Source organism: Wyeomyia smithii, chromosome 3, assembly GCF_029784165.1.
Source record: "Wyeomyia smithii strain HCP4-BCI-WySm-NY-G18 chromosome 3, ASM2978416v1, whole genome shotgun sequence".
In the NCBI taxonomy this organism is placed as follows: domain Eukaryota; kingdom Metazoa; phylum Arthropoda; class Insecta; order Diptera; family Culicidae; genus Wyeomyia; species Wyeomyia smithii.
This window is the reverse complement of record NC_073696.1, coordinates 233396121-233467222: the sequence shown is the minus strand read 5'-3', so window position 1 is coordinate 233467222 and position 71102 is coordinate 233396121. Positions and strand designations below refer to the sequence as shown.

General features: G+C 39.5%; 5 protein-coding genes across 10 annotated transcripts; 4 read left to right on the top strand and 1 right to left on the bottom strand.

Annotated features, from left to right (window-relative positions):
• The first annotated feature begins 10366 nt into the window (after positions 1 to 10366).
• On the top strand, positions 10367 to 13528 carry LOC129733149 (alpha-(1,6)-fucosyltransferase). Its single transcript, XM_055694765.1, has 3 exons — positions 10367 to 12099; positions 12164 to 12317; positions 12372 to 13528. The coding sequence occupies exons 1-3, from the start codon at positions 11021 to 11023 to the stop codon at positions 12858 to 12860; spliced, it is 1722 nt and encodes a 573-aa protein (XP_055550740.1). The 5' UTR covers positions 10367 to 11020; the 3' UTR covers positions 12861 to 13528.
• Positions 13529 to 17796: 4268 nt separating this feature from the next.
• On the top strand, positions 17797 to 18604 carry LOC129733166 (biogenesis of lysosome-related organelles complex 1 subunit 1). Its single transcript, XM_055694791.1, has 4 exons — positions 17797 to 17983; positions 18041 to 18113; positions 18260 to 18392; positions 18460 to 18604. The coding sequence occupies exons 1-4, from the start codon at positions 17923 to 17925 to the stop codon at positions 18559 to 18561; spliced, it is 369 nt and encodes a 122-aa protein (XP_055550766.1). The 5' UTR covers positions 17797 to 17922; the 3' UTR covers positions 18562 to 18604.
• A 2662-nt stretch (positions 18605 to 21266) lies between these two features.
• On the top strand, positions 21267 to 51411 carry LOC129733146 (WAS/WASL-interacting protein family member 2). 4 transcript variants are annotated; one of them, XM_055694760.1, is made up of 10 exons: positions 21267 to 21694; positions 21754 to 22063; positions 44514 to 44867; positions 45313 to 45599; positions 45662 to 45717; positions 48801 to 49136; positions 49305 to 49423; positions 49485 to 49855; positions 49956 to 50452; positions 50649 to 51411. In XM_055694760.1, exons 3-9 carry the CDS (start codon positions 44525 to 44527, stop codon positions 50331 to 50333), a joined length of 1890 nt encoding a protein of 629 aa, XP_055550735.1. In that variant the 5' UTR covers positions 21267 to 21694; positions 21754 to 22063; positions 44514 to 44524; the 3' UTR covers positions 50334 to 50452; positions 50649 to 51411. The 4 variants fall into 4 exon arrangements, with proteins under 4 accessions (XP_055550735.1, XP_055550733.1, XP_055550737.1 ...); XM_055694758.1 differs by having other exon boundaries at positions 21267 to 22063; XM_055694761.1 differs by lacking the exons at positions 21267 to 21694; positions 21754 to 22063 and adding an exon at positions 42795 to 43114.
• On the bottom strand, positions 51249 to 53227 carry LOC129733151 (telomerase Cajal body protein 1 homolog). The gene is made up of 2 exons (XM_055694767.1): positions 51675 to 53227; positions 51249 to 51618 (listed from the first exon to the last, which is right to left on the bottom strand). Exons 1-2 carry the CDS (start codon positions 52989 to 52991, stop codon positions 51409 to 51411), a joined length of 1527 nt encoding a protein of 508 aa, XP_055550742.1. The 5' UTR covers positions 52992 to 53227; the 3' UTR covers positions 51249 to 51408.
• Positions 53228 to 53276: 49 nt separating this feature from the next.
• LOC129733153 (fumarate hydratase, mitochondrial-like) lies at positions 53277 to 70394 on the top strand. 3 transcript variants are annotated; one of them, XM_055694768.1, is made up of 4 exons: positions 53277 to 53531; positions 68784 to 68921; positions 68985 to 69990; positions 70050 to 70394. In XM_055694768.1, exons 1-4 carry the CDS (start codon positions 53427 to 53429, stop codon positions 70310 to 70312), a joined length of 1512 nt encoding a protein of 503 aa, XP_055550743.1. In that variant the 5' UTR covers positions 53277 to 53426; the 3' UTR covers positions 70313 to 70394. The 3 variants fall into 3 exon arrangements, with proteins under 3 accessions (XP_055550743.1, XP_055550744.1, XP_055550745.1); XM_055694769.1 differs by lacking the exon at positions 53277 to 53531 and adding an exon at positions 53803 to 53946; XM_055694770.1 differs by lacking the exon at positions 53277 to 53531 and adding an exon at positions 68423 to 68582.
• Positions 70395 to 71102: the final 708 nt, after the last annotated feature.

Sequence of the window (71102 nt, the reverse complement as noted above, 5' to 3'; positions counted from 1 at the left end):
GAAATTGGATCCCTGTATTGAAGTTGAACCCCTATATATGTTGCCGTAAGACGTATTCTACGTCAAAAAAATCAATTTTGTTAATGATCAAGGAACAACTTTATTTGAAATAAAAAAGTCTCTCTCTCTCTCTCCAGCTCGGGGAAAACTAATAGTGTCAAAAGGATCGTAGCTCTAGCCCCGCAATTGTCCTGTACACTCAACAGTTGGCTGCGAAGTCTGTGTATAATAAACAGAAGTTCAAATTTCAAGACGGAATGTAGCACCAAGGCATTGCTTTACATTATCAATACACAAAATTGAAAAATTGTTAAAAAAGTTGTTTAAGTTAATATTTCCGAAATCTCATTTTTTGTTATGAAAACACTATAAACGGTTAGCTAAATATTTGTTGTCTGATCATGGCAAACTGAGAGAGAAAAAGTTACGATGGCAGTTCGTAACGTTAATGACTTTTGGCCGATAGCTACAATTTTCCACCGCCGTGCATCGGAAATTGCCATTCTCCGCCACAAACATTTGCCGAACTTTTTCGGATACATTATTTTTTCTTAGCCCTTTGTCCATCTTGACGCCTTATACCGACAAAAGCTTCTAACCAACTAGCAATTTGCACTTGCGCTTGCACCTACCAGCTACCACCAAAAAAAACCCTGTTGAGTTGAGTGAGAGTAGGAAAACACGAACTCTCTTTCTTGAAAAAAAAATCCCCATCATTGAGTAAATATTTACAATCCAATTTCTCTTATTCATTACTTGTTCATAACGCGACTAACTTTATATTCTCAGCTGTGCACATAGAGAATAACATATATTGCGTGCTCCCACGATGAAAAGTACATCGCAAGAAGGAAGGCGGAGAGAGTGCACCAGTAACGATTTTTTTATATGGTGCACTTTTGTGATCTTCGTTATTCACCTACCATTAGCGAACCTATACATTAGAGAAATGACAAAACACTCACCGTTAAGGCAACTGTCAACATCAAAACGGGCGAGTTGTATCATTTTGCATGGCCGTTATCCGTTTTGATGTTGACAGTTGCCTTAACGGTGAGTGTCTTGTCATTTCTTTAATGTATAGGTTCGCTACCTACCATGGAGGTCTGTTTGCAAATGTGCGAAGAATAAGAATAACTCGCACACTGACGACGATGTCAACTAGCGAACCTATACATTAGAGAAATGACAAGACACTCACCGTTAAGGCAACTGTCAACATCAAAACGGATAACGGCAATGCAAAATGATACAACTCGCCCGTTTTGATGTTGACAGTTGCCTTAACGGTGAGTGTCTTGTCATTTCTCTAATGTATAGGTTCGCTAATGTCAACGCATCATAGGCTTGGTTTATACGCAATGAGAATAAAAGAGAGGTGAGGAGGAGAGTGCATTTCTCTAGTATTAGTAAATGCTTCAAATGTAAACAACTAGAGGAACTCAATGGTAAATCCAAATAGCTACGTCACTATTTGGCATCAACTCATGGCATAGGGGGGCGAGCAGAGGGGCGCGTGCAAGTGTTAGTAAGTTTTCTACTCACCTCTCTTTTATACTCATTGGTTTATACGTGTTCATTAGTCGCTAGAAGCGATTTTTTTCCATCGGTGGCAGCAGTTGCGAATTATTTTGCTCTACACGCTCACTCTGGGCTACTCAGCGGTTGAGTTGAATTTTAATCATTTTTTTCAGTTGTTCGAAGATGTCAAATTATGAGTAGAATTAAATTGATCATGGCGGCAAATTTCCTCAAAATTGGGTAACTGGTGCTTGCGTGTTGTTTTTGTTATTTTTTTTGCAATTAAAAGCAAACAGAAAACCAAGCAAACCGTCTGAAAAAAGGAAGAAATAGAAATGTTTGAAATTAGTTGTTATCGGTAGGTAATTCATAATTTGAAATAATTGACTGCAACTAATGCCAATTTTTCTTTTTCACCAGGACTCGTTGGTTGGATATACGGCGAATAAATTCAAAGATCTCCCGTGTCCCAGCGAACAAAGGTAAGTTTCTTGAAATAAGCCTTTTTTTAAATAAAATTCATTAAAAAGGCAAAATATAATAATATCGAGTCAATAATGATAATTTTTCCGAAATTCCCTCATTGAAGCTTAAAGTACTCATTTTTGAGTCGGAAATGAGTAACATTTACGCATCGCGCATCAGGTATAATATGGGTAATATTTACTCAATTTTTACAACATTCGGTGGTACTCAAAAATGAGTAAAACAACTTCTACTAAATTTTGAGTACATACGGTTTTAGCGAAACTGATTAGGTTTTGACTCAGTTTTGGGTTATCTAGAGTGAGCGTGTATAGGCATTCATACGTCAAATCTCGCCAACCATGTGAACATCGTCAACAAGCACATTTCTCGCCAAACATGTGAAAAGGGCACACCTTCACAAGAGATGCTGAATTGTATGCCCGTGTATTGATGTTCTCCTGTTCCTGCTTGAAATCTGATAAAAATTAAAGTTTGAAAAGTCTTATATTTTTTAATTACTACAACTTTTCTTTCATGGTGCCAATAGGGGGGAAAAGCTTGTGTAAATTATCAAAAGGGGGTGCATGAAGTGGAGAAGGTTGAAAACCACTGAGTTAAATCATAGTTAATTTACCATAAATTCAAAATTAGAAATTCATTTGCAATTTTTCCAATTGTGAGCATTTCCATATGGGACTCTTATGCTTTTATGGGCAGTGCATTAAAGTATAATAAAGTAGGCAATGTGTGTAATTCTACTAGGATGCGAAAAATGAAAAAGGACAGAAGTATGACTTAGGCTTAGGAAAAATTTTCTTTTCTAAGTTTAATTCACACCTTCTCTGCCGGTACCCGGATAACTGTCTCATAATGAAAAACAACATGTTGAGAAAACGGCGATTCAATATTATCCGTAAATTTTCCGATTTCCAGCTATTTTAAGCAATTACATTCAAAACTAATGACCAGAACAGTTTCATGGCACCACAAGTTTAACGTTGAGAATAAAAAACCATGGGTGGAATTGGTTTTACGTTATATAACTTGAAAAATAAAAAACAATATGGGACAAAATATGCGGATACATTTCAAAAGTACTCGCATATTTTGTCCCGTCACATATAAATTCAACCAGCAACCTGCAGTTTCACCGGCAACGTAGATTGTATTGCAGAAAAACAACATTAGTCTAGTTAATTGGATCATATACTCCCATATGCCTGAAATTATCCGATATACACTAATCTGGAGCAGTTTGTACCACTATGCAGTGGGACTGTAATGCGGGTACTTTCACTATGGGACAATCACAACTTGGTTTTTTATCCATGTTTTTCCATACAAAAGTATCAATTTTAATTTTTTTTTTTCGCTAAATATGATAACAATTAAGCCGATTGCCGATGATAACTCAAAAGTGACAAAAATCAATATGGGACAGTTATGCGGGTACCGGCAGGATTCCGTCCTTGTTTATTTTTCGCATCCTCATAAAATTACATACACTGCCTACTTTACTAAACTTAAAATCTACTATATAACAATGGAATTCCGTAACGCTTGGTCTTATTGATACTATTCCCTCAGTCTCTGAGGTGTACAGTAATCATCCTAATTTTGAATCCTTCTAAACCAAAAATAATAAGCGGTGACATTTAGGTTTTTAAACATGAAAATGTTCGCTGATGTTCAGGAAAGACATTTGAGGAAAAATAATAGGTATCTTATTGCTTAAAGTTGAGATATTACTTTAAAAACTACGTATGTTTGAAGATGATTTTCTGCATACAGGAAAACACATTAAAATACTCTTTTTGAAATTTATATATTATACATATACTACATGCAATGTGTTGACTTTTTGAGCATGAGCTCAATTCGCCTGTAAATCAAAATTTTTTTCAATAAAATGTTCGTTGTTCCTTCAACATCTGTAAAAAGTCTTGCAGAAGAATTTATGTTTTAATTTGGTGCGAGTCGAGCAGATAAAAAATACATTTCTGATGTTTTCGTAGTTTTGTGAATAGTAACACATTACGGGATTCGAAATACTTTTTTACTTTTACCAAAACTAGATCTTGGGACATTTGGCTGGAGTAAAGGCCGCATTTCATTGGTTTAATCTTTTTTTTTTTAATTTCTAGGTAGTTATGTGGAACAAAACGTTAACTTCTTCTCAGACGTGTTCCTTGAACACCAACAAACATTTTCGTTATAAAATTTCACATGTTATCTCTTCAGATATGATTATAGAGGTGAACTAAGCATGAGTGGTCACGCTAAATTCTTCTTACTTTGATTTCTTTCTTCTAAAAGTTACATAAAAGTTACAGTAAAACCTCTTACTGTGAACGATTGACGAATATCCGGTTATCACCCGAGTGTGGTATATTCGGAACTGGGATGACCCCACATAACATTTTCCAAAATAACGACTTCTGTGGTTATTGGCCAACCATTTCAATACTTCCGAAACTTCCGAACTCCATACGTCAGTTTGAAATCCAGTTTCTGTAAAACATCCCCAAATCACAAAATGCAATCCAATATGGGTATTTCCATTTTGTGCGTTCTCAGAATGTTAAAGTACTTAAAGTGATGATGGACGTATAAGATGTGAAATATTTTTGAAGTGAGTTGTGCTAATAATGCAATGAGTTATAAAAAACGATTCCTAACTTTGAAACTTTTGATCCCGAGCATCGCCGGGAACGTTCAACTAGTCTTCTACTATATAAAAATGGAATTCCGTAACGCTTGATCTTATTGATATTATTCCCTCTGCCTCTGTGGTGTACAGTAATCATCATCATTCAAAATCGTTCTAAATCAGAAAAATAAGCGGTGACATAAAGGTTTTTAACCGGAAAATGTTCGCTGATGTTCAGAAAAGACATTTGGAGAAAAATAATTTGTATCTGATTACTACAATTTGAGGTATTATTCACAAAACTACGTAAAACATGCAAAATTATGACTTTTCAAGCTGAATTTGCCTCTAAATCAAAATTCAAAGCGATGACATGTGATTCTTTTTTCATTAAAATGTTTGTTACGTTCAGGAAAGACATTCTAAGAAAAATAATTAGTATCTGATTACTAAACTGGAGATATTATTCACAAAACTACGTAAAACATGCAAAATTGTGACTTTTTATACTGAATTTAGCTCTAAATCAAAATTCGAAGCGATGACATGAGATCCTTTTTTCATTAAAATGTTTGTTAATGTTCAGGAAAGACATTTGAGGAAGAATAATTAATAGCTGATTACTAAAATTTGAGATTTTATTCACAAAACTACGAGAAAAAAGCAAAATTATGACTTTTTAAGCTGAATTTGCGTCTAAATCAAAATTCAAAGCAATGACATGTGATTCTTTATTCATTAAAATGTTTGTAATGTTAAGGAAAGACATTTGAGGAAAAAAATTGGTATATGATTACTAAAACTTGAGATATTATTCACAAAACTACGTAGAACATGCAAAATTGTGACTTTTTGTGCTAAATTTACCTCTAAACCAAAATTCAAAGCGATGACATGAGATCCTTTTTTCATTAAAATGTTTGTTAATGTTCAGGAAAGACATTCGAGGAAAAATAATCAATAGCCAATTACTAAAACTTGAAATATTATTCACAAAACTACGTAAGATATGCAAAATTATGACTTTTTATACTCAATTCGTCTCCGAATCGAAACTCAAAGAGATGACATGTGATTTTTTTTTTCATTAAAAAGTTCTTTGATGTTCAAGAAAGACATTCGAGTAAAAATAACAGGTATTTGATTACTAAAACTTGAGTTAATAATCACAAAATTACGTGAAAAAAGCCAAACCATGATTTTTAGGCTTAATTTGTCTCTAAATCATAACTCAAAGCGATGACATATGATTTTTTTCTATGAAATGTTCGTTCATGTTCAGGAACGACATTTGAGAAGAAATGATAGGTATCTGATTACTTAAAATGTAGATATTATTCACAAAACTAAGTAAAACGTGCAAAATCATGAATATTTAGGCTCAATTTGTCTGCAAATCAAAATTCAAAGCTATGGTATGTGATTGTTTTCCAATAAAAGGTTAGTTAATGTTCAGGAAAGACATTTGAGAAAAAATAACACGTATCTTATTGCTAAAAGTTGATGAAGCATTTTTGAAGATGATTTTCTGCATACAAAGAAACACCTTAAAATACTCTCTTTGATTTTTTTGGAAAACATATAATACATGCAAAACTTTGACTTTTTAAGCATAAGCTCAAATCGCATCTAAATCAAAATTCAAAACGAAGACATGTGATTTTTCTTTCAATAAAATGTTTGTTGTTTCTTTACCATTTCCAAATATTTTTTTTTGCAGAGAAATCCATGTTTTGAATCAGTGCGAGTCGAGCATAAAAAATTTACATTTCTGATGTATTCGTCGATTTGTGAATAGTAACACATTACGGGATTCGATTTACTTTTTTACTTTTACCCAAACTAGATCTTGGAACATTAAGCTGGAGGAAAGGTCCCATTTCATTGGTTTGAACATAGATTAAGAGGCGACTTAAGCATTGAAAGTCATTTTTTATTTTCTACATAGTTTTGTGGATTAAAGCACAATTGCTAGTTATCAGAAAACCTTCACTTTTTCTCAAACGTGTTCCTTGGACACCAACAAACATTTTCGTTTTAAAAAAAATCACAAGCATCTCTTTAGATTTCATTATAGAGGAGAAATAAGCATGAATGGTCAAGCTCAATTCTTCTTACTTACTTTAATTTCCTAAAAGAGGTTTCACTGTAAACGATTGAAATAGCCCGAATATCACCCAGTATAGGTATATTCGAAACTGGGATGACTATTTGACCAACCATTTCAATAATTCCGAAAGTGGAACTCCATACGTCGTTTGGAAATCCGATATGGCGGATTCCAGTTTATGTGTGTTTTGTTCTCAAAATATTGAAGTATTTAAAGTAATGATGAACGTATAAGATGTGAAATATTTTTCAAGTAAGTTGTGCTAAAGCAGTAATGAATTATAAAAAATGATTCTCAAATTTAAAACCTTTGATCCCGAGCATCGCCGGGAACGCTCAACTAGTGTAAGTCATAAACAAAAAATGTAGTTATTTCGTAAAGTGCATTAAAGTAAACAATGAAACTTTTCATTTCATTTAAAATATTTACACACAATATCTTATTTATTGTAAGTGCACGTTGTACTGAAAACGAACGTTGAGTCTTGTTTTTTGTTCCATCTATAGAAGTATTTATTCGAAAAAAGTCAACTGGCATCTATAGGACGTTTGCTGTATATCAGTTGTTTTAGGACAAACTACCGACCGTCTCATACAGGGTGTTAGGGAGCTCACTTGGAATTCTTTAAGGGGTGATAGAGGACCCTATTTAATGAAAAAAAAACTCCTTCTGCGCATACACTGAAAATAAATCGCACGCTAATCCATAATGCTCTTTACATATGAAAGTCAATAAACAAACCTAATCATTTTTTTATGTCAACCCATATCGATTTTAATTGGAATCCACGGTATTTTAATGTGTTTTGGTATTTGACGTGTGTGAGCATTGAAATCTGAGTGTAAGAAGATTGATTTCGGTATGCATGACTTAACAAATTGAAGTGTAAAACACGCGATTTTGTGCTGTGATTTTGTAGTTATGAAATGTTTTGTCTATTAGCACAGATGTAAGTGGAATTCACTTCGCAGTAACGTGTCGATTTTTCACAGAGTATGGCTAGAATTTTATTTATTTTTTAATTTTTTTATTCTCTTTTACAGTTTTCGGTTATGTTTGCCATTAACGAAGTTTAGCACAAGAAGCATAATAGCTAGCTCAATTCTGTTGGTATCGTTGGAAAGCTGAGAAGATTTCGTACTCAATAGTGTCTTAAAAACGTCTAATTAGAGAAAATAAAAACACTTAGAAAGGAACAATTGTGAAATCAAATGTTTTTTTAAGAACTAAACTGCAATTTTCTCACTGAAATGTGTGATAAATATGAGTTTTGTTGTTAACCACATTAAACATTGAAGTCTACTCTATTAGTTGTTTTTTGACACCAAGCATCTAACTCTTTGAGTTTAGCTTCTATTTCACTTTAAAAGCAATAAGCTGTGCCTTCATTTAGTAGTAAGATTCACCATTTTCTACTCCACTGTGTAACGACGGATTTTAAGTGAGCTTCCTAACATTCTGTATGAGAGAAAATTTATACTATTCTTGAAAATTTATACCTAGTTTGGGTTTGTGGTACTACGCATGAGATGGTTTACTCTCCACACTTGGAATTTTTGATCTCACTTCTTGTGTATTTGTATAACACATGGTTGCGTACATACGCGCCAACTTTCGAAGGGGCAGGGCACTTTTTGAGCAAAAACCATGCAAATCAGTTTTATGCGACTGGAAAATCGCAAATACACTTCATTAAAATGCTCATTTAATGACTCGTTTTTTAAATCACGTTTGTATTTTACGATTGCATTTTTTGAAGTGAAATCCATCAGTATACACTTTGATTAAAGTGAAAATTTACTGTAACTGTCAGATTACAATGGTCGATAAAAACCCCCACAGGCCCTGTGCCCCCCCCCCCCCCCAAAAAAAAAGAAAGATTATAACTTTTCAACCATTTCTGTAAATTTTGGTGCCCCTAGTGAATTCAGAAGAGCGTCAAAAGGCCGCAAAGTAATTGCTCTCCGGGTTCGTCGCTTCTGGGTTTGCTTACGGGAAAACTCATGAAAGTTTCTTAAAACATAATCTTATCTTTGCTAGGGGCACCAGACTTCACAGGAATGGTTAAAAAGTTATAATCTTTTTTTTTTTCTGGGCACAGGGCCTGTGTTTACCAGTGTTATCGACGCGCAAGTTTAAGGGGGATGTTTAAAGTAAAGTGATGTGTTCGGGTATTTTGGCTGTTGATTATGGTATATTTGGAGATATATTTTACATATCTTGGATACAAATATAGTGAGTATTACGCTGTTGGCAGCGTTCCTCTCAAAACCATGTTTTTCAACTGGTGGTACGTTTTTCTCAGCATCTATCGAACCGATTTCGCTGAAATTTTTTTATGCTTGTAAAAATGGATTATCTAACTTGTTACATAGTCGTTTTAGAAAATTCCAAAAATTGCCAAAATGGCGGTCAATTTAGAAAAAAAAACTTTTTTTCATGAAAAATCGCTATTTAAAAATTCATAAAACATTGAAAATTCAGATAGCGAAAAACGGCTATGTAACAAGTTAGATAATACGTTTCTACATGCCAAAAAAAATTCAGCCAAATCAGTTCAGCAGATGCTGAGAAAAGCGTACCACCAGTTGAAAAAAAAAACATGGTTTCGTACAAAATGCTGTCAACAGCGTAATATTCACTTAAATATAGTCCACGACAAGCAAAATACATCTTCAAATATACCCCAATCAATAGCCAAAATACTCTAACACTTCACCTTTCTCTAAATATCCGAAAAAAAATATCTCGAAAATTCACAATTTTTCAATTTTCAGAGTAGGGTTCCCCCTTAAAATTAAGTAAGCACAAGTGAATGAGATGCCATCCTTCACTTACAATTTTTCTAAATAATTTTTTTTTTTTGGTTTTCGAACGGAATAAAAAAAGTTTAATTTGTGTTTTTCTTGCGCGTGAAAACATTTTGTACGAGATTTTCTTATACAAAGGGCTGCAGCAGTCAATACTGACTTTTTTGTTATCAGATTTAAGTATTGGAGTTTTATTTAGACCGACACTTCCCTGGAAATTTATCTTATCGGGAAGTTTATCAATAATCAAATAATCGATGATCAACAATACATGATTACCTTCGACTTGATGTAACCCTGTGACCAAAACCATTTCCAGCTTCTGTACGAGGGGCTACAAAATGATACAGACACACACATGTGTCAAATCTGCTTTTACTGTCACCTGGGCGATCAAATTTTTCTGTCCACCCACCAGCAGGGATGCCACATGTACAGATTAATCTGTATTTTACAGATTTTTGGCCGAAGTATCGGTACAGAATTTGCATATACAGATATACAGATTTTCGTCGAAATGTACAGATTTACAGATTTTTCGAAATTGACATTAATTTTTAAAAACAATCCAAATTTTATTTCATTAAATATTAAGCAAATTGAACATATTTTCAACTCCTCACACATTTTAAGCTAAAAATTTCGTTTATGTACCATAAAAAACAAACAAAGTTCTTTATGTTTAAACAATACAGATTTTTTTTTACAGATATTTTTGTTCCAGATACAGATGCTCAGATTTTTTCAAGGGAAAACACAGATTTAAATGTGGCAACCCTGCCCACCAGCAACATGCCTCTGGTGGTTTAGTAGTGTTAGTAGACTCATCTTGACTCGTGTTTAATCTGCTGCTGGACTGGATTGGCTGAATTTCACACATTTCACAGCTTTGCAAACGCGAGGAAAAAGTCAACGTATATAACAGCTTTATTTGTTGCTACGACACTGTAAATTGTATGGAAAAGGTTAGCCACGGTAGGCTTCAATCAGTTCGCATTTGAATAACAAAAGAAACAAATGCAGTGTTATATATAAAAATAGCTCAAGTGGAAAGTACACTATTCTATTCATCATCGCAGAGAAGGAGAATCTCCATCGGTGTTGTCAATACATTGTTGCAGATTATTGTGCGCTACTATCACAAACATCGCAAATGAAGGGAAACTTTCCGCCCACTGCAGATGTGCAAAAAGAAGACGCAATCTAGATTGCTATTTGAAAAACCAGAGGCAAGTACTGATATAGAACATCACAAATTCGGGCTTACGCAGCTCCCGGTTTGATAACAATTCCCTGGTATAAAAAAGTACACGTCATTGTTTCGACTAAGTTTAACAGCGATGTGGTTAAAATTTAAATCAGGTGCAATTCCATTTATGTAGTTCCTACGCCGGTGAATAACACACGAAGCTAGTGTTAACATTTCACGGTAGTTTTTATGCATTTTTTGAAGAAAACACAATGATTCTCCGGCAGCTAGTAGGATGGAACAACTGGGTTCGCGGGCTGGTGGTATTTATTGCTGTTTGGGTGTTTCTAGTGGTGATTTTCTACTCCAAACTGAACACCGGAAATGGCAACGATGGCGAAGACACCGTCCGAAGGCTCAACCAGGCGTTAGCCTATCTGGAGAAATCCAAACAGGTCGATCAAGAGTTGCGAAACCTAATCGATGATTACCTCAGTGACACGTCCTACAACCGGAAACAAAAGTTCGTTGACGAACTTGGTAATAAGCTGCAGATTCACGGAGCAGGAGCTGGACGCTTTAAAGGGGTTCCCTCACTGGAGTACGAACAGCTGCGACGGAGAGTTGCCAGCAACACAGAAGAACTATGGAACTATTTACATTCCGAAGTTGATAAAGCTTCCAAAATAGCACGACGAAATTCGCCTGATGTGGCAGTTCCGTTGGAAAATTTCCTATCGCTTGCCATGGAACACAAACGTTCGCTACTGAATGACATGGATTTAATGCGGGCTAGCGACGGGTACGAATTTTGGCGTTACAGAGAATCGAAGGATCTGAGTGATCTAGTCCAGAAACGGCTAACCTATCTCCAAAACCCGGAGGATTGTAGTACTGCCCGTAAGTTAGTATGTCGATTAAATAAGGGCTGCGGTTACGGCTGTCAGTTACATCACGTCGTTTACTGTTTTATTATGGCCTACGCGACCGAGCGAACACTGATTCTGAAGTCGAAAGGATGGCGCTACCACAAGGCTGGCTGGGAGGAGGTTTTCCAGCCACTTTCCGACACCTGCTCGGATGCTAACGGTGCGACTCATGCCAGCTGGCCAGGAACACGCGATACGCAGGTTTTGACTGTGCCAATTATCGATTCGTTAAATCCGAGACCACCCTACCTGCCGTTGGCCATTCCAGCCGATCTGGCCCCTCGGCTGATGAAGCTGCACGGTGATCCGATCGTGTGGTGGATCGGTCAGTTCCTGAAGTACCTGCTCAAGCCGACCGGTGAAACACGACAGATGTTGGAGAATGGGATTGAAAAACTTGGCTTCCGCAAGCCGATTGTAGGGTGAGTTTATAAAGTGTTTTTCGTTTGTCACAGTTTATTTATAGATTTTATTTATTTTCGAAAGGATTCACGTCAGACGAACGGATAAGGTTGGAACCGAGGCAGCCTTTCACGGAATTGAAGAGTACATGATGGCAGTTGACGAATATTACGATCAGCTGGAGATGGTGGAATCGGTGGATAAACGGAGAGTTTTTGTTGCCAGCGATGACCCGAAGGTATGTATAAGCGTTATATCAGTTCCAGTATTTTCATTTTTGTTTTATTTGCAGGTCATCGAAGAAGCAAAATCTAAGTATCCCCACTACGAAGTGATTGGCGATCCCGACGTGGCCAAAGTAGCGGCAGTGTCAACGCGCTACACGGACTCTTCGCTGAATGGCATTATACTGGACATCCATCTGCTCTCCCTGAGCGACTACCTGGTGTGCACCTTCAGCTCGCAGGTTTGCCGCGTGGCCTACGAAATCATGCAAAGCATGTACCCGGACGCATCACACCGGTTTAAATCGCTCGATGATATCTACTACTACGGTGGCCAAAATGCGCATAACCGGGAGGTAGTGTTGCCGCATAATCCGAAAAATCATGACGAAATCCACCTGCGCAAGGGTGATCTTGTAGGAGTAGCGGGAAACCATTGGAACGGATTTTCCAAGGGTAAAAATGTTCGCACGAGCCAGGTCGGCTTGTTCCCTTCCTTTAAAGTTAACGATAAAATAGAGGTGGTAGATTTACCGACTTATCCCAATGTGAAATGATAGACGAGAAAGACGCAGTAAGAAAACGGGTTGGCATTTAAAGAAAACTTTAAAACATTCTCAAAAAAATGTTACGTTATAAGTTAAGTAACCCGTGCAGAATAGAGCAAAGATCAATATGTGTGTATGAGTGTTAGAACACTGTCAGAGTCAAGTGAATTAGTAGAACGTAAAACCTATAGATTTGCTAAATTTTATTGGGCGATGATTGAGAGATAAATGTGTACGCGTTCAAGACAAGAAACAGCAAACGACCTACCAATAAAGTAAGCATTAATTTATACAAGCGAACAAAACAAGAACAAGCAGTAAAGCAATTACCAGATACGGTTCTGTAACGAGTTGCACGGGGTATACGAAGCCGTTGTAGAATTGTAATGCTATTTGGATCTACACTTTCGTTACCCCTACACTCTAATATTTTTTATAACGTTGGTCATGTCTCAGCCATTTTTTGATTTTTTGTTATACAGTTATTCGACGATTAATGCTGCACTTTTATTCCACACAATAGGCTTAGAAATTTCTTGTTTTCGCACAAATCAGAGGAAATTGCCGTATATGCGAATAAGGGCGATAATTCCAAGTCACTCTTCCTTCATATGCGTATAAAAAGACTGATTCGAACGATCAAGCTAAATAAAGAAGTTTACGAACTTTCGAATTGATTCGAGCGAAAATGGGAACGCGTGGTGCGAATACACAATTTTATTTGAAAGCAATTTTGTTACCAATTACAATCGACCCTGGGCTTGGTGGTTAGCCTATAGGGCGCGTACTCCCGGGTGACGGATGGGAGTGGGAGATGAAGAGAGTTGGCCATCTATTACTTTTCATTTTTCCTATTATGACTTCTCTTGGCTATCTTCTATGTGGGAGAATTCTTCTACTTATTAAAATATGCTTTCATTTTACAAAAGGCTAGTTTCGAAGAATGGATCTCACACGTGGACCAAACCACCGTTTTGTTGTTTTTGTTCTTCGCTTTTTTTCTTTTTCTCCTCTTTTTTTTCTATATTGTCTTTCTTTTTTTTCTACTTTTCCTTAGAAATAAATCGTCGGTTAGATTCGGTGTTGGCGCGGCTTAAAATTATGCAATTTTGAGTTTTCAATGGCAAACGATGCTAAATACGATTAAATTTTATCTCACAAAGACCCGTTTCAAAATTCACAAAAAATCCAGAGTTTTAAGGAGATGTGCCTTTGTAGCTCAAATTTAAAATATTCTAAAAAGACCACAAAATGAGATTACAACTCGTATACCTTGCTCATTATCTGAACAGGTTCAACCAAAACAGGAAGTCTTAAAATTTAAAGTTTTCACGGAAATGAAAAAAGTTTTCAAAAACGGTTCACTCGAAACTGAGTTTTGAGTTGTTGAGTCCATAAAAATATACAAAATATATTTTGTTGATTTCATACTGACATTATTGAAGTCTTTCTATATGCAGGGAATACCGCGTAAAAACACATAAATTCCGAAATCCGCGTAAAAAAGTGTAAGGGGAGACATTAGGCCTCTGTCATGTTGGATGCTGACCCGGGCGGTCGGTCGGAATTCTTGCCGCGGGTAAATAAACAGCCATAGGTAGAGCTGTTCATTGGCCTACGGCAGGAGTTTCGCCCGATCGCTCGCGTTGGCGTTCGACCTGGCAGAGGCCTTAGTGTACCATTATTTATTATATCCTTTTTTCTCTTTTCTCTTCTTCTATACAATAATGAGTCAGACATTATTATTATTGTTATTTTAATATCATTATTATTTTTATCAAATTTTTTAAATGCATTACAAGTGCATCCCAACCAACGCACAGTGGTTTAAAAGTCCATTTTGACGCGCTAAATTGATAACTCCACGTACGTTGGATATACAATTATGACGTCTTCAGCAAAAATGGTGGGTAAGACCTCCTGCATCTTTTGGTGCTATGAGATTTGTGATTAATCTCCCCAAAAGTGAGATGAAAAATTTAATTTTTTGCTCCATCGAGATACAGGGTTGGTGTCTTCGGTAAAGTTATAGGTATAACCATTACGACCAACTTTGCCGAAGACAAAAAATTCGTATCTGCTACTCAAATTGACTTAAAGAGTTTTTATGGAAAATAGACATGTCAAAACATATTTTTCAATGAAACATATTTTTTTCTATTTCCTAGGCCTTCACTATATTCTACAAAGTTGTAAGTAGCATCAATATACACAACTGTCTGGAAGGTACTATATTCGTATTTTTGAAAAACTATGAGTTATGGGCTATTTTTTTTCGCCATATTTTAAATCACTGTATCTTTCTTAGGGGCAGGTAGATGCAGATTCGGTAGTAAGCATATAAAAGTATAACAATAGAACTTCCAAACGCAGGTGGTTTCGCTAGTCCACGACTTTCTGCTGATGAGTTGTGTTCATAACAAAAAACCTCGTTTTTACCCTCTTTAATGATTTAACCAGGTAAAATACTAATATTGTAAACCAAGATACCACGTAATAAGTTCGTATCTATGGTGACCATCCTACCAAGCGTGGTTAAAGTATTTTAGAACATGTAAATTGCATATCCTTGTTTTTGGTTCACATGGAAGGAAGCCACGAGGCTCATCTAGGGGGGCTGCGAAATTGTTGGTAAATTTGATAGGCTATCAAAATTTCTTTCTAGGTGTTTTTGTGAAAGCGGATTTTCAATTATTCTGTCTATTAGGACTAAGACGTGAAACAAATTAGACTTGCAGGACAATATGAGACTGAAAAACGCAGCCTCGTATTGCAATCTTGTATCTGAAATTCTTTTGGGGGGCAGCAATGCTCTCTGTGCTTCGCGAAGGCGGCCGCGGAGCTTTTTGTGTTCAGTAAAAGGAGCCGCGTACCCAAAAAGATTGGGAACCACTTCTCTAACATATTCTGAGCCTCTTCGGAAACACTTATTTACTGTTGTGCAACTGAGCATCTGCTGGTATGTTTGTACCCGCGATTTTATCTACCAACAAGCGTCCACAATGTATTAATGCATGGGTTGGCCGTAATCATCCATTTCAATGTTTCACTCCGCCAGCTTTTAGAAGAGGCTCAGGAAGTAACGAACAAGAATTAGGAAAGGTACATGAATTTACCTTACGAATGTATCAAGTTATTTTCAAAACTTTAATTCAACAGATATCGAGAATTCAATACTCGTAAAGCTTTTGGATGAACTGGCTGCTTGCTTCATCAGACCCCGTAGTAATGTCCATTCGCGGATGGCCAAAAATCACAAGAAACTGTTACTTGATGATGTTATGTTGCTGCTAGTTCGAATGTGTCGAAACCGACATCTGCATGGTGGTCGACAATATTAATTAATAGTTACTACTGAATGCAATAGTATTAAAAAAAAAATACCACCAAACAAAATTCAACAAGAGGCAACAGTTAAACTGTAATTGATGATAGTGGTTTTATATTTGCTATTATCCTGCTTGCAATTTCCGTTCTTTGCTTGTTCTACAGATATCAACTTAGTATTATGTTTATTGTTTTTGATTGAGAACCTTCGAGGTGAACCAAAAACAAGCATATGCAATTTACATGTTCTGAAATACTTTAACCACGCTTGGTAGGATGGTCACCATAGATACGAACTTATTACGTGGTATCTTGGTTTACAATATTAGTATTTTACCTGGTTAAATCATTTAAGAGGGTAGAAACGAGGTTTTTTGTTATGAACACAAATCATCAGCAGAAAGTCGTGGACTAGCGAAACCTCCAGCGTTTGAAAGTTCTATTGTTATACTTTTATATGCTTACTACCGAATCTGCATCTACCTGCCCCTAAGAAAGATACAGTGATTTGCAATATGTCAAAAAAAAATAAAAAATAGCCCATAACTCATAGTTTTTCAAACAATACGAATATAATACCTTCCAGACAGTTGTGTATATTGATGCTACTGACAACTTTGTAGAACATAGTGAAGGCCTAGAAAATAGAAAAAATATGTTTCATTGAAAAATGTGTATTGACAAGTCTATTTTCAATAAAAACTCTCTAAGTCAATTTGAGTAGCAGATACGAATTTTTTGTCTTCGGCAAAGTTGGTCGTATTGGTTATACCTATAACTTTACCGAAGACACCAGCTCTGTATCTCGATGGAGCAAAAAAAATAAATTTTTCATCTCACTTTTGGGGAGATTAATCACAAATCTCATAGCACCAAAAGATGCAGGAGGTCTTACCCACCATTTTTGCTGAAGACGTCATAATTGTATATTCAACGTACGTGGAGTTATCAATTTGACGCGTCAAAATCGACTTTTAAACCACTGTGCAATGTCTTATTATGTATGGCTAGTGATTTACTCGAAATGAGATAGTGGAAGTGCTTGAGGGTTGCACGATATCATGCTCAATTACAATGATTCGTGCAAAAATCTAGTATTGCCGTTCTGTCTCAAATCAGTAAGTTGGACAATACTATTTTGATCCGCCTGATCGCTTTATTGTTCCATCTCCAATATTCTACTAGTATAGCATGGACGGTGTATACACTGGAGACCTGGCCCTAGGCCCCCTTCTATACTACACAATTACAATTACAATTTTGTTACCAATTACAATCGATCAGTCTTAGAATAGTTCTTTGAGTCGCAGCAATCTTATCAGTTATAACATATAGATTTATATTAAAGACACCCTATTCTCACAATCATCTCACTTAACAGGCATCTCATCTTCCAGAGAGAGTTGCCTATATCACAAATTCTTCTGTTTATTTAAATTTTTTCCGTTTTCAAATCACAAAATTGAAAATTCCTAATTACCAAATTTTAGTATGCACACTTAATGATTCTCAAACTCGGTAATGCATAAAAATTTTATACGAAAATATTTTGTCACCATTTTGGTAACTCTAACGGGTATGGACCCCTTGGTAAGATTTCATTGACAGCTAAAGCAATCATCGTCATTATCGTTGTTTGTTTATGTTTTCAATGTAGAGCAGCGCTGACCAGACATCGTAACTTTACACCACAGTTTTACGTGAAATAACTTAGAAAGCTCTCTGGCCAACATATCTCATCAATATGTTGTCCGCTATGATTAAAGATCACCAAGCCCGACAAGCAGCGAAAAAGGAAGAACAAGGTACAATTTATTTTCATGTCTAATGCACTGAATACTCAACTCTTTTCACTTTGCTAGAAAAACGAAGAAAGGAAGCCATCCTCTCGGCTAATGAGCTGACCCAGAATCTTGTAGACCATTTGAATGTTGGGTAAGTTTTAATGAATTGCAAGATTTTTTTTTTTTCATTGCAAGCCTTCTATTGAATTTGAGTCTCAAAGACTGATTCAGCTACAATGGCAAAAAATGTATTGTTTCAAACAAAATACTTTAGATAATCATGAAAATTCGTTCCAGTGTCGCTCAGGCATACCTAAACCAAAAACGATTGGATGCGGAAGCGAAGCAACTTCACGTGGGCGCTACAAACTTTGCCAAACAGACGCAACAGTGGTTGACGCTGATCGAGAACTTTAACGGTTCCCTAAAGGTATTATACTAGATAACTACATGATTTTTCATTAAGCGGTAATCATCGACTATTGTTCATTTTTCAGGAAATCGGTGATGTGGAGAATTGGGCGAAAACTATTGAAAATGATATGAACGTGATAACAACTGCACTTGAGATTGCATATAAAACAAGTCGAGATAAATAAATGTTTGAGTTTACTGTAAACATGAAATTTGCTTTGTTAAGCTGTTCAAGTTATAAAAAGTGTACACATCTCCAATCATGTTGGCTTCTTGCCTGTCATTTAAGAGCCAGTTCGCGAGAACCGCAACCACCTTTACAAGGGAGGTTGTATCGAGGTTCTCCGATCGGACTGAAACTTTCAGGGTTTGTTTATCCATATAATAGAACAATGTTTTGCATATTATCAGATTTTTGAAAAGGGGTAAGTGGGGTAAAAAAGCACGTCAAAAAATGGTGTCCAAAAACAGCTAAAAACGTAAAATTGTTATAACTTTGTGAAAACTGAATCGGTTTTTCAGAAAATTGGCATGTTTGTTCTACTCTATAAAGGGAACAAAATGAGGGAACTTGCTATCGTGAATACATGATGAGATATTCGCATTTCTCTAAAAAAAGGTGATTTTCACAGCAGTTTTTTTCTTGCCAACAGATCTAGGATTAAAATCCAAATAATACGTTTTGTAGTGCAACTCAAGAGCTTTCATTAGATATATTCAAAAAATGCGCCGTTATAAAGATGCCTGAGAAAATCCATTTTTTCTATAACATGTTATTGACCATAATTTCGAATCCCTTTTGTGAGAAGAGAAACTCTGTTTTGTGTCATTATTTTTCCATTGAGCTATAATTTTCAGGTTATGTTTGTTAATGCTTTAATGCAATAGTTTGCAAAATTTTAGATTTTTAGGAAAGGGGTTAGTGGGGTAAACAGGCTCTTCAAAATCTTATATTTAGAAACTGCTCAAATCGTAAAATGATTACTCTCGGCTTACATTCGAAGTTACTCGATGGAATGACAGGTTATTTTTGGAGCCAACAGGAGAATAAACAAGTATCAATAAAACCACGCGATACTTTCTGTTGAGCCTTTTTTAATGTAGGGCACATCAAAGAATCAAATTACCATAAGGAAAAAAGCTTCACCGAAAGATGCTCATAAAGGAATGTGGTTAAAAGTACACTCTTCTGCAGGAATTAGACAATTCAAACCGGAAATGTATTTATCGGTAAAACAAATAAAATCGTCATTCGCCCACTTTTCTACGTTATATAGGCAAAATAAGCTTGAGCTAACACAGACAGTCTGTATATAATAAACAGAAAGTCGAGCTCCGTATCGGAATGTAGCACCAAAGCTTTGCTTTTTTTTCAGTTTGAGCTAATTCAAGTTAGTAAAGATTAAGCATTGATAAACGTACGAGAGCGTCATGAATATTGGTTTTTAATGATTAAATCAATCAATTCTCAAACATTGTTTTTTATAAGGTTTGTTTTGCTTATACCAGAGCCACAGGAAAAACTGCATTCTTTGAAAATACATTGAGTGCAATCACTAATATGTTCGATGAGTGGTTTGATGATGATAATTCAGAATTAAAATAAGGTAATGAAATATAGAGTTTATTTGATTTTATACTACATTCGACCCCTTGATTATTAAATTATTCAAAGGACATACTAAAAAAAGTTCAACGAAAAGTATCGCAGGGCTTTGTTGGCATTCATTCTACTTCTGTTAGCTACAAAACTAACCTTTTATTTCATCGTGTAACTTCGGGTGTAAGCCGATTTTACGGTTTTAGCAGTTTCTGAATACAAGATTTTGAAGAGTCTGTTTACTCCACTAACCCCTTTTTCAAAAACCTCAATTTCCGCAAACTATTGCATTAGTGTATTAGTGCATAAAGAACAATGACACAAAACGGAGTTTCTCTTCTCGCACAATGGATTCGAAATTATGGTCAATAACATGTTTTAGAAAAAATGGATTTTCTCAGGCATCTTTATAACGGCGCATTTTTTGAATATATCTAATGAAAGCTCTTGAGTTGCACTACAAAACGAATTATTTGGATTTTAATCCTAGTTCTGTTGGTAAGAGAAAAACTGCTGTGAAAATCACCTTCTTTTTTTAGAAAAATGCGAATATCTCATCATGTATTCACGATAGCTAACCCTCATTTTGTTCCCTTTATAGAGTAGAATAAACATGCCAATTTTCATGAAAATCGATTCAGTTTTTACAAAGTTATAACAATTTTACGTTTTTAGAAATTTTTGGACATCAATTTTTGACGTCCTTTTTTACCCCACTTACCCCTTTTCAAAAAATCTGACATTATGCAAAACATTGTTCTATCATATAGATGAACAAACCCTGGAAGTTTCAGTCCGATCGGAGAACCTCGAAACAAGACCTAGTTGCGGTCTTTAGTCTGATTGGAAACCACTATTATTGTTTCATCGTCTGTGACTGACATTTAAGATGCGTTCAACAACGACTTTCCATCAATATAACATGAGTTAGAGTCCAGATTGGTGAAAAAGACTAAACCGCACGTAGTAGGCTTAATTTAATTAGAACGTTCAGAAGATTATGCTGGAACAATGGAGTTTGCAATTATGATATTTTATCCCTAGTTCATTTACATTAATTGTTTTGAAAAGGTAATAAACAACTGGTTTGACTGCCATTATCGTTTTCAATCCAGGAAATCTGCTGATAATGTTGCGGTCGTTGCGCTGTAAAATATAAACGTACACTGTGAATAACACCTTTCAACTCATACGAAACCATACCCTGAAATGAGTACTTTCATCGCTGTCATCGTCGAAAACATCGCATTTGTTTTCGCCTGGAACGTCGACCGACAGCAGAAACAGCGAACTATCAAAACGAACGGGTCTTTTTCGAAGTGCAGACGTCAAATCGTTAGCTAGCTCGGCCAGCAGCAGCAAAGGCAGTGTAGTGTAGAGGGATCGCACAGAAACTGCACATACGACGACGGAAATCACTATCAAAGAACGGAAAAGTGGAACCTACGTTCTGTTCAAGTTCCGATTCTCGTTGCGTTCAGTCGAAAAAACGGTGCTGTTCGGTTTGTTATTTGCGGATTTCCTGGAATTTTGTCGCAAAGTTAGTTTTTTCTCCTGCCAAATCCCGGAATATTTTCGTCGGAACAAGTGTGTTGAGAAAAACGCAGCAGCAGTCATTGTTAGTGTGCACCAGAAAGTGATGTAAAATACGGGCTGCGAGCATGGATGAGCGGGAAGGAAGCGGAATGTGAGAAGGCAAAAAGTTTCTTCGGGTTTGTGTATGTGTGCACATACGTTTTTGATTAATCAAAACCAATAATATTTGTGAAATTCCTAGTCGGAAGCAAAAAAATCGGAGTGACCGACATCAGCTCAAGTTGGTGGTGATTTTGTGGAGCCCGAAGAGCCAGATTAGATAAGCGAAGGTTAGATAGTGGTTGGGCTGCTCATTGTTTCTGGAAGGCGAACCACGGCAGAAGCCCCTTACGGGACGACTCAACTTTTAAACGGGGAGCTGGAGTCGACGGAAGATAAAATTTTGCATCATCAGAGCCAGCTCCAGCAGCAGGCGGACGGTGGAGTTGGACGGGGTGGAAGTGGCAACAGCAGCAGCAACAGGAGGGAAGCCCGCAAGACGAAACCAGGTGGTGAGTAATCGTCTGTCTATACGTAGTCATATTACGGAGGTTTCCCTCCCTAGTGCAAGACTCAATCCGCAGATGCTTACGGTATTCGGTATCTGTTCTTGAAATTGGAGGCTCTCTGCTACTGGGAACATTTTATGCTAGATTAGTATTTTTGCGTAGAATGGAGCTACGTTTTAAAGAAGATGAAAACAGACCAACATCATTTATTGAGGTGAAATATTGATTTGTGCTCGGGTACGAGTTTGCTGTAAAAAACGTCACTGTAGCCATCTAGTACTTTGTCCCAGAGTAACTCTCCCAACGTTTAAGACCATAAACAAACTAAAGTACACACTCACAGAGTGTAAATGCTGCGACAGATCCGATCATCGGTCCGGGAGGGATTGAGTCATTCGTCATCCATGTAAATACCATTCTCTCCCACCCGCCTCTTACTCTCTGCATGATTTCTTTAATACGACAGACACAGTCTGAGTCTGAGCTATGAGCTTTACGCGAGTGGAACGACCAACAGGAAAGATTTGTTTTCCTAATACGATAAACGACGTCCGCTTGGCAGTAGGAGCTCTCCTGCGGTTGCCGCACAGGTTGGTAGAAAATAAAAAATGATACCGCCTTCTCATTGTTGTCCTTAATACGCGCAAGTATGATTTTCCAAATATAGTCGCACTAACAACCGGTAAGGTGAGCTAAAGTCGTTTTTGGTGACACCCAAAAAAATCGTGCAAAACTGACAATGACTGTGAGGACTGCTCTTGTGAATTAAAAACACATATAATTCAACTGTAGAGACTCAAATATGGTGACAATCATAGAGTATCTCATTTTTTCAACGTTATCGCATTTCGGTATATGCGTTGAGTAGTAAAAATGCGTGATAGATAACCAATGTTTGTTCTTGATGATTTTTACGCGGGCTGATAATCGATGACTTATTCTTAAACGATTCCAAACCATGTTTTAGACGTGAAATTATACTCCGGCGACAAAGAATGCCGAAATGAAATGAATAAAGTGTCCCGGTTGTAAACCCTATGACACATTTCAAAGGCTTCTTTGCCGCAGTCTGCTGTTATTTGGTGACATTTGGTTGATCGGGATTGTATGACATTGATACGGAAACCTGCTTCACACCTCTTGATCCACAATATAATTTGCCATATTCCGCAGGAAGTACTATTTTCTCTACTATTTTATGAATTCCAGTAAAATTCATTATTGTTTGAGTGAAGCTAAGAATCCAATAGATTTATGGTTTGCTTGCAGGTCTGATATTTATTGAATATTGATTGAATGTTCACGAACGATACAGTTTTTATCAATACCTATCAACGGCAGTTCTGGTATGAAAGGTTGCAAATACGTCAAACCTGTTGCTAAGCAAGAAAAAAAGAATTACTCAAAAGTATCAAAAGTTTCTGTAGATAAGTAAGTGCAACACCTATTGAAAAGTGGGCATAACAAAATTATAAGATGTAAGCAGGCAATACCAAAACATTAAAGTTACTATGACATCATCCATTAATTATGTAAGAAATTTTCATTTTTATTTTTGACGAACTACAGAAAAAAATCCATAAAAAGGGAAAGCGAATAGGTACTCAAATCTTTAATCCCGAGCAACGTAAGAAAAGAAACGTAAAAAATTAAGATGGATTGATCAAGAGAAATCCGCATCTTTAATTTCATAAACCGCGATACCCATCTCAGCAACCGCATTTCGATTATATTTTATCTACATCTCAATATCTATCCCCGTATTTCGTTCAAATCGCGAGATCAATTTTCGTATCCCAATATTAATATCCGCATCTGCAAGCTCACATTCATGTCCGCATCTGCAGATGTCTAAAAAGTCACATCCGTAACATTTCATGAATTTATTTCATGAATTTAATTCAAATTTTTCTATGGGACAAAGTTATTTATATATTTGGCATTCCGTCATGATGACATGGCCTGATTCACGAAGTTTCTCCAATTCACTCGGTTTCTGGCTGCCGCTCTCCAGTTCCTGGGACACCGTGCACTTCCCGCCAGATCTCGTTCCACCTGGTCTACCCATCTTGCCCGCTGCGCCCCTGGTCATCTTCTTTCTGCCTGATTCGAGGCAAACACCACCTTCGCAGTGTAGTTGTCCGGTATTTTTTCACCATGCCCTGCCCAGCGTATCCGCCCAGCTTTGGCCATTTTTAAATACAGGGTTCACCGTAGAGTTGCGCGAGCTCATGGTTGATCCTCCGTTTCCATATTCCGTTCTCCTGCACGCCACCAAAGATCGTTCTTAGTACCCGTCGTTCGAAAACTCCGAGCTTTCGCAGGTCCATCTCGAGCATTGTCCACGTTTTATACCCGTAGAGAACAACCTGTCTTATGAGCGTTTTGTACACGTTACACTTCGTACAAGGGCTTATATACAAAAATGTTGTAACTCGGTGGAATTTTAGATCTCCGAACAAAAATATTAGAAAACAGGTGTTTTTTATAATGTTCTTATATAAGTTTTCTATCAAATTTTCTTTTTCCTCGTCGCGAATCTGAATTCACTGGTTTCTAACTATTTTACTTGAATAAGTAAACTAGATAACGGCAATTTAGCTGATGTTCCTAAAGGTCGCGCACATATAATATGCACATTTTCACATGCATAGGTATTTTTTCTGGTTCATAAATTCGCAATTTTACGCGGACTTCGGTATTCTCTCGTTTTTTTTTGCGTGAATCTCGAAATTCACGCGTTTTTTTGAGCGGATTTCGGTCTACCCATCTTGCCCGCTGCACCCCTGGTCATCTTATTTCTACCGGATTCGAGGCAAACATCATCTTCGCAGTGTAGTTGTCCGGTATTTTTGCACCATGCCCTGCCCAGCGTATCCGCCCAGCTTTGGTCATTTTTGAATACAGGGTTCACCATAGAGTTGCGCGGGCTCATGGTTCATCCTCCGTTTCCATATTCCGTTCTCCTGCAAGCCACCAAAGATCGTCCTTAGTACCCGTCGTTCGAAAACTCCGAGCTTTCGCAAGTCCACCTCGAGTATTGTCCACGTTTCATACCCGTAGAGAACAACCGGTCTTATGAGTGTTTCATACACGTTACACTTCGTACATGAGCTTTGTCTGTTCGACTGCATCTGCTGTGAATACGCCTTCGAATGTCACAGGACAATGATCCTTAGTTACCAGTAAGCCAAGATAGACAAACTCGTCGACTACCTAGAACTTATCGCGGTCCGCACACAGCACTGCGTGTTATCCACCGTAGCCTTTATCAGTCTAATCAGTTTCCCCGGTAAAACCCTTTCGTCTATGAACTTCTATAGCTCGTTTCGGTCGATAGGGTCATACGCGGCTTTGAAGTCGATGACTAGGTGGTGCGTTAGAGTTCTGTATTCACGGTATTGCTGGAAAATCTGCCATATGGTAAAGATCTGGTCCGTCGTAGACCATCATTCCCAATTTGCTTGCTCAGGCAAGTACATAACAAGTAGAGCTTGTTCTTACTCTGATTCTAGTCCTGTTCACAGCGCTAACGCATTGTCGAGCAATGATGTTAACCGTTCTAATGGGCAGCAGCGTCAACTGTTGCTCGATTGTACCTTGCGAACTTCTGATGACGCCATAAATTATTTGAAGTTCTACCTTCAAAATGTAAGAGGTTTGAAGACAAAAATAGCAGACTTTTACCTCTCATGTATCGATCAGGACTATGATGTAATCATGTTAGTCGAGACTTGGCTCGATAGCAAAATTAATTCAGCTCAGCTGTTCGGTAACCAGTACGAAGTTTACAGAATTGATCGGAACCGTTTAAATAGTATTCGCGAGGTAGGCGGAGGCGTCATTATTGCCGTAAAAAAAAACTCTCGATTCCTCTTCATGTGATGTTGGATTTTGCGCTGCCCTCGAGCAACTTTGCATCACCATTCAACTAAAAAATATAAAGCTTTTTGTTGGGTGTTTTTACTTATCTCCTGAGAAAAGCAAAGATCCCGAGCTTATGAAACTACATATCGACTGTATCGAGAAGATTTGTGATGCTGCAAATTTAAATGACATCGTCATAATAGCTGGTGACTACAACCAACCCAAAATCGCTTGGAAACCTTCTCGTCACGGTTATATGTATGCTGACGTTTCAAACACTACTTCATGGCTTGATGGTACCGCGAGGTGCAACTTACTGCAAGTGAACCCAGTCACTAACATTATCAGACGGTACTTGGACCTGGTGTATGTTAAGGAGGGGGCAAACTATACAGTTCCAGCTAGCGCCGACGAACCTTTAGTACGATTGGATGTAAATCATCCTGCTCTCGTGTTTGATGTGAATGTAAATTCACCTTTACCGCTTACAGAAGATGTGGACACGACAGCATTGAATTTTAAGAAAAACGATTATTCAGCACTTAGTGATTATTTCCAAACTGTTGACTGGGAACCTGTCATCGATTGCAACAATGTAGATGAAGCTATATTTCAGTTTAACTCGATTGTTCGAGCCGCTTTGTACAGATTTACTCCGCGTTTTCAGCCCCCACCGAAGCCTATATGGGGTAATGCTCAACTTCGATCCTTGAAGAGAATTCGTGCTACAACACTTCGAAAGTACACTCGGAATCGAAATCCCACCACGAAAGCGATGTTCAACAGAGCAAGCGGAAACTATAGAAGATATAATCGTCAACGGTATGCCGAGTATGTACGAAGGCTTCAAGAGCAGCTACGTCAGTATCCAGCCAAATTTTGGTCGTTTGTAAGATCAAAGCATAAAGAGAATGGGTTGCCTGTGACAATTAACAAAGGAAACGAGACGGCTTCTTCTAATGCGGAAAAATGTGAACTGTTTGCTGATCACTTTGCTAGTGTCTTCAACCCTCCTAACTACGCAGAAATTGATCCTTAATGCCTCGATAATGTGCCCACCGATGTGGTCGATTTGGACACTTTCCAAATTTCCGAAGATATGTCATTAAAAGCTATCCGCAAACTGAAATCTTCGTTCTAGCCTGGACCAGATGGTGTCCCACCTGTTTTCATGAAAAGGTGCATGCAGGAGATTAAAACCCTTTTCTTGAAAATTCTAAACCTTTCGATGCAGCAAGCTCAGTTTCCTCATGAATGGAAAAAATCGATGATGTTTCCGGTATTCAAAAAGGATAAGAAGCAGTTAGTTGAAAACTATCGAGGGATAACGTCCCTTTGTGCTGGTTCTAAAGTGCTTGGGATAAAAGTTAGCGATTCTATCATGTTCAACTGTCGCAGATACATTTCTACACAGCAACATGGATTTATGCCTGGCAGATCAGTTGACACAAATCTCATGGAGTTCACATCTCTGTGTTTTGACGGGATATCCAGAGGTAATCAAGTAGAATCTACACCGATTTAAAGGCTGCTTTTGATCGAATCGACCACGATATAGCTCTCAAGAAGTTCAAACAACTGGGATTTTCTGATCGCCTCTGTGGCTGATTGGCGTCGTACCTAAAACAAAGAACTTTACAAGTAAAAATTGGCTCATCTTTATCTCGGGAGTTTACCAACTACTCCGGCGTACCTCAAGGCAGCAACCTCGGGCCAACCCTGTTTATTTTATTTTTCACCGATGCGATGCACCCTTTCACCGGAAATTGCAAGCTCGGATTCTTATTTAAAATCACCCAGGAGTTCGACGACCCGCTATGCCTTCGATCACTATATTTTGCGTTAGTACGGTCACACTTGGAGTCTTCTGCCGTCATTTGGTCACCGTATCATACAATTTGGATTCGCAGAATTGAAAGCATCCAACGCAAGTTTGTTTGGTACGCCCTTAGGAATCTACGATGGCTCAACCCACATGATCTACCTTCATATGAAGCTCGCTGTCAATTGCTGGGCATTACAACGTTGGAGAGAAGACGAAAGATTTCGAAAGCCGTTTTCGCTGCCAAGCTTCTTTCATCTGAAATTGATTGCAGTTCTTTGTTAGAGCAGCTTAACGTAAGTGCCTAAGCTAGGCGTTTGAGATCTCGAGCCGGTTTCCTCCGTCGTCCACTAGCAAGAACTGAGTATCTTCAAAACTCACCTCTACATTCGATGAGCGCAATATTCAATGAATAATTTTATCTCTTTGAATTTGGAGAGTTTTTATGCCAATTTTTGGCTTTTCCCCATCACCTTATATTTCATGTAGACCTTATGGTCGGATGGAAATGATAATAAATAAATAAATAAATCATTCCACGAAGCCGGCCTGATGGCTTTCCACAAATTTGTTGGCTGGCGGTGAGAGTCGGCGGAAAATAATTTGGGAAAGCACTTTGTAGGCAGCATCCAGGACGGTGATCGCACGCTAGTTCCCACAGTCCTATTTTTCGCCTTTCTTATAGACAGAGCGCATAACCCCATTCTTCAACCCCTCTGGTAGCTGTGCTGTATCCTAAATTCTTGCAATCATCCGGTGCAAAGTGCCGGTGGACAGCTCTTTATAAGCTCCAGGCCCATCTTTTTAAGCTCTGCTCCGAGACCATCCTGCCCAGCCGATTTATTTTTTTTCAGCTGCTTGATTTTCGCGTTTCCTTAGAATCTGCATACTCTTCCTCCTCCAGGCGACGCTTTTTCTCCCGAAAGATTTGGGTTCGCTACATCTTCTTCTGTCTGTGTCTGTCTACATTCTTACGAGTGGCACTGCGCACCATAGCCGCAAGCGCAGCGTTCTCTTTATCCATCATGTTTTGATATCATGGTTTTGGCAGTGGTTGTACTCACGCTCCTACTGCGCGTAGCTTGTCGTCTTCGGTACCTCCGAGGTGAAGGCTGTAGACTTTATGATGCTAATGTTGAAGAACCGACCTTTGATTCTCAACCTGCACATTGGCCACCCCCATCCACCCGTTCTCGCATCTCCCCATCATCATAAAAGCTGTCCTCTGCTCATGTGGGTTGCCGCAGCTCTGGTGTGAGCACTCGTGTGCTTCCTTGGAAATTAGGAAATCGGCAGTTCCACGTCCCGCTTTCTAATCGTTAGTCCGTTTTCGTCGTGTGGGTCTATGCCGATTTCTTTGTTCCTCATCCATTACAGAGGGCCATCGTGCAAAACACTGTTTAGAGTTTCACGTTAGATCGAGGACGGTAATTGGCCGCCCCTAACCTTGAGTACAGACGCTGTTTGGAGCCGTTCCTTACATGGAGCATGCTATCAGCAATACGATCATGTTTTCACCGGGGTTGGTTACCCGATATTCCCAGCTGGCATCGCGTGGAGGTCGGGATAGGAGTAGCTGGTGAGGAAGCTAAGGGCCACGTGTGGGTCTATTTCATTTCTGTAGGTGCACTTGTCACCGATGGTACACATTATCCAGTGTAAATCAAATTAAACGCGTTTTTTTTTAGTTTTCCTCGCAACTTTCCTCATACTTCCTGGGGTCCCGGAATTTCCTGGAAATCAGTTAGTTGAGACAGTTACAAAACTGTGGTGTTTGCTCAAAATTTAAGGGGGGAGGGCAGTCATATCGAACGTTACTTATTGTTACGCAAGGGAAGGTGGTCTGAAAACTAGGTTTCTAGCGTTACGGAATATGTGTGCAACGCCAAGCTGGAAACCGTCGGGAAACGGATGCTCTTCTTGAGCAATTCCACAAAAAACGGGCAACCAATTTAATCGACCATTTTTGATTTGGCTGAAACTTTGCATAGACGTTTCTATAGGCAAAAGATACCATTTTGTGCTATTGGTTTAATTTTTTTGAAACACGACCCATTTTTGAGAAGCTATTGAAAATAGCTATTTTGAGAAGGTATTAATGATTACAAATATTTTTAGAGGCAAACGGTTTGTTTGATAATAATTTTGTCTTTCCGAAAAAAAAACATAGGTACACTCTAAAAAAATTACTTATTTTTTTGAAAAAAAGTTAAGAAAAAAATTAAAAATTAATTATCTTTAAAAGCTCATTTTTTAAAAGTGGCATTTTTTCATAAAAACTACAAAAGATAACCTGAACAATGCAACCGGTCCGATCATGGAGAAATCAAGAAAACAAAAGTTATGATTTTTTGAAATCAAAAAGGACAATTTAAAAAAATATTAAAATTGGTACATTTTTTGTGGAACTGCTCACTTAAAAGTATACAAACTAAATACAAGGAAGCCGAAAACGATAATAAATTAGATAATGCAATTTTTTTTCCTCTAATCTAACAAACGGAATAGGTCCGCATGACCTAGACACTTTATATGACCACCGAAGTAATCCGCGGCATGGTATGGCTCAAAGTACTGCTTCGATCATGGCCATTATGTTACCGGAACATGTTGCGGCCATAATTCCGGGAGCAGTTTACCGATTTCGGCCATCCTTCTCGGCAACATGAAGGACCATAATACATTTCTTGTGGCGGTTATTGAACTTAAATTTGTTGAAGGAAAAACGAGAAAACTAAAAAATGTGAATAAAAACTCGTTCGGTTTTGGCTCATGTGCTTAAATCGAACAGTGCCAAGATTGAACCGTGCCAAAATCAAACGGGGTCTGTGTATGTGTATTTTCTGCTACAATTTTTTTAAGATATTTGTATCCATTAATACTCTTTTTACATAACCTCTTTTAATAAAATAGTTGTCATTAAAAGAAATACCAATCGCACGAACTGGCGTTTTAAACCCATAGGTTAAAATAAGATTTGCTCAGTAGCGTTCATCGCGGTTCTTACAATTTGGTAATCAGCCGTCAGTCGTTATGATATTTTTTCTGGTTTCAAGCTAAAATTAATTAGAAAAGTTTAATTTTGGCGTAAAAGTTTCATAAAAATAGAATGATGCTACAATAAAATCAAATTAAATTATGGCAACTTTGAAAATTGAAGTAATAAATACAATTTTTATACAACTTCTCGGAAGTAAAAATCAAGATAATAATCGCAACGAAGCAAAGTTCCAAAATGACAATAAAAGTTTTATTATGGTTCCATAAGCCAATCTGTAAAATTTACTTTGAAAATAACAACAATGACTGACTAATTTTACACGATATTGCACAAAAAAGGTGCATTGTGAAATGTGAGAATAGTTTTGTAACTATAAACTAGATTCGATCAACACAAAAATTAGCTTCCAGAAAAAAATGAACCACTAGCACAAAGCAGTAGGTGCGGCTTCAAACACTTGATCATTTCACACTCTTGTGAGAGCGATAAGCTATCGCTCTATCTAGTAGAAGGTTCATAATAGCGATGGTCACGATAACGATAAGCTCCTCTGTAGTGGTTTTGATTACGCAAAGTTGTCCTAAAGGTAAGCCTTTTCCTTCACAAAACATATTCGAAGCATTCGAAAGACTTGAAACGTATCCTCAATTAAATCCGGATGACTATCGAAAGAGTTGCATAACAAATGATAGCACGGATCGATTTTTTCTCACGAATAACAGTTTCCGCCAAGCAGGTGTTTGAACTATCGATAATACGGAATCGATTATGTTCCGGGTGCAGCTTCCTAGAGTGCGCCTATATGGGCACTACATACGACGACCCTTTTGCCATTAATGGCAGATAAAAAAGTTTTTGTACTCCACAAACAAAGCACCTTGCGAGTGACAGAACGATGTCAGATAATTGTTGGTTGTTGCACCTATTAAGAGACGTTGAAAGCGTGAATGGTTTTGGCAAAAGGAATGCCAGTGTTCACAATAAAGCGTTAAGTCATGTCTCGCTAGCAACGTTTGAAGATAGGCCGTTTGATATTTTTCAATAGCCATTCTAGTACAATAGCACTTCATACATCGACAATCAATCGGTCGTCAATTTTTTAACCAACAACGCACCAATCCGAGCTTGTTCCGATTCGTCTCGCAGTACGTTAACCGTCGATGCACCTAAGTGCGGACGTGGTCGTCTAAGCTGGAGGTCACTGGAATTGAATAATCCAAATTTGGAACTGTGCGTCTTTGCTGTTGACTTTGCCTGTTTACTGCAGCAGCATTGCCACCTCCTCGACGCTAGTCGCAGCGCTTGCAGTGTGGCTCAACTAACCGTTCTGCTTTGTTACTCTGTTTGAGATGTGATTTATTTCCTATTTTCGGTTAATATTAGATGATTTGCGCTGCTAGGGGCCGAGCTGAACCAAGCTTGGAGAGGAGGTTTGACCGTATTGGCCGGTTAAGGTTGATGAGTTCGCATTTGATTAGCCGCTATTAAGTGGCGCGCGTGGGAATCTTTCGACTTACAACTACTCTTCAACAAATAATGAATCGTGAGAATAATGTGATATGAAAAACATTAGCACTCGATTAAAAAAATTTAAATATAACTATTAGAAATAATCACCCATATTTACTATATTTCATTGATTCAAAATTTCGTAGATAAGAAATTGAAATTTCAAAAAAAAAGTATGCCTGTATTCATACTTCACACTAAGTAAAGAAATATGCGATTACAGCAAATTGGACGTGTCTTCGAGGCGGTAGCTGGTATAGATTTGTATTCCTTCCGTGATGGTCAGCGTTCAGGAGCTTGTTTGCACGTTCTAACGGGGAAGAGCAAAAAACAAAAACAATCACGTGTTTGAAACATACCCTGAAACAATATACGGTAGGAATTCTTTGTACAGTTTTCCTTAAAGGAGTCACGGATCTTTAAGAGAATTGTGCGTCAACGCATCCATCATCGCTAATTTGACAGCTAACTCATTCAAAAATTGTCTACTTTAACGCCGTGGTACAGATGTTCGCACGTCAGCGCACGCAGAAAAAAGATCAAAAAAAACTTTGCCACAATAACGCTGTAAACATAAATTGATCGAAACTGCAGAGGCAAAATTCGTCTGTGGTAGAATTGTTTACATATTTCTAGCATCGAACCAATTTCGATAGCAGATGTGGTGTACAATCCCGGGTTAGAATGAGACTGCATTTTGAAGTAGTCCAGGAAACCATGAATATACCCATAAAACGCATAAAGCATCCCGTAAAAAGTGCCTCCAGTGGAGTGCCGGAACACTCCACAAAACACAAAACAAGCTGGTGTCGGGGTTAAAATTCAACGTCGGTCCTCGAAACGCAAGTTAGAAGCTAGCTAGAATCAAACTATTCATGTTTAAAAATTATTATTAAATGAATTGTGATGAAATATATATTCACTTTTGATTTTGTCTTTAAATAAGACAACTTGACATTTTGAAATATTCTATGATTTTTTCCAGTTAGTTGGTTAGTTGGGCAATATCTGTTTGTATTTATTTGTGTGTTGTATGGGTGTGTATTTATGTTGCGGTTCCGGGTTCCGGTTAAATAATGGCCATAATCAAAGCAGTACTTAGAATCGTATCATGCCTCTGATTATTTCGGTGGTCATATGAAGTGTCTAGGTCATGCGGACCTATTCTTGCTGTGTTCCGGATACTCCGGGATTGAACCAAAACTCATCAAGCGAAACCTATAACCACTTAGAATTCTAAAACTAGTCTATTGATGGCTTTATCTAGAGTCTAAATCATCAATGGCCAGTAAAAGAATAAATATAAAAAAACGGTCCTTTCTGGCATGATTAGATTTCGACAACATAAAAAATTGGACGTGATCGAACGGGGCCTGTATAATTTTAAATAAAATATCTCGAAAAACTAACTTTTTAGGGATTTGAATTGTTTTTAATGAAAAATACACACTGTAAGCTAACCAATAGTAGTTAACCAAAATTAAATAATGAAAAATTAAAAAAAAAATGTTATAAAAACAATTTATTCTTCCAATTTTTTTACGGTACATTTCCAATTTTTTTACGGTACAATTTTTTTAGAGCACATTTTTTTAAAAAGACAAAATCATTATAAACGGTTTTATCGAAGATACTATGCCGATCAAACAAACCATTTTGATGTTAAAAATATTAGACACTCGGCGCAGAAAATAGTCCACGTCTGTCCACGTGGTATGTGGGTGGCCCCTAATTAGTTTCGTCGTAGAACCGTGTTCCAGCATTATCCGCCATAGCTCGTTTCTTTTCACTGAATTGTATGCCGCCTTAAAATCTACAAACAGATGATGAATCTACAAGTTATACTCTCGGAACTTATCGAGGATCTGTCGCAGGGTGAAAATTTGATTCGTCATGGAACGCCTTTGTCGAAAACCAGCCTAGTATGCACCGACGAAGGATTTCGTTAACGGTCTGTTGACTGTTCTGAAGAAGCTCCGCTCGACGTGTCTAGAAAAGTTGTCCTCTGTACTGGCAATTACCACTCATTCCTCTTGCTGATCTGCGATCTGTTGATCCAACTCTCTGGCATATTCTTCTATCAGCTATCAGCTTTCAATCGCTGTATATTAAAACGCATCGTCCTCTCTGTATGAGATTTCAACACGTTCGACCGTGCGCGGATCTTACAAACGACGAGCTAATGGTCAAAGTCAATGTTTGGTCCATGAAAAGACTTAACAACTTGCCTTCAGGTGTGTTGCCGAATTTTTAAACGAGGAAAATAGGAGCTAAACATGGTCATTTCTCTGGCCGCGGTAAAGTTAATCAGCCTCAGACCGTTTCCATTGGTTGACGAGTGAAGGCTATGCCTTCTAAAGACTGGAAGAATTCCTCCCTCCCAACCTAAGCGTTTGCTTCTCCGATAACGACTTTTACGTCGTGTTTTAAGCACTCGTCATAGGTTCCAGCTTTTCATGGAACTCATCTTTGGCGTCATCAGATTTGTCGTTTGTCTGTGCGTAGGTATTGATTAAACTGTAGTTGAAGAATTTGCACCCAATCCTCAATACGCATGTACGGTTATTCACGGGCCTCCACCGGATGACCCTTGTTTTCTGATTTACACTACGAAACCGACGCCCCGTTCTGCTGCTTTTTCCCCACTGTAGTATTGCTGGTACTTGAAAGAAGTATATGCAATAGGGTCTACTTCACGGAGCTCCCTTTCTTCGAAATTTGGTCACCAAACCTTTTGAATCGCTGCGATTTCGACTCCCTGCCGCTGTAGTTCTCGAGCAAGCAAGCCTACTTCCGCTGGTTCGTTGAGAGATCAGACGTTCCAAGCCTCCAATTTCCAATCGTTTACCGTTTTCTGTTTCCAATATTTGTAGCCTAGGTCTTTACCGATTGTTCCGTTCCGTATTTCTAATTCCGTCGTTCGTTGTTAGGAGAGGTTTCGGTATGCTACCTTACCAGGGTCACGATATCTACATCCTGCTGATGGGGCTGCCATCTTAGGTGTAGCTGGTGGGATACAGCATTCCATGATTTAATCGCCTGCTCCGCATCAGATACTGTTGTACGCCGCCCCTAACACGGGGATACAGTCTCGTACGATCCCGCTTCCCAGTCAGCATACGACCAAATTTTCTACCGGGGGCTGGATACCCGATCTCTCGATCTAAGGGTACTCGTATCCCGGTCGGCACCTAGGAGGTTGGGATAAGAGTTGCTGGACAAAGTGAGTGATCACCTTGGGTTCTCAAGTTATACGTGCCATTTTCCAACCTATTTTGTATATAGATTTTCTCGGGATATTTGTATATAGATTTTCTCGGGATAAAAACGGGACATATGGGTTCAAAAAACGGGACACATGATATAATTGATTTTTGAAAAATTTTACCAACCAAAGCATGCAAACAATTATTCATTGCTTTGATGAACCTACCCGATCCTGTACAATACTTAGCGTTTGAAGAAATTCAGCGTATAAGAGTGTGAAAGAGTTTTGATTTTTGCAATGAGTTTCTGAAATTTGTCACATGGATGATCAAGAATTTGACTAACAATTCGGAGTGATTCGCGTTTAAGGCGCAACTAACAAAATATAAACAAATCGTTTTATTACACCATTGGTTTCGAAAAGACTCACACAATTCATTGCAAGAATCCTTTCTTTTGTATAAATCGATAAAATTATTCAAATCAAGTTTTTAGTAAAGGGCGACAAAACAGTTTACCCAAAACGAAAGATACTTTGGAACTAGGCCCTTTACATTGTTTTGAAACAACGGGCTTACTTGCGAAATATTTCGTAAACAGGCGACAGTAAAGGGCGGATCAACATTTTTTTCAAAATAAAGGCGCATTTAAAGGGGCGCAACCGAGCCTTTGGCATCCCTATACCGAGTAACAGTGAATGACAATAAACTCATGTCCTGGGCTCAAATTAATTTGTGCCCGCTGTCAGCAGTAAGATCACAGAGATAAAGATGTATGAAAAGAGGTGGTGATATGCTATCTCGTTTACACATATGTTGAGATGTTAGCCCTTGAAACATGGCGCGATGTCATAGGGGTGGGCGCAACTGAAGAAAAATAAAAACAAGGCGAAAAAAATGTGGGCATATCTCGTTGTCAGAATGCTTTAAGGCGAAATAGAGATGGGCGAATCTCGTTGTCAGAATGATTCAAGGCTTATTTGAAAAGGGTTAGAAGAAAAGCGCAGATTTTAGCCATAAATGCACAAATTTAATGTAGTATTGTTAGGAAACTTTAAGACAGTGTTATATTACGTCGATTTTTGGTATTTCAAATAAATTAAATTGAATATATTTTCAAACTGATATTCCCCAATGTTTATCTTTTGCCAGTTGCGCCCTTATTGCAAGTCACTCCGGAATTATGATGGTCTTAACTTTCAATCGCAACTTTTTTTGTCAGTTCACGATAGGAGATGTCCTTTCCAGAGGTGCGTTACTGTCAGGAAAGCACAAAACGTACTCAGTAATATAATAAAAAAATCGTGGCTGAATTTTTCAAGGAGTCTCCGAAAACGATACAAAATGGCAAAAAGACGCGACGGTTGAAAATAGTCGAAAAAAACGGTACTGTCCCGTTCAAAACGGTACATCTGGTCAGCGTAGCCTAAAAACAATTTAAAGGTTTTTTTTTTTGTAAATCGAGTAAATGTGTTTAATATAATATAGACACAGACAAACAGACGTGCCACTCGATGACGATTTCATCGACCAGAAAAATAACGATTATTTTGAAATTTTGCTTAGTGGGCAATAATGCCGCTAGTATCGCTTTAAGCAAGCATGCACCAGGGTTGATATTTGTTGACATTCTTGAGTGAAAATGAAAAAAAGCATCCATAAACGTTATTTTTTTACAATCCTTTCAGAGTTCTCCCTTCCCGCTTTTTGCATCGAAGTGAACTGTCAAAACACCTCATTATATTTCATGCGATGAAAGCAAGACAACAAAATCAGTTTATCAGTTAACGAAGATTGTCAAGGCATCGGTCAGTGTCAGTGAAAAAGTGTTTCGGTGAGGTTTATTTTGGTTGAGTGGACTGTTTGTTTTTCTGTTTCGCTTTGAATTGAAGATCATTTGGTTGGATTTGTCGTCAAATTTTATTCCGTAACCGTGAACGATGCGCGCGATCTATTTCATCTGAGTATAACAGCACGTTACTAGGACGAAAATCTAGTGTATCTGAAAGAGTGCTGCGATCATTGGAAGTGAAAATTGAAAATGATTGGCTGTAATTTTCGAAGAATTTTGCTGGGGAAAATGACTTTTATCAGCACTGGCATGCACATTCATTTTCAAAGACAAAAATCGTCAGTAATGCCGCTGGTGTTTATTTGAGCAGGCATTAGCAAAGTCAAAAGCATAAGCAAAGTCAAAAATCGTTTTACGAAAATAAGTTAGTAGGTAATATGCTCACATGGTGGCGCACGAGTGTAACGTTTTGAATAAGGACGAAGATTTTTGGGATTTTTCTTCGACGTCTGTTTGTCTGTGATATAGATTTTCGAGTGTTTGTCTTTTCCGTTCCTCTCGTATAGTATATGTAAGTATTAGTGAGAACTATTACTTTACTCTTATGCACTCACAAATACGCATGATATTGTTTGTCGGTCAGTTGTGTTTTGTGTTCAATGCGCTATGAAGTAATTTCTAGAAGTCGTGATTAGGAGATTTTTGGCCAGTAGCCGCACTCGCAAAAGGTACACGCAAGAAGGATGGATGTCTCTTTGGAGGACCGTAGAAGATCCGGTCGACCATGATCTGCAAGGAAACCGCAAATTGTTGGAGCTGTGAGGAAGCATATACGATGGAAAAGGCATCGTTAAGTTCGATAACTTATTTATTTTTATTGGATCTGTCAAAAATATTTTGTCAACTGAGCGAAAATTATACTTTCACGAGCTAATTTTTTTCTCAAGAGAAACTATTTGTCCTGGAGAAACCACATGATGCACAAATAATCGATTGTGGGCAGCAGTAAGTAATAATAGGGGGGTTACTCGACTCCAGGTGCAGCATGGTTTATGAGCTACTTTGTAAGGGAGGTAAGCTTCCACTGGTTTTCATCGACAAAGGGGTCAAAGCAGGGGGGAATTATCTGTCAAATAAAGTGTAACCGTGAACAACATATTTGGTAACAAGGCATCTATTTATTTTGGTTTTTGTCGTTTTGGTCGAAGTTAAATTTAGTAGAATTGGAACGTTCTTTTTTAACAAAATTCGATAAACCGCGGAAAACTTTTAATAATAATGCGTTGCATAGTGAAATATTGTGGCAGCAACCTGTTGTTGTGTCGCACTTGCAAGCACGACTCAGACTGACTTTTATCTCGACCACACAGGTCTATAAGAGTTATCAGCATCAGCTGACTCTTCTGTGTGTGATGAGACATTCCTTTCAGTCTATAAATAACGCTTGCACAGCAGTGTGTGTAGTTAGGGATGAGCAATAGAATAAGTCGGCAGTGGAATGTGATACGATATAGATTGTGGACCAGTACCACCGTCCGTCCCCCGTAGTTTAATTGGTCAAAACACCATGCCGGAGACAGGGAGATTGCGGGTTCAAGTCCCGTTGGGATGCGGTTTTTTTTTCAAATCTGTATCATATTTCCAGTTCGCTTATTTTTTGCTTTCCCTACTGCACATACTGTCTGCTTAATGAACCAGAAACCTGTATTTGGCGAAAATTGATGAAGTTTCATCACCATACAGGTAGTCTTTCAAACGTCATGCACCAAAGTTGATCTGCGATAACGCACACATATATGATTTTTGACAGCAGTAAAACCTCCCTGCGTCAAAGTAAATGCTGTTCAATATATGATAACTACTAGAGATGGTCGGGATGGATGTTTCCCAAACTCGTACCCGATCGAACCCGAATTTTTTTTTTTCGGTTGAAGTCTGAACCCGGTTTCGGGTTTTGAAACACAAATCCGACATTTTCAAACCCGAACCCGACTTGACCTTCGAATTAGTTTTTTTCACCAAACCCGACCTGTAGCCTACACTTTCAAAAATTTTCAAACACGAAACCCGACCATCTCTATGTGTCCCAATAAAACGGTGCACCAGGTGAAGCTAACTTAGAGAAATGCACTTCTAATAAAAAAAACTCAGAAATGAAATTCAATATTAACATATTATTATGACATTTTGAAATGGCAGTATTGTAAACACATTTCAACACAACCTGTTAATATTACGACAAATCCCAAGCAATATGAGAGCTATATCTAACAAAATCAAAAGGGTAAGTGATCAAAGTTTCCCCTGTGATCAAAGGCTCCCTGGTTTACGGTATAACAAAACCAAAAAATAAAAAAATCGTATTATTCAGGTGTATTTGATTTGAATTTGAAGTTTGAAAAGAATATCACGGCAAAGTAAAGGGACTTTTTCGTCTTTTTTTTTAATAGAAAACATAGAAAAAATGGTTAACAGTAGGACAAGCTCACGAAAGAAGCACAGAACAGATATGCAACTTCGAACAAAACTCTGCAGCAAATCGGTGCCCAAGCTTTCGCATTCATTTTTGGCTGTTCCATCCTACATTGATTTTACAGTGCATCGTTCGAACAGTTCGCTTCAATAGTTTGAACATGCACAAAAAAACTTTGTTTTGTTTTAATGACCAGGCAAAAAGGTGATTTTGAGTAGTTGAATCTATCAAAATTAAGTTAAGACAGGACCGCATTCAAAAGATTTTTAAAGCGGAAATTAAGTAGCAATTCACAATCAACGTCAATAGAACAAATTAAACTAAAAATCTTTCAACCATTTTTTTTAACACATATTTAGTTTATTTGATTTGATTTTGTCTAAAACTAGTTACATAGCAAACAATTATACGTCAATTCGCAAATTAAAACTTAATTCTTCCACGTCTACTACACTGTCACAATTCATGACAAAGATGACATAATCAATGAAGAGTCTCATGATTTTTATTTGTTGTCGTCTTGGTGTGTTGTTTAATACAGGATGTATCAGGTTCTCGAAAGATAACCTTCTTCTACCATTAAGGGTTGGAATCAGAAGAGTCTGCAGGTGCGACCATGCTCCAGTCACTCGTTGACACTCGCTCAATTTGTGCTTCAGCGTTTCTGATGCTGAGTTACAATGAAGGCACTGATCATTATCAGCGCGCTGAATTGTGTGCCATAGCACTCCATGCTCAAGCTTTTCATTAACTAAAAGAAACCAGGTACTACGTTGAGCCGACGTCAGCATTTTGCTTCCAGTGTTGCGCCAAACCCTTTTCCAATTGACTGTTGGATAACGTAATTCCACTCTCGGTTTGTTGGTTTGATCAATATAAAAGCGATGGATTTGATCGGAGGATGGATTTTGTTGGATATGGTGAGGCAAACGGTAGTGTGTTTGCAGGATCAATTTTAGGCACGGAAGATCAGTTGGGCGAGGGTTAGGATTTGTGTGGTAGAGGAAGGAGTTATAATGGGAAATGGATTCGATCTCCTTGAGATGACGGTTGATCAGTAGCGCCTTTGCTTTCAGCGCTGGCAAGTGTAGCTTCAGTCCTCCTTGGTCGCGTGGCCTGGCCAGTTGTTGTATTGGCACACGTGCTGGATGTCTCCTCCACAAAAACGTCCCCGTACTTGCTGTGATTTTAGCAGTGTGGACGCAGTATAGCGGCAAAATGGATGATAGGTACCAAATTCTGGCCGTAATGGAAGTGTTGAGAAGAATCACCTTTTGATGAAGAGTAAGAGTCCGCAGCGAATGCAGCCAAACCGGTTGCGCGAATTTGCGAATCAATTCGTCCCAATTGAGAGTTACCCTGAGCCGAATTGAGTTGGCGTAGATCACACCAAGGATTCTGATTTTGTTTTCTGTTCGTACCCAATCTACATGAATCGGATTTCCATTGACGAATCCTGCATCAATGGATGTAGTCTTGCGCAAATTAAGAATTGCTCCAGATACACGTCCGAATCTATGAAAAAGATTACGCATTGTTTCCAGCTTGCGTGCCGATGTGGTGATTACGCTGATATCATCAGCATATGCCACAACTAAGTCTGTACCACACACTCGTTCGAGGGACTCTACTAGGGGGTGTATGTACAACACAAATAAATGCATTGATATGGGATCCCCTTGCCGCACCGAGCGCTGTATAGGGATCGACTGTGTAAGGTGCCCGTTTATTAGCAAGCGGGAAGAAGATAGAGCAGCGACTCGTTGAAGCAAGTTTACTAGTTGCGTGTTGATACCAAGAGAGCGCATATTCACACATTGTTAAACGAAATTTCTTGGATTGTACATCTCGCGACTGTAGTTGATTTATATCTTCGTTGGACTTGGAAACCGAATTTCTCGACCAACGACAATATTTTTTTCTCGTTTTTTTATACCCAACATTGCAAGTAATGCATAAGTAATGCACCCACTACACAGTACTGCTTACGACATTAGGTACAATGTAGAAAAATGGTTGTCGTTAGTCAAGATATTCAGTTTTCAGCTTGGGCAACAATGAAATTCATTAAAAATATATCTATATAAAACCGTTGCACGTATGCGGGTGGTACTGTACGATTATCATCGGCGAGAGCTCATACAGTCCTTTTTTTGAATGAATGGAATATAAGCGTAATAAAATTTCGAGTGTGAAATGAGTCCTCTCCACCGCTAGTTGTCGATACTTAAAAAAAGAGATTTTGTCTTATTTTTGGTTCTTCAGTTGAACAGATGTGAAAGAAGGCTAATAGAAAAAGTGTGGGGAGTCTGGACGACGATTCTTTTTGACTGAGTAAATAATTAACATTGATTTCTGCAAATCGTTAGACAGTCTGTTTTGAATAGAGTAGAGAATAAATAATAGCATGGTCAAAATTTGAAACTAATCTAGTAAATAAAAATTACTGCTATGGGTAAAATTGGTGCTTCTGCCAATAAGACGAATTTCTTATGGCTCAAATGTACGTATACTACAGTTTTTTTTTCATATTTTTAAGCGCTTCACGGTCAAGTAAAAAATGTTGTGATTTCCCAACCAATTTCCCCGCACACAAAACGCTAACTAAGTACCCATGTACATCGTTAACGTTAACAGTGATTCCCCTGTTTTTTTCGGTTTCAATTATAGCATACGAAGTATTATAGTAAGTGCTTAAAATTCAACTGGCTTATTGTTCGCAAATGCTTCTTGCTTGACGATTGACTTCTTTGAGTTTGTCAAAAAAAATTAACTGGCCCAACAGACATAGTACAGCTAATCACATTTCGCGCCTGTGACTAAGGTTTATGATGGGCTACAGAGGTTTCGACAGATAATAGACTCACGATAAAACTGCGTCATTTTTTCTGTCATCTTATTGGATTTAGGTGCTATTGCACAGTGTAAGTTATACCTTCACCACCACCAGAAGCAGCAGCAACGGGGGTAGCAGCACACCCTAGTGCGACCGAGCTGCAACCGCGCTGATGATCTAACAGACAATACGAGAGCATCAGCAAACTGTTAACAAGTGCACAAGGTGCATCAAATTACTAACAGCGGAGTATAGCGAATGGAAATAAAACATTAAGCTCTGTTTGCATTGCCAATTCCCGCACGTCCTTTAATTTGCTAGTAAACGCACGAGAGCCGAAAGTTGAATAATGAGTTGTTTCTGTTTTTTTGTGATTGGTGAAATTAAACGATTGGTGGACTAATGAAAATGCCTGGGGTGATAATGATTGGATCGCGATAAAACGCTTGCGTGGTTGTTGTTTCGGATGCAAAAATTGTTCGATTGGTGTCAACATTATCATCGATCGAGAAATAATAATAATTTACTGACAAATGCTACAGATAAAGGTATATTAATGAAATTCTAGCAGATATGTGAAGTGTCTAGGGAACAATTGACGACTCTGTTTACGCATGTTCGTCAACCGCGAAAAGCGGTTTGTGTGACCACAAGTCACGTAAGAGTAGACATCTCAGCTCAACTGTGCACCGATTCATCAAAATGAATGCGCAATTTTCTAGGTCTCAAGTGAGACACTTTACAGTAGATGCTCTGTGATAAAAAAAAAAATCTTCAAAACATTCAAAAATGTATCGCTTGAACTGCAATCTATATAGGTGCTTGCTGAGTAGAACGATGTTTCCAATGACTCTAAACACAATACCTACTATAGATCGGTCTGATTTAAAATGTTATTTGTTTGGATACTATTCGCCTTTCAGTGCTAAAAATTTCACCTCAACACCGCTCTATTTTTATTTTCTAATTAGAATAATCACAATTTTACAAATTTATTTAGTTGAACGAACTCTACTCTACAGGTTGTTTGCCAGGATTCAAAATCTACAAAAATTTCCTTTCAAAGGAGATGTGCCTTAAGGACAATCTTGGGTCCAGTCTTGTACAACATATTTACTTCAGATCTTCCTGTTTTACCTCCAGGATGCACAAAGTCATTGTTCTGCGATGACCCAAGTATTTCCTTAAAAGGAAAAAGTCTTCGATTGCAGGAATACTGAGCTATTTTTTCTTCCTGCTATAAGCCTAGAATTTCTTCTCTCAAACCAAAGGATAATTGGATTAATTTATAATAAATGAGGATTTTCAAAAACTACATTGAAAGTATACAAACAATGTACATTAAATGTATGCAATTTTTTTATTCTCTCGTTAACAGAAATTCGTGCAGTACCGATTTGGTCGAGCTGTTGAACTAGAAATAAACAATCATTTCAAAGGATTTAGAATTAACACAACATAATTAGCTAATGATTTATTATGAAATACGTACATTATAAAAAACTTAAATAAAAACCTATGCGTTTAAAAAAAAAATCTTTACACCCGTGGAAAACATTAAGTTTTTTATGCGCCTTTCCACAAGTGCAACCTAGTCTTATTGTCTATCGTTTCTTTTCACCCCAAATTACACTTCCCTCTGGCACGTACGGTACTCGTGTTTGATGAAGGAATAATGTCTTGAATAATGCATCTTTCAACACACCTCTAAATTCGCGTTGTAGACTAGCCACTAACAGTTTGATCAGTGGTTTTCGATTTTCGACCGGATTCAAGTGACGGGTTGCAATCGCTGCACTTTTGTGCTTTCACTCCAGTTGATTGTAAAATTTCTCCGTGAAAAATTAACTATTGTTGATTCGGAACGATATCCTTCAGTTGCAGTGTCAATACAAAAGTTATTCATGAACAAAATGTTGACGTCTATTTTTCTCGTTTTTTTTTCAGCTTCCTGAAAAATGCCTCCACCGCCACCGCCGCCGGGGCCTCCTCCGCCACCGGGTCCACCGCCGCCGCCGGCGATGAAACTCGGTGGTGGAATGCCTGCGGGGGACGGGCGGAATGCGCTGCTGCAGTCCATCCAGAAGGGTACCAAACTGAAGAAAACGGTCACCGTAGACAAAAGTGCACCAGTTATCCCGGGCAAGGTGACATCCAATGCAACGGTCAACAATCGTAGCCCGGCGGTCCCCTCTGCAGGAGCCGGCGACAGCAATGGCGGAGGCGTCGGAGGACCGAAACTGGGTGGAATCTTCGAAGGTCTTTCATCAATGCCGAAACTCAAACCGGTCGGCAGTAGAGGTGAGTCAGCCGGTTGTCGTCATTGTTGAGGAGAAGCGTAGGCGTGTTCAGAACCGCTCGTTCATTCATATTCGATATGAACTTGCTCCGGCAAGTGCGTATGCTTTGCGCATCGTTGACGGAGTTACCTTCTATCAGATTTATTTTGCTTGATTGATTCGCGGGTTTTTACCTTCATGCTGTAAATCAAACAAAAGTACGATAGTAAGTGATATCAACATTGTCAATAACGGTGTAGAGCAAGCAATAAACGCTTTCAGGGCAACAACTTAAAGTCAACAGCTGTAGGGTGAATGACTCACTCTGGTACTCAGCTGCAAGCGCATATACGCAAATGCCTGGGGAGCACATGTCGGTTGAATATTGTCACCCATGTGCAGTACAAGTGCAGTATGTTTCGAACTGATAAAACTAAACGTAACTTTTTATTCTTTCCACCCGACAGGCGCACAATCACCAGCAGGAACAATTAGCAATAAGTCACCATCGCCGGAGAACACGATCAAAAGCAACAACCGGTTAGGTGGGGGAGGGGGAGGAATGGACTTTGCCGATGAACTGGCGGCCAAACTAACGCTCAAGAAGCAGAAACACACTAGCAATAGTAGCAATGCCAACAGTAGTAGCAACAATGCCATTATCAACAACAACAGCAACAACCACCAACCGGTGACGGAAAATAATCTAAGGACGAACCGAGGTCCTCCACCGCAGCCCCCGGTGCAGCTGAAGGCAATGCTCCCATGTGCTTGATGTTTCTTTCATTCTATGCTAAATATTTTTCTATATTTTAGAACACCAATGAATCATCGGTACCCCACGGGAAATCGAGTTATTCGAGTCAAAAAAGGTACGATTCAATGTACATACGATAACAGCATTATCTATCTATCTATCTGAGGGGAACCAGGTACAAACATAGAGCAGCGAATAGCTCCTATGTTGCTTGCTTGTGTGACGTAGTTTTATGAATTTATTTACGTTGGGAATGGTCTGTAGAGTTATACTTGGCTGCGAAATTCTGTTTTAGCTTTATGGTTTGAGTTAGCGGTTGAGTTGCTTTGTAAACTTCCTAGGATGTTCAATAGTGATCGCGGCTCCAACCCTTTTCTTTCCAGACGTGAGTGCTGATTTGTGGTTTGATTCTATTTGCTTGCTGATTCACTCTCTTTTGAAGCGGGGGTTTCAAACGCGTAGCCCTTGCGTAGTACAATACTAATATCTATACTGTCTATCATGAAGGGGGGAGTTTAGATAATGATAGAAGCCTTATCTGATGATGCATCGGCTTGAAAACGTTTGGCATTTGCCATTATCATTATCGGACTCCCACAAGCAGTGGTTTTCATCCAGGTTAAATCCGTCAATATAAACTGTATCTATTCAGTGGTATTTGTTGTATTCAAAAGAATAGGATCTAGTTCTATCCACCTACACTTCCAATGCTGTGCTTCTAAACTCTTCACTGGCAGAAAGTCAAGTGAAGTTTTTAGGTACATTTGACAGTTTCGTCAAAAGTTTTTTGATTCTGTGTTGATTTGTAGGATGGATTCTCTGAAACGATGTGGTAATTTGCCTCATCACGATATAACTTCCCAAATCATGCACTGTTCTGAAAGCATTGCTGCTTATTTGGACGGTTGTGACTGACCTGAAGAAGAAAGTTTTTTCTCCTAAAAAATGCCACATTCTCCGTGCCGGATGGAGAGATTTCAAAAGCTTCTATTATCCTCAGCTCATGCGGTTTTTTTTAAGCTGTGCCGGACAAAAAGATTTTATAAACTTCTATTATTCTCAATTTGCTTTCAACGTGCCCCAAACCAAGCAGGCGTCGTTTTTATGTATGCTGCCAAGATTTCTGATGATCCTGTGAATTGAACTTCTTGATCTTTCACTCACGTTGCAATCTGATCTTGTCAGATTGTATCTCATTTGCTCCCATAGGGCCTTACGCGTTTAATCACTTCATTCGTTCTGAGAGTACATCTACTGCTTCCAAGGTGTCGTACGTTTACGTTACTGGACTCCCTGATTTTTTCAAGTAAGAAATATCTAAGATGAGATCTTGAATAAGGGCAATCATCAAGACCCTTAACTATATAAATAGGGGTACTGGGGGTAAGCCCGGCCCCCTAAGGAAAATGATTCTTTAGTAGCACTTGATGGCGAATATTGTTATATTTCTTTCACAGAATCATTGCCCAGATTGTTTTCTACAAGATATGAAGGTTTTCAGTACTTTCAAACTGTTACTTTACAAGGAATAGTGAAGTTTTGAAACTAAGGTAAAAATGACGTTCAAAAATCAGTGCGGGTGAAACCGGCACCCCTTGGGGGTAACACCGGCACCTAAGTTTGTTCATGAATTAACTCGAATTAACTGAACCGTTTTGAATTCGGAAACCGCCGAATGAGAGATCTTACATTTCTGTATGTTACTGTTGAATTTGGTTGTTGTCGGTTAGCTGGTTCTGGGCAGATTGCCGGAACAAGTTCCGGTGAACATTATGTATAAACAATGAAAGAATTTGATACTCGGCAAGGCTATCATGTGGCACTTTAAATCATATTATAAACTAGTTTCATTAAAGCCAGAATCACATTGACCACACCGGAGCATATTTCAAATACCACCGGCAAAGCCGTCAGTTTTCAGCTGCCCCCCAGCTTTAGTGCATGGTTCTAAGTCAATTAATTAATTTATTTATCAGCGAGACATCGGTAATAGATGAGAAATATGTGTCAGTAACATCAAACTAGCCTCAAACCATGTCGAGCTTACCCCACTCACTGGGTGACGGTGTTACCCCGATAGCACACATTTTTTTAAAAAGAGTATTTCTACAAATTTATCGCTTCAATTTACCTCAGATCGAATTCCTGTGATTGCTAACAATACAGGCAATAAATTGTAGAGCAACGAAAAATTATTTTAGTCTTTTCAAATGAATAAAAGCTTAAGTTCCGCTCACGAAAAATTACATCCTTTTATGCATCAGCTGCAGTAGCGTATGTTTTGTTTATTATTTTGACGTTTGACGTTTCACGGTGGCTTCGATGCATCTTAAAATGTCTAAAATATTAAATACCAACACTTCACATATTCCAAAACACAGTTAATTAGCGTTTTCTAGTAAAATCCTAGGGGTGACGGTCTTACCCTCAGTGCCGGGCTTACCCCCGGTACCCCTACAGGTTTAAAAAGAGCGATTCAGCGTTTCTTTTGAGATTTGTTTCAATTCAGGCCTTAAGGATTACTTAAGAAGACTCCTAAGAATACAGGGTTTCGCGTAGACTCGCGATTAAACGAAGTGAAAAAAGTGTATCATTTATGTTAAAATAATAGGAAATTGTTGAAAAAAAAAATAGATTAGAAGCAGGTTCAGAAATATCGTGAAATGATGATTCATCTACTCTTGTCTGCACACATCTTTTGAGAATTTTTCAAGTTTTTGCTTCGCAACCGAAATTGTCGTTTTTCGTTCGAGATTATGTTTATCTGGTTTTCTAAAGGTAGTTTTTTTCATGGGATTCTTTTGTATTTGTGGGAAATGAACCATTTTTAATAGTTGAAGGGAAGCTGTTTTCATTTATGTAGCAATTCTCATTCTGTAGCAAGCAATAGAATGTAGATTTTTCGTGTAAATGTCGTTTTCTTTAAAGAGATACTCGTCTCAACCTCGAAACGCCGACTTCACCAAACATTGTAGATTTATTTTTGTCTTTACTTCAGAACTATAGCACCGTCTGATTATATGTCTTCTGAACACAGATCTGTCACTTTTTATCAGCTAGTTTTTACTCATCATACAAAAACACTTCTTTCTACCCTTTTTTCCCTCTACCGACACTACTCCGGTCGTTCATGACATCAAAATCATCATCCCTTACAAATCCGTTCCGTGAATTTCTACGAAACCGAACGGTAAGTAGCCAAGCGCCCTCAACCCCGAGTCAATCGCAGGCATCACCCTCCAATGGAGCAGCGTTATCGGTCACTAGTCCCGCCGGAAGCAACAGCAATCACTTGCAGCCAAACAAATCGACGCTGTTCGGTGGAGGAGGTAGCGGAATAAGCAGCAGCAGCGCAAACTCGTCTGCCTCTGGTAGTCCGGTGCCTCCTGCGGTTCCCACCAGCAAACCGGTGCCAAACCATGGTAAACCAAACCTGGCTCCGAAACCGCCAGGAATACAGCTTAATACCAGCGGGAACGGGAATGGCACCAATCGGAACATGGTCGGTAGGCATCACAGCATGAGGAGTCCCAGGTAAGTGGCCGAGTGATATTTTTTTCTCTGTTGATCTGTTGTATATATGTAAGTGTTTAGTCACGTCCAGGCTTTCAGTAACAGTAGATAGACAAATTTAGATCGGACAACTAAATAGTCAACTAAAGTGCTTCACTAAAATAGTCGAGTATTTGCTTTATCACACAGGTCTCCTCCAGTGGCAACAGGTGGTCCACACTTCCCAGTGAATCACTTCGGAACGTTACGAGGTCCTCCGTCGAGCTTTCAGTCATCGGAATCGATTTCCAGGCAGAACAATCTAATAGGTAAGTTTGGTTCGTATTTTACTCTCTCCATACAATAATCAACTCCGCTCGCACTTCATAGGACGACCAGCGGCACCACCACCGAAGCCGCCGGTGATGAAACCTCCGCCTCCCCCGCCTGTTCGAAGCGTATCAAACACCAATCTAACGCATTTACCCATGAGCTTGGCGCCGGAAGCGCCCGAACCGAACTTTGGTTCCGCTAACAACGTGGCCAGTGCCGTTGCGGATGAACTCAAGTCTAAGCTAGTCAACAGCGGTTCGGCGAATAATGTCGCGACGCTTACCACTTCCACCACCTCTTCCAACTCGATTAATTCTACCAGCCAGCTCAGTATTGCCAGCACGAAAACGATCAACAGTGGCAGCATCAAGACCACGGCGGCGCCACCATTGCCACCACATCGAACCTGCCCGGCACCCCCTCCGCCTGTGAGTTTCGCACAAATCCATTCCATTATCTTATCGCAATTTTTCAGTGATAAGATAACCCTTCCTAGTCATCACTTGCTAATTTTACCTTCATTCGCAGCAACTCAACACAAGCACCAACAGCACTGGCAGTGGTGAAGCACCACCACAACCACCGCAGCGGATTTCCTCCATTCGACAGCAGCAACTACAGCAACAACAACTTTCAGCAAGCGCCAATAGCAGCGCTAACAGCAGCAGTCAACAGTCAAACTCAAATTTAAAACGAAAGGAAACCATGAGTGCCACCGCAGGTGAAACGGAGCGACGGAAGTTGGCCACGCCCCTACAGGAGATCGATCTAGAGGCAAAGTATTCGTTCTACTTCCGGAAGGTGACGGAATTTTCGGCACCGATCCCGTTTCTCAATGTGGCCAAAATTTACCCAAGTGCGATGCGGTCACAGCAGCAGCAACATCCGCAGCACCAGCATCAATAGTGTGATAGTATAAGCAGCTGCGATGCGCACTGCTGCCACTGGCTGGCGGCAGCATGGGTTTTTGTGGCAATCCATCGTTATTAGTGCTCCTACGAGATGCGGGAGAATTAGTGTGTCAAGTAAGTATATTTACGTTTTATTATTCGATCCGATTGACGTAACGCGATGCCCCATGTGATGGTATACTTTCGTCTGTAGTTTAATAGAGCAGACTTTTATCGAATACTCTCTAGATACACGTGAATTTTACTTGTCGTAAAACCAAAAAAGGAAGTGATCCACCATTTAAGCTTTTCTTTTACATTTCTTTCACAGTCTAAACCCCTTCTTCTGCATGATAGGCTCAAGTTTAGCCAAAACGCATCGCTCAACTAATTCCTGCGCTGCAACGCAAAACAGAAATTAAATAACCAGATCTAGCAAACAAATAAATATTATATTCAAAAAATACTACATGATGATCATATCAAAGTTTACAGCAAACTTACTAGGCAAAGAAACAAGCAACTACAAACAGTGTACTAATCGTCTACCAACCGTGTAATAACCGAACACTGTCTTCGGACCTCTCGTGAAAGTTAAAAAGAAAAACATCTGTAAATATGAGTTGCTTTAGGACACCAATTATTAATCTTATGAATGGTTCTGACTTTTTCTGTAGGCGAAACATAAATAAAAAACAAACAGAAACATATTTAGGGCAACACTTTTAGCCCCGTTGTAGCGAAACAAAATATAACAAAAAGTGCATGAACTAGGGTTAATTAAACAAGAACAGAAGAAAGGCAACAAAACAATAATTACACAATTTAGGGAGTTCTATTAACAAACAAAAAACTGCAGATAATGTTGACAACACTCTTTCAAAGTGAGTATCGCAACGCGAACGGGAAGAAAGTCTTTAAAAATCGTTACTCGTAAAGAAATATTCTTTATTAATTTTATTGTTATCTTGTACATATTATGCATATTTAATCCTTCTACTATTAACTGAATCATGAAGATTTTAAACTAATTCGAAGGCCGGAAAGAAGGAAAGCAAAATGTATTGTACACTAAAAAAAAAACCTTAACTTTACTGTTCCGAAATGTTCATTGCGCCGATCCACCACAGCGTTAACGAATTCTCCTCGCTGTTGTGCGCATCACTCAACTTTGAATCGAGTGGTGAATTATCTGCTGAATCTTCGACTGGTGGAAAGTGATGCTGACCGCTCGCGGTGGCAATGATCGGTTTGGAAGGATGGAAGGACACGCCATTGCAGCAATCTCGATGCAAAGAAAACTGTAAAAAATAGGATGTAATTCTAATATGCGATTTCCTTTTGTAAAGAAACTTACATCATACTGGCGGTAAGATTTTCGTTCCGTTTCAACTTCCAGCAGATTCCAGGCACGAACAACGCCATCCGTGTTTCCAGTAATCACCCATTCCCCGTAGGGAGAACTGTCGAAGTAAATGCGCTGATTGGTATCGCAAGCACGTTGCAACACGTGGTACGGTTTTTCCAGCATGCGGATATCCCACATCAGCAATTTCGAATCTCTTCGGCCACCGGAAACAAACAAGTTAGTTCGCGGAATGAATTTAAGCCATGTAACACCCGCACTGTGGCTGCATTCGCGCGAATTGTTGCCCACCGGAATGGTCTGATTGCTGTCGGTCGCCAGAGCTGTGATGGACCGACTCCAGGAGCCGAAAATCAGTAGATTAGGAAGTGGCGAGCATACGGTCATGCAAGAGGCTGTCACCTTCGTAGGAAATGAGGATATCTCCCGACCTGGTGCTTTCACGTCGAACATTTTGATACTCTTCTTATAGCCGCCGAAAATGAAGCTTCCATCTAAGGACCAGGCGATACTCAAAGCAGCTTCCACCTCATCCACAGCGTTGTAACCTTTGTACGAACAACGCAGTTTACCAGTGTAAGCATCCCACATTTGAATTGGCTCGTGCTGTCTGGAGGCAATCCACACGCTGGTTTCTGGCATTGAGCTATGCATCCCGGGGTACCATTTATAATCGTAAACCAACGTTGTTTCGCGCACATGTACAGCGGAGTCTAGCAGCTGAACTGGTCTTTCCGTGGAGATTTGGTGTGCCTCGTACATGTCAGTTGGTAACTCGAACACATGCATTCCATCGCTATTGACTGCTGCCAGCACGCATGTTCCATCCGGCGACCAGAGACAACCGCGAACGTAGTTTTGCTTCTCGACTTTGTCCCAAGAGCATCGGCCAACCTCGCACGCTGTTAGCGATTGGAAGTAATCCTGTTCGTAATTTGTCCGTTTTGGTGCACTTTCTACGGACAGCCCGTTCATTTCGTGGCAATCAGTTGACGAATGGGAGTTTTCATCATCCATAGCTTCCAAAGGAGTTTGATGGATTTCTTTTGAATAATCGACTCCATCGTCAACGGTCTCTTTATCCTCTTCCAACAATGCCTCCTCGTCCATGGTTAGGGGAGAGTTTGGTCCAGTGTTCTCATCATTTAACAATCTCTCCTCCACTGCCAATTCTTCTGTCGTTCCGTTTTGGCTGTGGATCACACTTTCAACAGTTAACTGATCATGGTTCGTTACAGGATCCTCCACCGGTGTACTTAAGCTAAGTGATATACTTTCATCTGGTATATCTGTGTCCGCTTGCTCCATATTTTCTTTTCAAAAATATAAAAAAGAATGTCCGCACTTTAGATATTTATACATACTTTTAATGCATTGATTATCATCGGTAATTGAGAGTGTATAGCCATGCGACAAAATCGACAAAATAAACAATCTGATGTTTTTGAGGTTTTTAATTTAAAATTTGACACAAAGAAACGTCAAAAACTGCACTCACAAAACGGCTCTCACATGTCTCGCACATCGCTCGCGTGTTGTCGACATCATCAACATCATCAGCACGTGAAAGCTTGGCGACCAAAACAAACGCCATCGACTCGACTGACATCTGTGCAACCAAGTTGCGGTACGGGAGATTTTTTTTTTTCAACCTGCTTTACGGTGAGAGAGGATAAAGTGTTGAAAGTTGCTGCTAGAAAGACCGGTGGTGTCGTGTGGTGATAAATACAGAAGAAACCGAAAATGGCCTGCAGAATATTCCACTTGAGCCGATCCATGCTACGGGGACAGCAGCAGCTGCAGTTGTTCGCAGCCGCCCAGATTCGGGCTTTGTCGACCACTGCCAAGGTAATTTAAGGTCTTTTCTTCCGCCAATTTAAACGATAAGCAGGCAATAATTACATAATCCGATACCGATAAAAAAGCGAAGTTAAATGTCATGCATGAGCGCTTATCGCTTGAAACAAACAACGTTAATTTTGAGGCTGTTTACCAAACAACTGCGTTCGAAAATAACATTGTTCTGGAATAAATAAATTTATATTGTTTATTGCACCCTTTGCCATTCATTGCCCAGCGCGAGAAGTGACAGTATAGAGATTGTTTTGTTTGGGTTTTTCTTTGCTCGAAGTGTTTAATAGTTGTGCATTTTTTATTAATTTATACATTTTGTTAGAAATTAAGAATGTTGAAAGACGAAGACAATAATAGTATTTTCTTGGAGAATCAAGTAGCGAATGAATTCTGTTTAGATCAGAAGCCGGTTAGTACAGATTTTTTTTTTAATAATAAGTGTTGTTCTCTGGATGGCTGACACCTGAGAGCATAGTTGCTTTTGTATTTTACTATTTACAACTAATCTACTTTTATTCTCGCCTTTGAACCTAGGACCAGCTGTGTGCTTGCAATGTTTTGCTATTGCTTGCTGCTTGCATTTTTGTTTTATAACTGAAAGCCTTTTTGCAAAAAAAAATTTCCTGATACACAACAGTGTTTACCGTCGTACTAGAGCGATGGTGGCTTCCACCTTGAAGGAATGTGAAGTACTAGAACTTACCATGGAATGAATGGGTCCTAAAGCTATACCAGTTTTTATATATCATTTGAAAAAGCCGCGTTTTCTGAGCAAAACGTGATTTTTAAAAACTGTTTATCGTTTTCCCTCGATTTTTAAATGAAGAACAAAAAAACTGCTCGAAAGGTCTTAGATGACGTTTCGCCCATGTACGGTATATGAGAGAACAGTTCTCGCCAAACATGTGAAAAGGGCCCATGTGCCATTTGTAAACAAGCCGAATTTTCTCATTTTGTGATTAATACAAGCGTAATCTATCCCTACAAATGAGATTTGTTGATAAAAGAAGTTTTTTTTAATCAACAAATCTTATTTGTATGGGCAGATTAAGCTTGTATTCGTCAAAAAACGTGAAATTGTGGCTTGTTTACATATGGCACATGGGCCCTTTTCACATGTTTGGCGAGACAGTTCTCTCATATACCGTACATGGGCGAAACGTCATCTAAGACCTTTCGAGCAGTTTTTTTATTCTTCATTTAAAAATCGAGGGAAAACGATAAACAGTTTTTAAAAATCACGTTTTGCTCAGAAAATTGCGCTCTTCCAGCTGATATATAAAAATCAGAAAACCGTTTAAAACTTTAGGACCCCATTGAAATAAATGAATTTAAAAATCGGATTTTTATTTACTGAGAACGACCGGTTTGACACGACTGTTTCTATTTCGAATTAAATTTAAAATTCAAAACAACAATGAATAATGATTATAAGAAAACCAATATGATTTTTAGAATAAATCCTACCATCTTGATTCAACGGTGTGCGATTTTAGACTTATGAATTTTAGAAATAAGTGATATCCGAATAAAAAGAAAGTATTTCAGTTCTCTAAGATATCTGACGATTCAGATATATTTATCTTCGTACTGATGGACAAAAATTCTAACCATGCGAAAAAATGCCTAGAGACATTGGGTGACCAAGCGTTCCTTACTAACACGCAGAGAATCCATCCCCACGATACCTATAACTCGGTACGGAGTCGTGAAAGGAATCGCAAACACGATCCGGAGGCTTCACACTCACGATTCTTATTTCAAGAATCCTAACGCCATATACAAGGCATTCCTGAGGATTCTTTTTCAGGAATCCTTTTCAAGGACGCTCAGGAATCCAATGTGAGCGATTCCTAGAGAATCTATGCGAATCGTATGTGTTCGTCCGGGGTATCACAAATTTACCTTCATAAGAATTACAGCATGTATAAGTTGTATAAGTTTGTTTAACTTTTTGAAAAAAATAGCTTTAAAATATTTCTGAGTTTTGTGGTTCATTGTATTATGGTTTAATAATGCAGTCCCTGATATCAAATTATCACATGCACAATTGTTACAAATTCAAAATTCCATAATCATGAATATCACACATTCAATTTGTGAGTATTTTTTTTTATCGAGAGTGCTTTTTCACAGCCGATTTTTTAAAATAGCTATTCCCTTCGGAACAATATTGACAAATTTCCATTTTTTTTCTCCTAGTTCAGTTAACTATTATTGGCTAGTTTACAGTGTGTATTTCACGTAGAAAAAAATCAGATTCATAAAAAGTGAGTTTCTTGAGATGTTAATTTATAATTATATTTTAGTGTTTTTTTTTTTTTTCAAAATAAGTGTATATAGACCGTCCCAGAAAGAAAGGGCACACCATCAGTTCGTTTAATAATCAGTATTTTTTATTTATATCAGATTTTGCTCTTAAATATAGTTTCTGAACTTTGGTCATCAGCAGTTCATGAAAGATTTTTGATGACTTTTTCATTTATATACTAGTTCTAGAACTTCTCTTTTTACATTTTTCATATGGTTCTGCACTACTGGTGAGCAACGATTTTTGACGCTCTTGTCCAATCTCGTTTGAACTATTCCACGATATCCGCTGGCTGAACAGGTTGGCGAAAATACCTCCTGACCAGAGTCCAAAATCGTTCAATGAGACGAATTTCAAGACAATTTGGGAGATTCGTGTTCTTGGGAACAGTTAGTTATCACTTTTGCAAATTGACCAGTCCATGGCCAACTCAGCGCAATGACACGAAGCCAAGTCGAGCCAGAATCTTATAGGGATGTCATGTTGATGAATCAGTGAAAACAAATATTTTTTGAAGCATTGAAGCATAAATATCTGCATTCATTGATCCATTTACAGGGTGCAGCGAGAAAAAATGCGATAATTTATGGTGTTTCTTTCGAATATTATCAACATTTTCGAATTTAGTTATCTGTATAAGATCTTATCCAACAAATTTACTCGATGTGTCCTCCATTTTTAGTAATGACATCCTCGATACTACGCCGGAAACTAGAACACACCTTTCGGAATCAGTCCTCCGGCATCATAGCGCGCTATGTTAGACTTAAGGGTATTTCCTCTCTCTCTCTCTCTCTCTCTCTCTCTCTCTCTCTCTCTCTCTCTCTCTCTCTCTTTCCTTTATATGCGTAATGTACTGTATTTCAATTGAGAATCGTCATGTGAGATTGATGGTGATAATCACCGCTTTCATTTGAAAAGTATTTGTATCAATTTCAAGCCCTTCAGTTGTCAAAATCAAAGCAAGAGCTTTCGACTGGGTTTCATGTGACGCACGAAGTGCTCGAAAATGATACGCAAGCTTTTCAATTAAAAGCGACGGATCAAAACGTCACTATAACCTTATAATTGTCAATTGAAAATGACTGTCAGGCTCTGCCTCGAACTTCCGGATCATAATACGCACCGCTCTCACACCAGTGTTCTTTGGTTTCGCCAACTTGCTGAGTGATAATCCTGGAACAGTGCACATGTGCACAATGGCCCGTCATTTTTAAACGGAAATCTTTCCCATCTTTCGATATAGGGTAATTGCTCCATTATTCATCTCAACAGCTAGGTGCACCTATATTCATCTTATTTCTCTCATTTGTCCAATTTACCGTCAAATTTCTACAAATTTGAAAGTAAATCTATTTGCTTCTCGATTTTGTAGTTGAAAGTCTTACGTTGAAAATATGGTAAAATTTGATGATAAATCGATCAAAAAGGCGTGATGAGATGAATTTAGGTACTGAGATCAATATAGGAGCGATTACCCTACGTATAAAACTTTAATGTGAGTTGTGTTCGGTTAGACGTGTAAACAGCAGTGGTGGGTACCATTCCGCTAATTCGCTTATTAGCGACGCTAAAATTCAGTTAGCGATTTAGCGATTTCGCTAATTTTTGAGCTGGTTAGCGAAACTGTTAGCGTCGCTAAAATTTTGGCCTTCGAAACGCTAATCGCTAATTCGTTAAATTTTGTAGAGAAGCGACAATAGAAATATTAAGAAAAACTGTGAATTGCTGATGGCGTACGTAAATTGATTCGAAAGATGAACATACTTTACTGCGAAAGTTACTTTTGTCAGTTTTTCACCCTAGAATGGAGTTCCCGTTATCGTACAAGCCACAGGAGCATTTTTAAGAACAAGCACAAGGTCTAGATTAAATTTCGGCACACCAAGAACTTTGGTAATTTGCAATGCGCTTGAAATTATGGCAACTTTGGTTCTACTTTTTCGAATCAGATAATAATTGAATTTTTATGAAAACATTCCTAAGAGTATCTATTTTCAATGCAAGCTAAATAACTTTTGTTATTCTTGTTTTTACAAAATCAAATATGTGTACCGTTTCGTGAACCTCTTATTGTAAATACTTAGCTTTAAAAAGTAATTGTTTTCGTTTGTTTAACCAAAAAAGATCAGAGTGGTCCAAATCTTACAAAACACGATCAATAAATATAGCGATATGACTATTTACATATTAAAAAGTTAGCGATTAGCGAAAGTTCCGCTAATGTAGGTTTAGCGTTTAGCGATTATCGAGCTAAATTTTCCGGTTAGCGGCTTAGCGATTAGCGTCGCTAAATTTTCGATTAGCGGTGCCCACCACTGGTAAACAGTGAGCTGAAGCAGACAGACTACCGCAATAAAAATGTATGTTCGAATGACAGCGCTGAAAAAGTGTGCCCTTTTTTTCTGGAACAGTCTATATGTTTCTAAAAGGACGAAACTACTGTCTACAACTCTGCTGAAGACATACGAATAAAACCTTTTTATGGAAAATTTTAACTTTTAACGTAAGACTACATCTCACCGCACTATATCGAGATACATTCTGAGGAAACTAAAAACAAAGATGTAACGTCGGAATGAAAGATTTCAAACGGTAATACTGATGTAACCACATGATGGATCACAATAATCAATATGTCGTTGGATTGATAAAATGATGGACAATTTTGCGATTCTACATATATCATTGTTACTTAATTGTTAAACAGTAAAAATTGATAAAAAATTTCAAGGTCGTATTTTCACGAACAATGTACCAATCACATGCGAGCACGCCTGGCACAGACTTCATGAGCGGACACCAACTGCCTGCTATGACAACCTCTATATCAGTGGCAAAAAAAAATAACAGAATCTCCTCGTCCCAACAGGTCAACTAATATTTGCTTCTATGAACCTAGACTATTTTGATGTCTTGAAAGTGAAGCTTTTTCAGAAAGTTCGTAACAACCTTCTTTATCAGACAACTAAACGATCTGCTGGGAGAATGTTATTAAACCGATGTCTTGAAGGAAAATATGTACTGCACCGAGCCAAGTATGAGAAGAAGGTCGCTCGTCGTCAGTGCAGTAGCACTCGATTACCATTTGTGTGCAGTCAAGCCAAGTGGAAACAATGTAGCTGCTGTCGACGTACAGTGGTGCGTGTTCGCACACTACGCTGTGCGGCCGGAGATAAAATAACCCTGTACGCAACAGTATATCACGATGTTGCATGTATATGTGATTACAACTGAAAGGATTTTGACCACCAATGCTTTGATCGAACGACGACGGTTGCCAAAGCATGTGATACAATAATTGGCATACCATTGTATATTGTACATTGAACAATAAATTAGTGAAAAGTTCAGTTGAAATCTACTTTTTCTAATTCAGTTTCGCAGCTTTCAACCAATCACGAGCTCGCTTTATATAGCTGAAACAGATGTTTTCTCATCGTTTTAAAGTGCTTATTGTATTACTACCCCTGAACAGATTTTAAGCACCGATGTCTTAATCGACAGGTAGAATATTGCGACAGATTGTAGTATAATAATTGAAATATCTTTTCAACAAAAGTTGTGTTAAAAATCGTTGACATTCTACTAATCAGAAGCTTGCTTCCCCGTTGCTCATTTCGTTTTGGTTGTCGTGACGAGTAGATGGCATTTGAACTGCAACCGTAGTGATTTTCATATCCATGTTTAATGATACAAACTTCTTTCAAATTCCTAAAATTTGAAGTTGCATTGGGTTGCTGTCTTTTCGAATTCTACACCCTGTTTTTCTCAGATTTATTTAAATAATCAACTATAGGCTATTTAAAAGACAATAGAAAATCAATGTGCTTCGCAAAGATTTATAAACAGATAGTTCAGATAGCTCGTTTAAGCTGTACTGATGGTTATATTTTCCAGTTAAATAAATTTAATTCAATATGACATTCTTAGTTGCATTACGCGGTTGTGGTATAGAGAAAAACCAAATTATATGCATCTTGACGTTAGGTTTTAAACATTCATATTCGTATTTTTCAATTACAAAAATATTACATCAGCATCTGCAAGAAACTATTTAGATACTAAACATATAAACTCAACCTGTCATTGCCGGACTTGTAATTGAACAACATTATGCAAACATCAATTGAAGAGGTTAATGTTGTTCATCAAACCGAGCTAGGTTTATTTTTGGAGGAAACAGACTTGTTTGCTTGTTTTTTTATTGGTATCTTAAACTGATTAATTTTTTTCTGGTTCTGCTCAATGAATAAATGTTTTAATTTGCCTAAAATAAAAAAAAATGAATGTTAACATGTTCATAAATTTCAATGTCTATTTCAAAATTTTTGGAAATCTAGATTTTCCGCTAAAAACTGCAACTCTTTATCGTTATTTTTCAAACGAACTTGTAAATACAGGATTTTTTTTATGTGACATATTTGCTAAGCAGTTGTAAGAAACTGATAATGATGCTGCTTTGGAATCGGTGAGTGAGCTATCTTTCACAAGCGCAATTAAGGATGAAAGGAAGTTTACTTTCTACTAAATCGTTCTTAATTAAGACCTATTTAAAAAATTGCCTTTTCGCATGTTGAAGAAAATTGACTGCATTAAGCCCGTAGTACACTCTTTGTCTAATGGTCAAATATTTGACCTTCTGACATAATGGTCAAATTTATTTGACATCATGGTTGTTTTTTGCCCGTGTTTGACCCATGTTAAAATTGGAGAGTGACAAATAATTATCTTTGACCAAATTTTTATCTGTCAAAAAGTGACAAATATTTGACGCTCGGTCAAAGAGTGTACTACAGGCTTTAGGATGAAAGGTATTCATCAATGTTAAAAACAGTATTTTTTTCTTCTTAAACAGATGTCTGCAAATAACAATCAGATTTTTTTCAGTTGTCAAAAACGGACCATGTTAAAAATAAACGCTTTTCTTTTTATAACTTTCTGGTGGCATATGACCTTGAGAGTATATGGCCACCAATGAACTAGTTTTAGGACTGTTTTTTTTTCTTCTCTGTATGCCTGAAGGGCACTGGGTACTGAAATGCCACTGCGACATTCTTGCTGATTGTCTTTTGTGGCGGGCCCCGATTGCTGTGCACAGGTTACGGATTGCTCGTACTCATTGAGGAGTAGAACTGTTTTGTTGTAAACCTGTACCCCAATTAGGTACAACATAGTTGATGAAACTAATGACCTGCTTGGGATTGGAGCTCCATACTTGGTATGGAGTTAAAAGGTAACTTCCTAAGAAGTTGTACCTAGAGGAAGCAAGAGCTTCGCAAGAGCAAAGCAAATGCTCTGAACTCTCTGGTTCAGATTTGCAGAATCGGCAGGTGTCGTTCAACACTACGCCGATTTTCTTTAAATGATAAAAGCGGGACAGTGTCCGGTGAGGAGTCCCGTGATTATCCGTAGGTCACTACGATTTAGACTAAGTAGCTTTCTGGCGGTTCCAGGGTTCGGATAGATAAACTGTTTAGCTTGTCTACAGCCCTGTGCCTGTTGCTATTGGGATACTATTTCTAGCCCTTCCCAAGTTAGTAGTTCGCTTTTGATAGCGGAAATTGACGTACCCAGAAACGGCTCGGGGCCAATAAACCGCTGAGCTGATCACTGTCTTGCTAGGTAGTCAGCGTGTTCATTACCCTCGACTCCGCAGTGTCCGGGCACCCGAAACAGAAAAACTGAATTCTGTCGGGAAAGTTCCCGTAGAGTTTCAATGCATTCCCAAACAAGTTTGGAAGCGCATTTGACGGACTTAAGTGCTAGTAGTGCTGCTTGACTGTCCGAGAATATACCGATTTTCGCCTGTCTGTAGTTGCGTTGCAGACATATTTTTGCGCAGATATATATGGCATATACCTCTGCTTGAAAAACGGTGGGCCATTTTCCCAGGGAAAACGTTTCCCTGATACCGGGTCCGTATATACCAGATCCCGTTAGGGATCCCATTTTCGAGCCGTCCGTATAAAAACTGACGATGCCAGGTGGAAGATTAGGCCCTCCATTGTTCCACATAGAGCGGTTTGTTTCAATCACTCTATATGAAATATCCATGTTGGTCCTAACGTCCATCCAGTCGGAGACTGTGGTTAATAGCGGAGTTAGTTTGAACTCCCTAAGTATGCGAAGGTGGCCGATTTGGTCCCCTTCAAGTATAGTTTTCCTCCTTTGCAACCTTAGAGCGCCAAGCTCTGCTTCCTTTTTCACATGAAGATGTAGAGGTAGTAGGCAAAGCATAGCTTCCATGGCTGCAGGTGGAGTTGTTCGCATAGCGCTGGTAACCGAAGACATGCAAGTCTTTGAACTTTTTTGAGTTTGGCTTGCGCAGTCACTTCGTTCACCTTAGGCCACCACACTAGGGCAGCATAGGTGATTCTTGGTCGGGCAATGGTCTTGTAAGACCAGATTGCCAAGTCTGGTTTCAGTCCCCAGGTCTTACCGAACAGAGTTCTGCAGGCCCAGATCGCTGAGATCGCTTTCTTAGCGGCATGATCCAGTTGTGCAGATCAGTTCAGTTTCTTGTCCAGAATAATTCCGAGATATTTGACTCTGACGATGAGGACGATGTCATCGGCGTATCCAATGACCTCGTAACCAAGTTGTGAAAGCTTGTTGAGAAGTGCGTCGACAACTAGTGACCATAACAAGGGCGAGAGAACTCCTCCTTGCGGGCATCCCTTGATCACTGACATTGTTACAGACGAATCTCCCAAGGTTGCTGTGATCACTCTGCTAGAGAGCATTGCGTGTATCCAGCTCCTTGAAGTGTGGTCGATTCCCTTATGAGAAAGAGCTCTATCAATTGATGCAAAGCGCGTGTTATCGAAGGCCCCTTCAATATCAAGAAAGGCACATAGCGCCGTCTCCTGATAACTCAGGGACTTTTCAATCAACGTCACTAAGCTGTGAAGAGCAGTTTCTGTTGACTTGCCGCATTGATAGGCATGTTGGTTCCTGTTCAGCGGGGAGTCTTTAAGAAACTCATCACGGATATATCTATCCCTTATTTTCTCCATCAACTTGAGAAGTGATGAAGTCAGACTTATGGGCCTGAAAGTTTTAGGTAGGGTTTTGTCCTTTCTTCCAACTTTGGGGATAAACACTACCTTCACCTTCAGCCAGTTATCCGGAATATGGCCCAGGATAAAGCTGGCTCTGAAGAGGTTGATAAGTTCGGACATGATAACTGCGGCCGATTTTTGTAGAAAGATGGGTAGTATGCCGTCTGGACCTGGAGACTTCATAGGGTCGAATGAGCTTAGAGCCCAGCCTATTGAAGCTTTCGTGAACAGTCGACGGGCCAGCAGGATGGATTCCCGACACGCCATATGTCTCGAATTGTCCTGTCGCGACCCATCACTATTCAGTTCTTCGGTCTCTGTCGATCCAGGAAAGTGGGTGTTCATAAGAACCTCCAGCGTTTCCTTGGTAGTGACAGTGAGGCATCCATCCTCTTTCCTCACTTGTCCTAAACCGTTAGTATGGTCTTTGGACATCGCCTTTTGGAGCCGCGTAGCTTCCGGCAGAGTTTGGATTCTTTCACAGAAACTAACTCTGGATTTCCGTTTAGCCTTGCGTAGCTCGGCGTTGTACTTAGTGAGGGACGCCCTGTAGTCGTCCCAGTTAGACGTGACTTTTGCCCTGTTGAACAACCGCCTAGTTTCCCGATGAAGGTCACTAAGTTGATCATTCCACCAGGGTACGTCACGGCAGTTAGCGGACAGTTAGCGTCGAAAGCATCCATGATTCTGTTTTGTAGATCATTTGCTGCCGAATTCAGGCCAACTGAATTTCGAATGTTGCTGTAACTGATAGTTTGTGAATCGATCAGGTGTTCCTTAAAGGATTCCCAATCTGTATTCTTAGGATTTCTGAACAGCTCTCTTTTCAGAGGGATAGCCTCTATATTAAAAACGATGTGTCTGTGGTCCGACAAACTAGTTTCATCGGAGACATGCCAATTTTTAATCCTTTCAGAAATAGAGGCGCTACACAGAGTGAGATTAAGGAACTCCTGTCTGATAGCGTTGATAAAAGTGGGATTATTCCCTACATTACATACATTGACATCGTTAGAAGTAAGGTATTCAAGTAGGTACTCACCCCTGGTGTTGGTGTCCGAGCTGCCCCAGATCGTGTGGTGAGCGTTGGCATCGCAGCCGATCAGAAACGGCTTGTTGATGGCCTTGCAGTACCGCACGGGCGCAGCAACTTCGGGTGGCGGTATATCACCTTGGTCGCCCGGAAAGTAGGCCGTCGCGACAACCATTTCCTGCTTTCCTCTGGTTGTCGGTACTTCAACCGTGACGGCAACGACGTCGCGTTGGATAAATTCTGTAATAGGTAAAAATTTTAGTTCTCTATTCAGCAGAACTGCAGTCCTTGGTTTGGACTGCGTGTCACAGTAGATTAACCTACCGTTAGGAGCGTTAAGTCCGAGAACTTTGGATTCGTTGATCCACGGCTCCTGGATGAATGCAGCCGCTAGCTGCTCTTTGGCGAATCTCCTGCAAAGAACACCCGAGGCGCCTTTTGCCGTGATGGAGATTCGCTTGCACGCAGCGAAGGCTGCTCACTTTGCAGTGAAGTTGCCGTCTTTGTCCGGATCGGAAGATGATCCTGGTATTGGCTGACGGCTGCCAACAGCGGTTTGGCTGGTTGATGGAAGTTGCTCTTCCTCACTGTTCGGCTTCGGTTGCAGCAGTCGATTGGCAACAGAAGGTCGTCGCGCACACTGTGGCGGTTTTTGACTCCGGGGGGTGCGACTGTTCGGTGGTTGATGCTTCACACTCTTGCGAGTCTTCGACGGAACCGTCCGAGCAGCCGCGGGGTTGCGTTGTTTGGGTGGTGACAGGGAACTCACGGGGGAGCATCCTGCGCGTACCTTCCCAACCGCAGGGTTGCGTTTGGGTGGTTGTGGGGCACTTCCGGAGGAGTTTACCACGCGAACCTTTAGCCCATTCGCAGGATCGCTTTGCCTGGGTGGTGGCAGAGTACTCCCGGAGGAGTTACCCGCACGTACCTTCCCTGACGTTGCGACGGAGTCTTTCCTGCCTGTGACGTTCGGCCTTCCGCTTACCTTTCGGATGCGTGCTTTGCCGAAACCGTAGTGCAGTTCATTATTTCTACTCTCAACGAGTTTGGCCGATTCTTCGTCAATATCCAGAACTAGTTCGACCAAGGTCTTTACCAATTTGCGGTTACAGACTCGCCACATTTTGGTAGAGAGATGGTCGTTCTGATTCTGGAGTGAACGAAGAATCTTCTCGTCCGGAGAGTTCGCACTGTCCGCGAAGTAACCGACATACCGTCTGGCCTTCGGCAGATCCTTCATGTGGTGGTTACCCGCACGTACCTTCCCTGACGTTGCGACGGAGTCTTTCCTGCCTGTGACGTTCGGCCTTCCGCTTACCTTTCGGATGCGTGCTTTGCCGAAACCGTAGTGCAGTTCATTATTTCTACTCTCAACGAGTTTGGCCGATTCTTCGTCAATATCCAGAACTGGTTCGACCAAGGTCTTTACCAATTTGCGGTTACAGACTCGCCACATTTTGGTAGAGAGATGGTCGTTCTGATTCTGGTGTGAACGAAGAATCTTCTCGTCGGAGAGTTCGCACTGTCCGCGAAGTAACCGACATACCGTCTGGCCTTCGGCAGATCCTTCATGTGGTAGTTACCCGCACGTACCTTCCCTGACGTTGCGACGGAGTTTTTCCTGCCTGTGACGTCCGGCCTTCCGCTTACCTTTCGGATGCGTGCTTTGCCGAAACCGTAGTGCAGTTCATTATTTCTACTCTCAACGAGTTTGGCCGATTCTTCGTCAATATCCAGAACTAGTTCGGCAAGGTCTTTACCAATTTGCGGTTACAGACTCGCCACATTTTGGTAGAGAGATGATCGTTCTGATTCTGGAGTGAACGAAGAATCTTCTCGTCCGGAAAGTTCGCACTGTCCGCGGAGTAACCGACATACCGTCTGGCCTTCGGCAGATCCTTCATGTGGTATACACGAAGTTGTGCTCCCTCCCATGGTACGAGAGAAGGTACCTCCCTTTCCAACCACTGCACTGTGTCGTTGTCGGCACAGGCAAGTTGCAGGAAGCCATTTTTTAGATGGTAACCGTTAAACTTGGGCTTGGTGGTTGGATTTTCCTGGTCCGCAATGTGATCGAGGATGGAGGTCCGGACAGCCTGAAGCTGGTCCGTTGTGAGTAGGGAGCTGGGGTGGGTAGCAGAAGTAACCGCAAGGCTTATAGCTCCCACCATGTCCCTATATGTGGCCTTCGAGAGCGGCTTCGAACCCGATGACCCCAAACCAGTGCCGTTCCGCAGTTTTTTAGGCTGTGGACACTTAGTACTGGTATTTGGGGACACCAAGTCGTCCGACCGCTGTCGCTTGACGGCGACTTGGTTCGATTGAGCAGGCTGCTCTGTTGGAAGGAGGGCCAGCTTCCTGGCTTCTTCGTACGAGAGACCGGAGCGAAGATTTTTGCTCAGTCGCCGCCTTTGCGCATTTGAAAGTCGCTTCACAAGGGGTGCCGATGATTCGGGTTTCCCTTCGTCATCGGGCCTTGTCTGTGGACCGGGAACTAAGTCCATTTGACTTTCGTCATTCCCTTGTGGAGAAAGTAGGATTAAGGATGAAGCAGAGGGTCCTCCGTCCAGCGATTCGCTGTCGAGGTTGAAATCATCCTCATGCTCCATCTCCTCCGTTCTGCCCGGTGCGTTTGTTTTTATTGGACTACGCTCCAATAAGTCCATGGGTTCCGGCAAAGAAAGGCTGCCGGTGGCCGAATTTTGTGAAGTTTTGTCGTTCATAAAATTCCCACGAGTCGCTGGGTAAAGAAGAGTCCGCTGCATCAGTGACCCGCGTGATGCAGTAAGGGCTAATTACTGTGAAGGGTGCCCTGGTACTCCACAGGCTCCGTTAGAGGCTGGGTATTTCTTGAACCCTCCCCCCCCACCACGTTATCCATCGGCACGAGTCGCATAACACCTTAGCTTAGGGGTTTCAACCATTGGATTTTACGCAACAGCCATGGTTAAGAGCTGTTGCAACCATCCTCCTTTACAGGGGCTTTGGACCCTCTGCTACAGTTCTTAATAATTCAAGTCTATTCGTAAAGGCTAAACTGAACCAAGAGAACCGTAGCAGGCGGAGTTAAAACTGCCCCGAACATTTAGGACTGTAAGTCGTTAGAGGTGTCGCTTGATGGATTTAGGCTCAATAATCTGGAAGTATCCGGAACGCAACGGGGACAGCGACCTACGACCTAGACACTTGATATGACCCTCCCGAGTAATTAAAGGTATAGCACGGTACTAAGTACTGCTTTGATCATGTCTATTATATTACTGGAACTTGTTCCGGTCATATCTGCAAAACCATCTTACTGGTTCCGGTATTCCATTTCGGCAACATAATGGACAAAATGCCTTTTTTTGTGGTTGTGGAGCTTGAATTGGTTAAAAGCAAATCAAGAAAACTATAAATTATGATTAAACATAACCGCTCGTTTTTGGCTTATGTGTGCCAAAGTCGAACCGTGCTAAAACTGAAACGTGGTCCAATCGAACAAAGTCTGAATTCTCTAAATGAAATATAAAACTATCGTAGTCCTACGTTAAACATGCGGTCGTGTCTTGGATACCACCCTCGTACTATTTTCGTTTTTTATTTCTCCATGATCTACATCCGTAAAAAAATACATTTTCAAAATAGGCTTTTCTAGATATTTTTTACTAGTTTTTTTTTTCTTGACGTAGAATTACGTCTTATGGCAACATATACAGAGGTCCAATTTCAATACAGAGATCCAATTACAAAAACCAAAAACATCGAAAGCGTCACGAAAATTGTTGACTTGCCAAAGGTTTAAACTCAGTCTGCAAAGACCATAACAAAACAGTTCAGTTCAGTAAAGGGCCTCCAAAGGATCAGTCAAAACAAACCTTGCACTATACCGAACCACTATTGTACGGACAAACTTATTCGGGTCTCTATCACACATCAGTGCGTCCCAATACTGCTTTACGATTCATATATTGAAGTTCTATTGGGCTGGGCTAAGTGTGGTTAACTTAATGCATGTACACAACAAACCGGTATTGATCAGTCACATCATTACATGCATTATATTTATTGATTTTTACTCTACATGAGTTATCAGGGTGTGTGCATGTGTTCATGAGCCCGTGTTTTTTGTTTTTCAATAGTGATGTGATAATATACTGACATCATTCACAACAATACTACACTAATGAATTCGTTCTTCGGTTACTTAGATTTGCGCTCTGTAGGGGACAGACAATATCAAACAACACAGCCATATGCAATTCATTTAATCTCGGAGTCTGGTTATTCTAGAGTTGCTGATCATATTCTAGATTAACGTTCTTTGATTTAAAAAAACGCTTATGTTACCAAAAAAATATATTAATACAAATCTCAAACAGTTTTTTTTCTCAATAACATACCTAACTAGGGTGCGGTATTTATTTTTATTGTCCGATGTATGTGCCTGGGACAGATCGAATGAGATTTAACTTGAATTCAGTCTGACCAGTTTTAGTCACCTGAGATTCGTTGCTGCATCTGGTAGTGGCTGTTCACAGCGAGATTTACTGCAATCGACTTAGTGGTTTTTTGTTTCCTCTTTTATTACCCATTTTGTTTCGTCAAGTCAGTTAGCTCCAGAGAGGTTGATTCTGTTATCGCTCGTAGCAAATATGGTAATGTTTTAATCTAAAAAAAAATATTTCCGTTTTTGCGGTAAAAACTTGGTTTTGATGTTCTCTTATATATAAACCTTGCTGTTGAGCCTTCCTTCACTCAATTGCATAACGCGTGACGTGTCCCACTGTCGGTCTTCTCAAGCACGGCAAGCAATTAATTGGTTTTCTTTTATTTCTGTTTCTTCCACACTGATGAAGGCAAGTAAAGACGTTGGATTCCGAACCGAATCGGATACGTTCGGTGAGCTGAAGGTTCCGAACGATAAGTACTATGGTGCCCAGACCGTGCGTTCAACGATGAACTTTCCCATCGGTGGACCTACCGAGAGAATGCCGGTATGTATCTTACTTTTGTAAAAAAAAATAAAGTAAAACTTAATCCTTCATCTTTCCCCCTAGCAACCAGTTATCACTGCGATGGGTATTCTAAAGAAGGCCGCCGCACTCGTCAACAAAGAGTACGGCCTTGATCCAAAAGTGGCCGATGCCATCTCGCAGGCGGCGGATGACGTTATTTCCGGAAAATTGTACGACGATCACTTCCCGCTGGTCATTTGGCAAACAGGCTCCGGTACCCAAACGAACATGAACGTCAACGAGGTAATCAGCAATCGTGCTATCGAGCTGCTGGGAGGAACTTTGGGCTCAAAGACGCCCGTTCATCCGAACGATCATGTTAACAAATCGCAATCTTCGAACGACACCTTCCCAACGGCAATTCACATTTCGGTGGCCCGCGAGCTGACTGGCAATCTAAAGCCAGCCATTCAGATTTTGCATGATGCTCTTAAGGTCAAATCGGACGAATTTAAAGACATAATTAAAATTGGTCGTACCCACACGCAGGACGCAGTCCCGCTGACACTCGGCCAGGAATTCAGCGGCTATGTGCAGCAGACAGCATTTGCCTTGCAGCGTATCGAGGCATGTTTGCCTCGGGTTTACATGCTCGCTTTGGGTGGAACAGCCGTTGGAACTGGTTTGAACACCCGAATCGGATTTGCCGAAAAGTGTGCTGCCAAAATTTCCGAACTTACTGGACTGCCCTTCGTTACTGCCCCGAACAAGTTTGAAGCGTTGGCCGCTCGAGATGCGATGGTCGAAGTTTCCGGTTGTTTGAATACCATCGCTGTTAGTTGTATGAAGATCGCAAACGATATCCGTTTTCTGGGATCCGGCCCTCGGTGCGGTTTGGGTGAGCTGAGCCTCCCAGAAAACGAACCCGGCAGTTCGATCATGCCTGGCAAGGTGAACCCGACTCAGTGCGAAGCGATGACCATGGTATGCGCGCAGGTGATGGGAAACAATGTGGCCGTGACGGTTGGCGGATCAAACGGACACTTTGAGCTGAACGTGTTCAAACCATTGGTAGTGTCAAATGTGCTCCGTTCGATTCGTCTGTTGTGTGAGTAACTTTTATTATATGAATTAGAGTATGTTTATGATTATGTTATTTCTTCGCAGCGGACAGTGCCCGCACCTTCACGAAAAACTGCGTGGTTGGAATTCAGGCTAACCGAGCAAATATCGACAAGATTATGAACGAATCGCTGATGCTGGTGACCGCACTGAATCCGCACATCGGCTACGATAAGGCAGCCAAGATTGCCAAAACAGCACACAAGGAGGGAACCACGCTAAAGCAGGCGGCCCTTAAGTTGGGCTATCTGAACGAGCAACAGTTCAATGAATGGGTCCGTCCGGAGAACATGCTTGGACCGAAGTAAAGGTACTTGTTGAATTTTTTATTTTTTTTATTTTTTGTGTATTCTGAAAAGAATTTGCTACTAAAGTATTGATGGAACTCAATTATACGGAAACTGCAAGATGATAAAACCTAATGGCATCCCGAACCCTTTTTGAACGTCTTTATTGTTTGTGTAATTTAATTTGTGGTATGGCGAGTTTTAAGTCTGCAACAAATGCAAAATCAGCGGCGGTATTTTTCCCTTGTTATGTCGCGAATTACATTTTTAATGTTCAAGTGCTATGTCTTAGCCAAAAATTAATCCGAAATCCTCGGCCTGATCGCTCCATATTGTGTCAGTGAAAGCGTTAGTAAAGTAGAAAATATCCGACCATCTGTTGGTCATTTTGGCGCTGGTTCGAATCAAATTGCAAACAATTTTCTCATGAGTAAGGGTATTACTAAGCCAAACACTAGCAAAGCAGAAATCTTAATCTAGAAAAAATGGATAAAGAATATCCATATTCCTAGTTCTCATTTTTCAGCTCATGCTTCAGTTTACTGTACATTTGCTGCTATTTGTAATTTGGCAGATGGATTATTCGTACTAGTACGTGTGATCATTTAATTTTGGGTAATTTTAGTGACAAATTTTGAATGAAGATAGCCTCAATAAACTCAGAAAAAAATACAGAAAAAATACCACTCTTGGCACAGGGCAGCTGCTAAACACATTTGAAAATCGCACATTGATGAAAGATACGTTTCGGTTAGTGGAAAAAAATGCATTCCTAAAGGTGAACTTGAAAAAGTTACAAAACATTGGGATC

Bases quoted from the DNA above. Each gene is read 5' to 3' on its own strand.
- LOC129733149 (XM_055694765.1), top strand. From the start codon at position 11,021: ATGATTCTCCGGCAGCTAGTAGGATGGAACAACTGGGTTCGCGGGCTG. The intron at 12,100-12,163 runs GTGAGTTTATAA...TATTTTCGAAAG, and splicing joins TTCCGCAAGCCGATTGTAGG to GATTCACGTCAGACGAACGG. The intron at 12,318-12,371 runs GTATGTATAAGC...TTTTATTTGCAG, and splicing joins TTGCCAGCGATGACCCGAAG to GTCATCGAAGAAGCAAAATC.
- LOC129733166 (XM_055694791.1), top strand. From the start codon at position 17,923: ATGTTGTCCGCTATGATTAAAGATCACCAAGCCCGACAAGCAGCGAAA. The intron at 17,984-18,040 runs GTACAATTTATT...TCACTTTGCTAG, and splicing joins AGCGAAAAAGGAAGAACAAG to AAAAACGAAGAAAGGAAGCC. The intron at 18,114-18,259 runs GTAAGTTTTAAT...AATTCGTTCCAG, and splicing joins GTAGACCATTTGAATGTTGG to TGTCGCTCAGGCATACCTAA.
- LOC129733146 (XM_055694760.1), top strand. From the start codon at position 44,525: ATGCCTCCACCGCCACCGCCGCCGGGGCCTCCTCCGCCACCGGGTCCA. The intron at 44,868-45,312 runs GTGAGTCAGCCG...TCCACCCGACAG, and splicing joins CAAACCGGTCGGCAGTAGAG to GCGCACAATCACCAGCAGGA. The intron at 49,856-49,955 runs GTGAGTTTCGCA...CTTCATTCGCAG, and splicing joins GCCCGGCACCCCCTCCGCCT to CAACTCAACACAAGCACCAA.
- LOC129733151 (XM_055694767.1), bottom strand. From the start codon at position 52,991: ATGGAGCAAGCGGACACAGATATACCAGATGAAAGTATATCACTTAGC. The intron at 51,619-51,674 runs GTAAGTTTCTTT...TATTTTTTACAG, and splicing joins AATCTTACCGCCAGTATGAT to TTTTCTTTGCATCGAGATTG.
- LOC129733153 (XM_055694768.1), top strand. From the start codon at position 53,427: ATGGCCTGCAGAATATTCCACTTGAGCCGATCCATGCTACGGGGACAG. The intron at 53,532-68,783 runs GTAATTTAAGGT...ACACTGATGAAG, and splicing joins CTTTGTCGACCACTGCCAAG to GCAAGTAAAGACGTTGGATT. The intron at 68,922-68,984 runs GTATGTATCTTA...CTTTCCCCCTAG, and splicing joins GACCTACCGAGAGAATGCCG to CAACCAGTTATCACTGCGAT.